The sequence below is a fragment of the Equus quagga genome, chromosome 15, assembly GCF_021613505.1.
Source record: "Equus quagga isolate Etosha38 chromosome 15, UCLA_HA_Equagga_1.0, whole genome shotgun sequence".
Taxonomy (NCBI): Eukaryota; Metazoa; Chordata; class Mammalia; order Perissodactyla; family Equidae; genus Equus; species Equus quagga.
Window position 1 is genome coordinate 21,815,740 of NC_060281.1, and position 60,948 is coordinate 21,876,687.

Genomic DNA, 60,948 nt, shown 5'->3' on the forward strand with positions numbered 1-60,948 from the left:
TCAATTTCCAGCTTATGGATACATTTTTCATGCTGCAGATTATCTTGAGGTAGTTACTTTTATATATTTTAAGATGAAATACGCATTTCCAAGTGATACTGGAGAAGTCAAATCCATCTTTGCAAGGAAAACCATCATTTAAAGCTGTTGTTGATTTCTCATAGGTTGAAGGCAGCCATGGCGAAGGGTCAGGGGGTCTCCTCCGGCAGTCTTGACTCTGAATTAGTCCAGCTGATACCACTGAATCACAAAATGGTAGCCCACTCAATAGCCCCAAGCAGCCATATACAGAGTGCTCTCACCAGGTTCATGTGATGGCGAGTTGATGCTGGAAAACAAGGGAAAAAACCAAATAGACTCTTGCAAGAGCCATAAATAATGTGTGATTACACAGCAGCAGTTCTCTACAGGTGAGAAGATTAGTGTGTTTTTAAGAATGCATTTCAGTCTGTTTTTATTTTGTGTGTATGTTCTATTTTTACTTTTGGGGGTTTTTTAGTAATATAAACCACAAAAAGTAAAGCTTGAGAAAACACAAGGGTTATGGCTAATAAAGGTTAAGAAACAATGATAAAGAGGTAAGACTGATTTTTCATTAACATACCAGAACTGAGTGAAACCTTTCCAAAGACTCATCTAGGAACAGTTTTTGATAGTGCCTTAAAAGTCACAAGCATATGGCCATGCACTTGAACAAGTCTGCAAAGATAGAAAATGAGTGGAGTTTATAGTTGTAATCAAAACTCACTGTAGTGTTAACCTGACATATAACAGCAGCCATATTTGTAAGGTGCTTTACAGTTTACATAACACTTTCCCACATTCTCTCATTTGCCATATATTTAATGATAGACATACTGTAATTGTGCTACATGCTAATTAAGCTTAATTAGCAAGTTCTTGTGAATGACTATAATTAGTGGGACTGGTTTGCTGCCAAAGCAGATTTTCAGTTCTTTTTTACTTTATCAGTTACTTAGTATTTATAATCAGGATCAGTTTAAGTCATATTCTGTTTTGCACATTACACACTTATTCTCTTGTATATTAAGAAACAAATTCCTGAGTCCTTATTTCTGGACAGCTGAGCTTCCCTTGCTCCAGGGCTTTTGTTGTAACAAAACTGTCACCCCCTTCCAGTCCCCTCCTAATCCTACATCTCTCCCACTAGCACTCATCTACTCACACTTGAGGGAGACTTGTATATAACATTTAACATTCACTCACCAACAAATATTTATTGAGCACTCTGTGCCAGAGATTGAACAAGGCATTGGAAGCATACACGGTGCTTGGCAGAGCAGTCCTGGTGCCTGCCCTCAAGGAGCTCACCGACTAATGAGGTAGACAAAGCCTACATTAGGGTGGGGGAGTGGGCAGACCTATTTTACTCTCCTACTAAGGTACAAATCTAACCTTTATGGTGGGTCTCTGTTTGCCTGTTTTCCCTCATTTGGTTGAGCACCCAGACAAGGAAAACACAGCTGTCATGGATTGTACCCCCTCTATCCTCCAGCACAGGATGTGATAGGAGAGAGTACCTGGGATCAATAGCCTGGCATTGAGGAGGTGAGAGGGAGCTGAGGTTAGGCATGGATTAGTGAGGTGAAGATATTAGGGAAGCAAGTTCCCAGAAAAGAGAGAGTGGGGCTGGCCCAGTGGCGCAGCGGTTAAGTTCACACGTTCTGCTTCTCGGCAGCCCAGGGTTTGCTGGCTCGGATCTCGGGTGCAGACATGGCACCGCTTGGCAAAAGCCATGCAGTGGTAGGCATCCCACGTATAAAGTAGAGGAAGATGGGCATGGATGTTAGCTCAGGGCCAGTCTTCCTCAAAAAATAAAAAAAATTAAAAAAGAAAAAATAAAAAAGAAAAGAAAAGAGAGAGCATTTGCAAAGGCCCTGAGGCAGGAAAGAGTTTGTCAGGTTTAACAAGCTCATTAGTTTGGTTGGAGGGGTTGATGCAACAGGAGAAATAGCTAGAAGACTGGAAAGATGGAAGGTCCTAGAGCCAAGTTAAAAATTTTATCTTTAGGGCACTGAGAAGCTATGGAAAAGATTTAATGACATTTCCCTGCCTCTTGCATCTCAATCCATTATTTTCCTGGATAGACCCTCTTGTCTTCAGGTACAGAGGTGCTGTGTAATAACCTTTCAGACTGAAACACACAGGCAGCTGAGCAGAAACCATGCTTACGACCATAGAATTGGAAAGAGCATGAGCTTGAGCGGCAGAATGCTTGGGTCTATATTATTTTGAACACGTTTCTCAACCTCTCCACACCACTTTCTTTTCTGTACAGTTGATAATGTAACATTTACACTCCTCAACAGGTGGTTGTAGGGTCAGAAATAACAAGTACAGTGCCTGTGACTGGCACTCCATAGGTGGTCACTGTCACTATGTTAGCAATACTCTGTTACTGACACAGATTTCAAACTCCTCTTTGGGAATGGAATCACAGAATCATATATCATCAAATTGTAGAGAAATCTTAAAGGTCTGTCTGTATGTGAGGCTTGAGTCCCTTCTGCAACACTGATGATCAGTTGGTTTGTTATCCAGAGTTACTCATAACATCCAGAGAGAGGAAGCTCAGTACTGTCTGAAGCAGCCACTCCATGTTCGGGGTCTGTTAGAAGGTTCTTCCCTTGGACTGAATCAAATATGCTTCCCTGTGACCTCTATCCAGGGGTCTCAGTAGTGCCCCGATGCCTCTTCCATGTGACATTCCTCCAGGTGTTTGAGGTCATGATCTATACCACCACTCATCTAGAGTTGAAAACCTTGTTTCTTCAGCCTAACAACAACAATAAGAGGTCACTTCATCAAGAAAACACAATCCTAAAGCCTATATGTACCTAACAATTGAGCTTAAAAACATGAAGTAAAAAGTGTTAGTGGGGGGCCGGCCCCATGGCCAAGTGGTTAAGTTCACGTGCTCCACTTTGGTGGACCACGGTTTCGCAGGTTTGGATCCTGGGCGTGGACGTGGCACCACTCATCAGGCCACGCTGAGACGGCGTCCCACACAGCACAACCAGAAAGACCTACAACTAGAAAATATAACTATGTACTGGGGGTCTTTGGGGAGAAGAAGAAGAAGAAAAAGACAATTGGCAACAGATATTAACTCAGGTGCCAATCCTTAAAAAAAAATGTGTTAGTAGGAGATTTTAATAATAATATTAGTAACATTTAGTGAGCACCCACACTATACTTGGTGCTGTAGATACACAGATAAGTCAGTTTCAATCAATCCTGTCAATTGAAGAAAGTCACACAAGTGAAGTGTAACACAGCATTACAGATACTGTGACAGAGGTCTGTGCAGGAAAAAGCAGGCGGGGTGGGGAGGGCACCAAGAGAATTGTCATCTTTATGAAAGAAAGGTTTGCCTCATAAGAGATGACACAAACTGCACCCTGACAATTGATAATACCTACACTCAACTGGACTTACCCATTGGTGGTATTTGTTAAAATATCATTTTAGGGACTTTAGTCACACAAAGTATTTAAAACAGCCACTGTCAGCAACTGCAGATGAATTCTTACAAGAAATGTTAATTTTCCCTCTTAGCATTCTTTGCAAAGCCCCTTTTAGAGTCAGAATAATGGAAACCAAGCAAGGAAGAAGAGTGGAATATGTAATTTGCTGTACCTGCAAATGGATGGCAAATATTGGGAAAGGAGGAGCCTCAGCTAGTCTTTCCTAAGCACTGAAATAGAAGAGATGAGGCATACTGTCTTTGTCATGGCCATACAATACAGGAAGGCCACAGAAGACGGGACAGTAAAGCGTTTGCCCCACTGAATCATTGCAAGTTGTGTGAAAGCAGCGTGCTACTCACACTTTGATGCTTGTTTCTTCATGGTGGGCCCTGTGCTGGATGCTAAGGTAAAGATGACCCATCTAAGAGGCTGAGTTGAGGAGTACAATGTGATCCAATGGAGAAAGCGCTAGGAAGCCTTGGAAAAGGACTATTTGATGTGCCCTGGGAATTCTGAGGAGAGATCCTTGGGCAGATGAAGCCAGCCTTCCTAAAGGAGGCAGCATGTCCAAGAATAACAACAATGAAGTCCTTGCAGCCTCCTGAAGTGGGACCTTCTCCATGAGAGTCATAAGAGAGGAGAAGGCAGTGAACCTGGAGCTGCCTTCTTCAAGAAGAAACAAATGAGAGAGGCAGGAACACAAGAGTTAAATATCAGTGGAGACTAAAATTAATATTTTTCAAGTTTGTTAAAGAAGCCCTTCAAGAAACAGTTATAAAACTACGGATCTTGAAATATTCCCCAAAACGGGAACAAATGATGAGGGACTGACCCCAAAGAATATTGGTTAAAGTTCTGTGTTCTCCACTTTGGCAGCCCAAGTTCACAGGTTTGGATCCCAGGCGTGGACTTACACCACTCGTCAGCCATGCCGTGACAGCAATCCACATACAAAACAGAGGAAGATTGGCATGGATGTTATCTCAGGGCTAATCGTCCTCAAGCAAAAAAATGAGGAAGATTGGCAACAGATGTTAGCTTAGGGTGAATCTTCCTCAGGAAAAAAAAAAGTGAGAAAGTGTAGAAAAGTTTGTTTCACAGTGTGCAAGCCTTCCATCTTAAGAAGTCAACAAGGAAGATAAAACAAGTGTTGGTAAGCAAAAAGTATTGATGGAGACAAGTGAGGAAACAGGAGTGTTGAGTGGAAGTTCATAGACACCAGTCCCATCCCCATCACCCTGTTGAGGGGACTGAAGTCCAGAGAGGGTCTTGAACTCCCAAGACACAAATAGGACTCCTTTCACTCAGCAGAGCACAGCACTGCAGCCCAGTGATGTTCAGCACACAGACCCACTCCAGCCCTTTCTGAACTGACTTGACAAAACAGAGGAACTTACTCCAGAAAACTCTTCATTTCACCACAATACTTCATCGGGGGATTGTCTCCTCTGCTGGGGCACTGGCACGAGGCAATCAGCAATGTCTCCTCCCCCTCACTTGCTGAGCTACCTTTTTAAAAAAAAGTAGTTCCCTTCAGGCAGTACTATTATTGAGACATTATTCATATACCATAAAATTCACCATTTTAGGATGTACAGTTCATTGATTTTTAGTATGTTCATAAGGTTGTGCAACCATCACCACTGATTCCAAATCACTTTCATCTCCCCATAAAGAGACCTTGTACCCATTAGCAGATACTCCCAATTGCTCCTCCCCCAAACTCCTGGTAACCACTAATCTACTTTCCGTCTTTATGGATTTCCCTATTCTGCACATTTCATATAAATGGAATCATACAATATGTGGTATTATGTGTCTGGCTTCTTTCACTTAATGTTTTCATGGTTTATCCATGTTGTATTATGCATCAGTACTTCATTCCTTTTTATGATAGGTTGAATAATATTCTGTCATAGATATACCACATTTTGTTTATCCTTTTATCAGTTGATTGACTTTGGGTTGATTCCACCTTTTGGCTATTGTGAATAGCAGTACTATGAACCTTCATGTATTCAAGGTTTTGTGTGGACATATGATTTCATTTCTCTTTGGTATGTACTGAGGAGTGCAATGGCTGGGTCATATGGTAACTCTGGGTCAAAGGTTTAACCTTTGAAGAATTTCCAGATTGCTTTTCAAAGGGCTGTACTATACATTCTCATCAACGAGATCCAGTTTTGTATGAGGGATCCAATTTTGCCACATCCTCACTGACACTTGTTGTTACTCATCTTTTTTATTACCGCCAGTAAAATGGCAGTATTACAGTAAAATGGCATCTCATCATGGTCCTGATTTTCATTTCCCTAATGAGTAATGTTTCATGCTTGATGGCCGTTTCTCTCTCTTCTTTGGAAAAATGTCTATTCAAATTCTTTGCCCATTTTTTAATTGGGTTGTCTTTTTATTGTTGAGTTGTAAGAGTCCTTTATATATTCTGGTTACTAGACCCTTATCAGATAAATGTTTGCAAATATTTTCTCCTAGTCTGTGGGTTTAAATTTCTTGAAGTGTCCTTTGAAGCACTGCTAAGCTACTTTTAACAAATATTAAAACATCTTAAACTAAATTAGGAATATGTAAATGGCGTCTAAATTATACTTTTAAATTTACTAAGTATTATAATTTTATGAGGAAACCATTGTATGCAGACCACATTTTGAGGCTTCAAACTAAGAGTCTTGAGTTCATTGTGAGATTCATCATAATGATAGCTATCGCTTTTACAGCATTTATGTGCCGAGCACTGTTTGGGCAATTTGCATGTATCATCTAATTCTCACAATAATTCTATGAGGTGGAGACTTATCATCATCATACTCAGTGTACAGATGAAAAACGGAGGCAGGGGGAGGTTAAGTAATTTGCCTAAAGCCAAAAAGTAGCCGAGGTGGGCTCCAGATTCCGTTGTCTTAACTGCCAAAGTGGAATTAAATGATTTCAAAGAATGCCTAACTCCTCGCTTTGGGGAAATAATAGTTTTCATGGCGTCGACACTCTGGACATTTTTCCTCGCCGTACCAAGCCAGAAACTAGTACCACCCTTCCAGGCGTCTTCAACGCTCCCTTCCCCTCCCAATGCGGTTTCAGGACCCTCTCTCCTCCCCAACGGTCAGAGGCTTTTAGTGTTTGGAAGTAACTGCGAAGTCCCCTGCGTCCCCCGGGTGGATTGGTTCTAAATTTCTGGCGGCCAATGGGCGCCGAGGAGCAGCGGCTTCAGCCCGGTGAGACTGGAAGCTGAGCCGTGGGCGGAGCCAGCGGAGGGGCGGGAACGGTGCCCCGGCAGCTGGGCCAGCTGTGCCTCCTGTGTGCGGCGCCGGCGGCCCTGAGCGGAGCCATGAGCTGGACCTGCCCGCGTTGCCAGCAGCCCGTGTTCTTCGGTGAGGCCCCGGCTGAGGAGGGGGAGAAGATGGGGCGAGTGTGAACCGCCGGGTTCCGTGAGGACGCAGGAACTGGCGACGGTGTGGTCCCAGACCGTTTTCCACCTGTGGGGCGCTTGGCACTCGAGCGGGATGGAGCTGGCCTCCCGGAGACACTCCCCATCGTCTCTAGGAAGCAGGGCGGGAGGGGCTGAGGGGGAAAAGGAGGGCGCCCGCTGCTGCGCGTGGCTCCCCGCAGCCCGGTTCCTCCTGTCCCCCACAGCAGAGAAAGTGAGCTCCCTGGGCAAGAACTGGCACCGCTTCTGCCTGAAATGTGAGCGCTGCCACAGCGTCCTGTCCCCAGGAGGGCACGCAGAGGTGAGGCCTGGCCAGGGCACACAGCCCTGTGTCTGTCACTGTCCCCCAGGCACCAGCCCCCAGTTTCAGCCCTGGATGCCCACCAAAGGCAACCTCAGCAGCCAACTTCCAAGACCACTGAGCCTGAGTTGTGCCAGTGGACCCCATGCCTTTTGGGGGGGGCAGGGAGGACAGCAGCACTGCTCCCCCACCTGCTCTTGCCCTTTCTCCCTGCCCACACTGGCAATTCCAGCATGCTAGCCCACCCCTCCACCTCTCCCAGCCCAACCAGCACAGGACAGCGGACGGACACACCCAGCAGCCCATCTTGGGGAAAGGCCTGTGGGACACAGGAGAGGCCCTCCTTGGCCCTGGGCAACCCCCTTCCCTTTGCTTGTGCCTAGCACAATGGGAGGCCGTATTGCCACAAGCCATGTTATGGGACTCTCTTCGGACCCAGGGGTAAGTACCAGCCTGGGAGGGACAAAGGGGCAGGAGAACCCTCTCTGTGGCTGGGAGAGGAAGGCTCAAGCCTGACCTCCCCTCTTCTCTCTGCAGGGGTGAACATTGGCGGTGTGGGCTCCTACCTCTACAACTCCCCCACACCCACCCCTGCCAGCACCACTCCTCTCAGCCCCAGCAGCTTCAGCCCCCCGAGGCCCAGGACTGGCCTCCCCCAGGGCAAGAAAAGTAAGTGTGGCTGGGCCCCAGCTACTCCTCCTCCTGACCCTTTCCCAGATGGAACAGCGGGTGGGACCAGGTGGTAGTCTCCCACCCAGTCTTCCGCTTCACATTCATACAATTTTGTTCATGGCAAAGTTTTCTCTCATCCTTGGCTCCTTTTTTTATGTTCCCTCATGTCAGCTGCTGATGGTATTATCACCCCCATTTTACAGGTGTGGAAACTGAGGCCCAGAGAGGGCAAGTGACTTTGTGCTGTCATGCAGCTAGTCAGAGGCAAAGCTAGCCTAGAACTCAGGCCTCTACCAGGCCAGGGCCATGGAAGGAATGACCTACAAGTGAGGGGTCATTGAGATGGGGCCAGTCCCTCACATTCTTCCACTTCCCCCCACTCCCTGTTCCTCCCTCCCATCCCCTGGAGTGGGCAATGACACCATGCTCCCCAACACCTGATACCCCTGCCCCAGCCAGCTCCTATATCAGCTCAGGTTTCCTGAGGATTGAGTTGCTGACGGGGTCGGGCTGGTGGGCAAGGAAGCGGGTGGTCCCTCCTACAGATAGGGCAGGAGGTAGGGTCAGAGGGGACTGAGCTCTGCCCCAGGAAGGCAGACTCAAGGCCACCTGAGTGAGAGGCTTTGGGATGGGGATGAACATGGCTTTTGGAAGAGGACAGTGCCCTATGCAGGCCGGTGCCGGTGGGCTCTGCTTAGGCCTGGTCCACACTTCAGCCCTAGCCAGGGCCTCTTCCCCTTAAAGGCCCTCCCCACATGAAGACCTTCACTGGGGAGACCTCACTGTGCCCTGGCTGTGAGGAACCTGTCTATTTTGGTAAGTGACAACAGAAAGCCTGGAGTGGGGGGGGGGGGGGGGACAGGAGGGGCATCAGGCAGGGAGGTGGTATAAGGCAGGGGGGTCTCCCTGCCCTGCCCCCAGAACTACCACCTTTCTCCACCACCAGCCGAGAAGGTGATGTCTTTGGGCAGAAATTGGCACCGACCCTGTCTGAGGTGCCAGCGCTGCCGGAAGACCCTGACTGCTGGGAGTCATGCAGAGGTGAGCTGTGGCAGGCATGGGTGGTTATGTTGGGAGGAGGGAGGCTGGAGATGGGAAGAGAGCCGAGCTGAGACAGTTCTCTTTCTCTCTGTGTCCCAGCATGATGGCGTCCCCTACTGCCACATTCCCTGCTACGGCTACCTGTTTGGCCCCAAAGGTGGGCAGCCCCACCCCAGACACTGGGCCTAAAGTACGGCGTGTTGGTCTGTGGGGATGTGTGGACAACTTCCCCTGTGGTCAGACACAGCCCAGGCCCCTCCCAATTCCCTCCAGCCCTCATCCCAGCACCCCCCAGCCGCCAGGCCCTTGGTGACAGGGTTCTCTCCCCCAGGTGTGAACATTGGTGATGTGGGCTGCTACATCTATGATCCCGTGGAGATAAAATCCAAATGAGATGCTCACAGGAGATGTCCCCCAACTCAGGCCTCCCACCCTCCCCTCCATGGTCCAATGAGAGCTACAGAATTCTCCGGTCCCATGGGGGTGGGAGAAGGTGGGGTTCTGGTGGCCTGGGCCTGGGTTCCATCGTAGAGCAGGGAGTCTAGACTTTCTCGACTCCTCCCTTTCCCATTTCTATCTGGTCAGGGGACATAGCCGACCCCATTTTGAAGGGTGGCCTCCTGGCCTTCCCAATCCCTTTCCCCAGCAAATTCTCTAACTTCAAGGTACTCATAAAACTTGTGTTTATTCTGGCTTCTTCAATAAAATGTTGGCTTCCATGCCTTCAACTCTTCTTTGGGCATGAGGCCTAAACAGTATGTTGGGGGTGGGGAGTGTGGGGGTGGGGAATGCATTATCCTGCAAAGTGCCTGGGAGGTAGGAGGGCCAGCCATGGAACAAAGAGCTCTGTTCTCCTGGTCCCCTGGCCCTGGCCAGCCCCCAGCACCACACAGTAGACAGCATGCCCACCAGCCCTGTTGGTACCAGAAGTCATCAGAGAAGAGTCTCTTCTTTAGCACCATGTCTAGAAGAAGCACCTTATTTAGCATCTCATTTGAGCATAACAACAGATAGATCGTGTGGTGAGGTCTGCTAAGAGGCTTCATTATCCATTTGAGAGATGAACAGACTGAGACCCAGAAAGGGAAAGCCACATGCCCAAGGTTACACAGCAAATCAGTGGGAAAGCTAGGATCAGAACCCAGGACCAAACTCAGTGGCTTCCCATCGAGGGCTCATCCCACAGCTCCTCACTGCTGCCCCAACCCAAGGGGCACCTTTATTTACAGAATGCCCCCAGCCATGAGAGGGGTGCCAGAATTCTCCAGCAGCCCACTGCATCCTGGGAAGTCACCCTCTTGCTAGAGGCCAAATAGTCAAGGCTGGATGAGCACAGAGAGGCGGCACTGGTGGCAACTCCAGCTCTGGGCAGGCCTGCCCTTCTGCTCTCCCAGCCCCTGCTGCAGAACTTCTGTGGAGGGCCTGCCCCTGAGAGCACTCAGTCCTGGACCTGTTTCCTGGACATCTCTTCCTCCTGAAGGCTGGACGGCACTGGGGAGGAAGGAGTCATGAGCAATGGTGGGCTTTAGCCCCTGAGCCTACCACCCCAGCCTGCCATATCAGGGCTGGCCTAGAGGTCTCCCCAACTCCTGGTATGCAAACATGTGCACTCCCACAAGTGACTCCCATGCATGCCTGTGCACATCCCTGATGTGGAAGCATACCTGAGTGTGCATACATCCACCTTCTCCTGGACAGTCTTGGGCACTTGTGTACACGCACACACTCACGGGCTCATGTACACTTTTATACATGCAGTTTACATACCTCTGGTCATGCACACTTGCTTACATGGACCAGATACACACACACAGACATTTCTTCCTCTCTGAATCCTACCTAATGTGTCAGGTATCTGAGCACCCATACCCACATGCATGTGCTCATACTGACACAGACACAGTCCTGTGCACACACCTCTTCCTCTCCACGTCCTGGATGGTCTCTGGCAGCTGTGCCTGCCTTGTCTCTGGCAGCAAGAGGGCAGTGCAGGCAGCCAGCAGGGCGATGCCCCCATAAGCAAGCTTGGGCAGTGGCAGCCATACTTCGTCCAGCAAGGCTGCCAGTGGGGCCAGAGAGCCCCCCAGCCGGCCCACCAGTGCAGTCAGCCCCAACCCTGTCTGTCTGTTCAGAGAGAGAGGATGGGGGAGAGGGTTGGTGCTCACAACTACCTGGGGTCCTGCCTCACAGGGTTCCCCTCCTGGGCTGGCCGACTCTGGTACCCCCTTCTCCCCAGATGGCCAAGAAAGCTGGGACTTCTTTCATGGGGTTTCCCATCCACTGCAGGCCAGGGGCCCCCGAGCCAGCACCCACCAGAGGATGGGACCCCCAATCTGATAGAGTACCAGTTAACTACCACTGAAGGAAAAGAAAAGTCACCAGAAAGGGGACAGAGCAGTGTGGAAGGAAGAGGGTCAGCAGCTCATACAGGAGGAGGCTCAAGGCTTTCTAACATACCCAGCTGCCTAAAAGTCTCCTCCCCACCTGCCAACAGCTAGCTGAAAGGGTCCCGGGCCTTATTTTCAGAGACGACCCCAAAGGGCAGCTCTGCCTGGGCGGTGGCGAATGGGATGAGATGGGCAGATGTGGCTTTTTGTGACTGTTTTCTTTTACAGGAGGCCCAGAAAGGTTGTCTGACCTCGTTCAGGGTCACTTAGTAAGCAAATATAAAATGCCCCGCCTTCTCCCAGACTTAGGTAAACACAGACAGCTGATTAGCTCTGTATTCCGGGTGCGGCGCAAGGAACGGGTGAGAGGGACTCGGGTGCAGCCTGTGTATGTGGGGGTGTTGGTGAGAGATGTGACTAACAAGCCCTCCCCCAAGGTGGGTTGCCTGAGACCCAGGCTCCCCTCACCTGAGCACAGTAGGGTACAACTCCGACGTGAACAGGTAGGCAGTGGTGAAGGCACCTTCAGAAAAACCTTTCCCCATCACCGCCAGGGCGACGCCCCAGGACCCCACCTCTGGAGAAAAAGGGGTTGAAGCAGTCAGCAGCCCCGGAGGAGAGGGCGGGCTCCCGGGATAGAAGGTGGAGCCTCCGGAGAGGGCAGAACTTAGCTGGCCCCCGAGTAGGGGCTTCCGGGAGAGGGCGGGGCTCTTGGCCAGGAGGCGGGGCCTCGTGGAGTGGGCGGGGCCTCGTGGAGTGGGCGGGGCCTCCGGGGCTCACCCGAGGGCACGAGCAGTCCGAGGCCCAAGGCGAGCGCGGAGCCCAGCAGCATCCCGGCCTGCGTGAGGCGGCGTCCCACGTGGCGCACCAACACGTAGACTAGCAGCTTGGCGGGCAGCTCCACGACTCCGAACAGCAACTGCGTGTGGTACACGTTCAGCCCCAGCCCGGACACGTCCAGGCTCAGGCCGTAATAGGAGAAGTTCACTCCAAACCTGAGGGGGATCACGATGCCACTCAGGGGCTCTCCTTCCCACCCCTCCTCGTCCTCTCTTCTCAGGGAGCCTTGGCCTTTTAGACGGACCACCTCCCCCCGCTTCAGAGCCCGCTGCCCACGACCTTCCCTGTCCCCATCGTCCCCTGCGCATGTGCAGCTCGTGCCAGTGGCCAGAACGCCTTTACCTAATCTTCACAGCAACCCTGTGAGAGAGGAACTAGCAGCGTTCCGCTTTACAGAAGGGGCACTGAGGCTCAGTGTTAAGTGCCCTGGCCAACGTCTCACACTAAGGAAGTGGCAGAGCCTGAATTCTAACCCACGCGTCTCTGATGCCTGCTCCATCCGCTGACCTTCCAGAGCCCCATCTCCCCAGAGGCTGATCCTTGGCCCTCCACAGTTACAGTCACTGTCCCTCATCCTCTCACACGCAGCATGGTCCTGGAGTCTGCCCCTCCCTCTGCCCACCCTCACCCGGCCAGGCCCAGGCCAACCCCCTCCTCACCACATCACCATGCAGCACAGTGAGATGTATCGGAGCCGTGGTGTCCGGAACAGGTCTAGGTACGAGGGTCTTCGGACCCCCCGCTCCCCAGCGGCCACTTTGCTCAGGGCCTGGTCAAGGAGGAAGAGAGTTTGTGACATTGGTGTTGCCTGTGAGGCCTTAGCAAAGGCACATTGCTTTCTCTGGGTCTTTATTCCTCCCTTCTGCAGTAGCGGGGGTGGGGATGCACATGGGAGCTTGAGTAGGGTGGGCCCTGAGTCAAAGGTGCACCCCACCAGAGCCAAGTAGGACATCCTGAAGAGTTTGGAACCCTCCACTGGGGGCCGGGAGCTTTTCCTGCACACACAGTGGGCCCAGGAAGGGGACACTTGACACAGGCCACACACACACATGCACACATGCACACATTCACCCTCACCTCCTGGCTCAGGCCGTCCTCACTCAGGGGCCGCCCATTGAGCCTGGCACATCGGACCAGGTACACGTGGGCCTCCGCCACACGGCCTTGGGTCAGAAGCCAGCGTGCAGACTCAGGCACCCACCTGGGGGACAGCAGGAGGTCCTTCAGTCAGAGTCAGCACCCTAAGCCACATCTCCTTCCTGGGCACAGCACAGGCTGTCAACCTCCAGGCTCTTGCTCTTGCAGTCCCCTCAGCCTAGAATGTCTTCTCCTTCCTAAGCCCTCCTCACCTGATGAACTTTCATTCATCTTTTAAGGCCCAATTTAAAAGCCACCTCTTCCCACACTTCCTTGCCCAGGCCTAGGCTCCCACAGCCTAGGAGTCCCTTCTCTGCTCAGCTGAATTGGTCTCACCTGTAAGACTTCAGTCCCCAGCACCAGTCCCCCACTTCCCCCACAGGTGACAGGAAGGCATAGGATGAGGAGGGACAGACATACAGACATACCCAGAGGGATGATCCAAAGCCAGTTCATTTTGGGGAAGCAGTGAAATGCCCACCCTGCCTGGCCTCCCATTCTCTGCTTGGACTCCTACCCCGTGGGGCCCTGCCCCTGTCCCCCCCTCCAGGGTGTAGGACTCAGTTTGTGCTTGGCTCTGTCTCTCCATCTCTGTCTCTCTGTATTTTGTTCTCTGTTTCTCTACTTCTCGTGTCCAGCGCCATCTTTTTTGTATTGATCTCTGTCTCTATCTTTCTCTCTCTGTCTCTTGCCATCTCTTGGTCATTGACTGTTTCTCTTTCTCTTTGTCTCTCAGTCTCTCTGTCTTTAAATCTCAGCCTCTGATTAATTCTGTCTCTGGCTTGCTGTATCTCCCACTCCGCAGCTGCCCACGGGCCTCACCAGAGGCTGATGATGCCTAGGGCACAAGGCAGGGTGACAGCCAGCAGAAGCCATCGCCAGTCCCGTATCAGGTACCCGACCAGTGCTAGCAGCATCATGCCCCCTGTCCAGAAGGTGCTGCTCAGGACACCTGCCACAGTGCGGTGTCTGACGTCCAGCCACTCCAACTCTGGGCCCAGGGCAGAGGCCAGAGAGAGGAAGACAGTTAGCAAGGGCCAGATGGGTTTAGCGTCACCCTTGACAACTGCCTCCCTCCATCCTCTAGGCTCCGCCCATCCGCCTGCCTCACCAAGTGGCATCACGATGATAGTGAAGCCAGCCAAGGCTACACCAGTGAGGGTGCGGGTGATGGCAAACATGATGTAGCTGACCGAGGCTGCAGATGCCAGGCCCAGCACCAGGACACTCACATAGGCCACCAGCAGCAGACGGCGCCTCCCAAACCTGCAGAGGGGTCATGCAAGGTCAGCTCCCTGTAGAGGGGAGATCCCAAGACAGGTAGACTAGGCCCATACCCCAGCTAGTTGGAGAGGATTCCCCACCTCACTCCCTTATTGGCCGCCCACCTCACCCCACCTGTCGGACAGGTATCCGAAGGCCACGGCCCCCACCAGCACACCAGCGAAGAAGAAGGTGGAAGCGGCTCTGTTCAGGCCTTTCTGCTCACACACCAGGTCCCACTGCAAGGACAGGCAGGGAGGGGCCTCCCATGGGCACAGGCCCCTCTCCAGCTGGCACCAACCCCTCCTCTCCAGGCCCTGGGGCCTCCTGAGGTCAACTGTGCCATCCTGGTACTTCTATGTCAGACAATAAACCCCCAACTATTCACCCCAGCCTGGGGCGGGGGGGACTTTGCCCCTCGTCAAGCTGCAGCCTCAACTTCTTCCCATAGAAGATGTTGACTGTGACAACAGGGGTCCTGATCCTCCCCAGATACTCTGCCCCCACCTGCACTCACCTCCAGATGGATTATGGAAATCCCCGATCTCAGCCGAAAAGAAGGAGGAAGAGAAGGAGGCCTTTATCGTTTCTCCACCTCTTACTGCAGAAATACCCTTCTTTTCTCTCTGCCCCAAATCCCTGGAGCCACCTTAGCCCTCCCCCGCCGTAATCACCTCCCAATTGATGGTGGCAGCTCCCTGAATGGAATCCTTACTTAAAGCCAGGAGCTAAGCTCAGTGCTCTAAATTCATAGACTCCATCTACAGATGGGTAAACCGAGACTCTAAGAGTTAAAGTAACCTGTCTAGTGCCCACATAGTAACCACCCAAGGCAGTGGCAGGCCTGTCCCACTCACGTGTCCCCCAACCTCCCAGGGTACCTCTGTTGCAATGGTGGAGGAGAACTCTGAGCGGTCGTACTCCCAGCCCTGAGGGCAGGGCACTGTGGAGGGCTCACCCTCCAGCTCCCCAGGGCTCTGCCCCTCTCCCTCCAACGTGGTGTTGGGGAGGGCCTGGGGGTGGGTGAAGCGGAGGCAGGAGCTGAGTGTGCCATCAGGTTCCCGGGGCAGGTGAGCCTCCAGCCACAAGTCCTGGTGGCTGAAGTTGGCAGGGGCGCCAGGCAGGGCACAGCGGTGGGCAGGCACAGCAGCCAGGAAGATGGGCAGGAGGAAGTGCAGGGGCAGCAGCATGCGGGGTAGGGCCAGCAGTGCCACATTCCGCAGCTGGAAGGGCCCAAAGCCGCCCACCTCTTCTAGCAGCTCCTCGAATCCCATGCTGCCCACCCACCAAAGGTCCCCAGCACGGACTCCCTCTGTAGTGCCCAGCACAGCTCAGCCCACCCACCGCTTGGACCCTTGGACTCTGGAGGTGGGAGTGGATAGACTGATGAGTGGAGAGCCTACAGCCAGAATCCAGCCCTCAGGGGCTGGCCCAGGACTGGGCCGTCCCCAGCTACCCAGGTCTCCAGAGATCCCTGTCTGTCTGGCCCAGTACCTGGGGGGAGGGGCTGCCATCCATTCAAAGGTCACTGACTCTGTCATTCTGGGACTTACATCATGTGCTCAGGGACCAAGTCGGGTAGCCTCAGGCTGCCATGTGGGGTAGCTGGGTGTGAAGGAGGTGAGTCCTAGCCTTTTGATCAGCAGACCTCCAAGGGTTCCTAAGAGGTGGAATACCCAGGGCCTGGTGCCAGCTCCCCTTGGATGCCCTTTGTCCTGTGAAGTCCTGGGTCAGCCTATTTGCAGCCACAGCCTGGCCGGCAGCCCAGAATTCAAGACTGAGGGCCAGGCCCTCACCAGGTGAAGGGTTCTTTCTACTGAGCCACGAGGCCTCCCTGTAACCCTAGGCCCCCACCTGGAGCTTATTTCCTGGCCTGAGACACACCTGGATCCGCACTGGGCAGCCTGGCCAATCGAGGGATCCCAGACCCATCACCCTCCCACTTGTGCACTCAGGGACCTTCCCATTTGCAAAGTCCCTCCTGCCTGCACCCTGCCCCTGTTTTCAGGAGCTTCCCAGATTACCCCTGGTGGGGACTGGGGAAGGAAGGGGTTTGCCAATTCCTGCTTTAGGTACCTACAATGCCTAAGACTCAGGATTTGTTTGACCTTCCCCACTCCATTCTCATTCATGGCCCGTGCAGCCAAAGCACAGTGGAAGCCAGCAATGTCAAGTTTATTCTGATCTGATTCTGCAAACGCTCGGGTGGCGGAGCTGGGAGGTTGCCAAATTGTGTTCCAAGGGCTCCCGATTTCTAAGCAAATAGGCATCTAAAGGGCCCAGACTAAAAAAATAGTTTTAAAAACAACTAATTTAATCTAGCTTTTGTTTTGAACAGAGAAGGAAGTGGTGGAAGGAAGGGCATGTCTAGCTGGGGCACCCAGGGACTCAGGAGCGAGCTGAAGACAGGCCCAGGACCCCTGACTTAACAGCCCAGGGCTTTGACCCAAGCTGCAGAGCTGGAGATGTTCCAGTCTGCATGAGGCTGGGCTCCCTGAGAAAGCTCTGGACAAGGAGCTGAATCAGGGACATGGTGTGTGTTAATGGTGGTGCTAATAGGCGTGAGAGTGAGGGCAGTGATTTGCTGGTGGTGACAGGAGGTGATAATATAAGAGATATTTGTTGAATCTCTAGTGCAACCTAAGCATTCTGTAGGGTACGAAGTCCCTGCCCGCAGTGAGCGTACAGTCTAACAGGACAGTAAGAACAAGTCACACAAAACCTTCCTGCCTTCCTTCTCTCCGCTGTCACCCACTCTCCACGCACCACCACAGTGAGCATTTTAAAACTCAAATCTGACAGGGTAATGTCTCTGTCGAAAACCCTTTACCAGTGACCACCGCTAGAGGGTGGAAGTCCAGCTCCCTAGCTTGGCTCCTCTCCCACAGCCTGACCCCAGCCCCATCTCACCATGCCCCCTTCCCTCAGTTCCCTAAACACACCAGCCTGTTGACACCTCATATGTCCGTGCAGTCCCTGGGGCAGCACTGAGCTCCCTCTTATTCACCTGGTGGATGCCCAAGCTGCCCTGGAGATCAGCTTAAGGGTGAGACAACTCCTGTCCCCCTTGCCCTCACCCACGTGTCACCCCCACGCTGTTGGTTCCTCCCTCATTTAGTACTATGTAATCATATTAGTACATAAAAATATAAAATACCATAACCCTTTGCAGCCATCTCATCTCCATGGTCCATCCAGCAGCTCCACGGGGAAAGACTCTGAGGTTTTTCTACAGCCAGAAAGAACACCCAATGAGGCCAACCCCTGGCATCGGCTTGTAGTACCTTTGTTTTCATAATGCGAATTTTTGTCCTGCCTTAACATGAGAAATAGCTGACAGTCATATAGTGGTCACCTCTCCCTCTTTGCATTGGCTCCTAGGAAACTCAGATCTAAATCTGCAGCCTCTTTCTACAGAGAGTAATTTGGCCTTGACTGTACCCCTAGCTTCATCTTATTCCCTGGCTCCACCCCATATGGCGGCTCTCCTCTTTGATGTCATCAAGGAATGGTGGCAATAATGACCATGATGTTTGGAGGCAGATGATGGAGCTGGACAGGGAAGGTATGAAATGCCAAGAGTCTAACCAGAGGGCAGATCAGCTCTGAATCCCAGTTAAGAGCTGGTTTTGATTGAATTTTTAACCATCCCCATCCCCTTCCAACCTGGGAATCCAAACCTGAGCTCAGAGGCCAAGATGGAAGAGACCTTCGTTTATACAAGACTAGACGGGAAGGAGTCTTGTGCACTGGAGAACTAACAACTCCTTAGTTGAAATTATTGCTAGACATATTGGAGGATTTGGGGAAGAATAAGTTCCTAGGATAAATAACTCCCTTGCAATGGGGACTTCTCACAATTTAGGACTTCTCACACTTTAGGACTTCTTACTCTTTTTTTTTTTTTTTTTTTAAGATTTTATTTTTTCCCTTTTTCTCCCCAAAGCCCCCCGGTACATAGTTGTATATTCTTTGTTGTGGGTCCTTCTAGTTGTGGCATGTGGGACGCTGCCTCAGCGTGGTCTGATGAGCAGTGCCATGTCCTCGCCCAGGATTCGAACCAACGAAACACTGGGCCGCCTGCAGCGGAGCGCGCGAACTTAACCACTCGGCCACGGGGCCAGCCCCTAGGACTTCTTACTCTTTTGCCCCTCTCTGCATTGAGTGACCTCCCCATCTTAGTTGGGGCTTCACTGACCATTAGCCATTGCTACAACCCATGAAATCATTTCCTACATTGATGATGCTGGTAATGACAGAATCAACTGCAGTGGTAAGTATGGTGTTGCGATAGTGTAATAATGATGGAGGTGGGAATACTGATGGTAAAAGTGATGGGAATTGGGGTAATTGGAGGGATGAGGGGTATGGGGCTAGGGATTGAGGTAATAGTGATGTGGTTATGACAGCAGTGGTAGTGATGAGGATTATGTGGTAGATGATACTGATGGTGGTAGTAATGGTGAGGATGGTGATAGAGATGGTGATGATGGTGGTGGTGATGACAGTGATAAGGGTGGTGATGGTGGTAGTGGGAGTGGTCACAGTGGGAGTGGTGATAATGGTGATGATGATAATAGTCATAATGGTGGTGGTGGTAGTCATGACGAAGATGTCTAAGTTCCCTGAGAGCAGGAATCTTGTCTCTCTTGTTAATCATTATGTCATCAGAGCCTGGTTTGGGAGGAGGCTATCTGTGATTTGAGTGATGATGGTGCTGGTAATGGTGGGTATCAGTGTGGAGGTGGTTAAATAGATTATGGAACACTCATGCCATGGACTAAGTCGCCATTAAAAAGAACGTGAGGGGCCAGCCTCATGGCCAAGTGGTTAAGTTCGCGCACTCTGCTTCAGTGGCCCAGAGTGTCGCCGGTTTGGATCCTCGGCACAGACATGACACCGCTCATCAAGCCATGCTGAGGTGGCATCCCACATGCCACAACTAGAAGGACCCACAGCTAAGAATATACAGCTGTGTACCGGGGGACTTTGGGGAGAAAAAGGAAAAATAAAAAATCTTAAAAAAAAAAAAAAGAACGTGAGGATGCTCATACATTACTGGTGGGAATGTAAAACGGTGTAGCCACTGTGGAAAAGTTTGGTAATTCCTCAAAATGTTAAACATAGAGTTACCACATGACCCAGCAATTCCACTTCTAGGTATATACCCAAGAGAAATCAAAGCATATGTCCACACAAACACTTGTAAAGATGTTCATAACAGCATTATTCATAATAGCCAAAAAGCAGCAACAACCCAAAGTCCATCAACTGATGAATAGATAAACAAAATCTGGCCTTTGCACACAGTGGATTACTATTCAGCCATAAAAAGGAATGAAATACTGATAAATATTACAAAATGGATGAACCTGGAAAACATGCTAAGTGAAAGAAGGCAGTCACAAAGAGCCACAGATCATATGATTCCAATCACAGGAAATGTCCAAAATAGGCAAATCTGTCTAGAAACAGAAAGTAGATTAGTGATTGCCTGGGGCGGGAGGGGGTGGGTAAGTGGGAGCGACTGCTCATGGGTATGGAGTTTCTTTTTGGGGTGATGAGAAGGTACTAAAATTGATCATGGTGATGGTTGCACAACTCTATGAATATAATAAAAACGAGGAAGGTCTGTGTTTTAAGACACATTTGTTGGGCATAAAAATCACGTTTCAGAATAGTAGATAATGATAAGCTCCTCTGTTTATAAGAAATATATATAGAGAGAGAGAGTGCTATTATTATAAACATAAAGAAGAAGGCCGGGGCCGGCCCCATGGCTGAGCGCTTAAGTTCTCAGCTCCGCCTTGGCGGCCCAGGGTTTCGCCGGTTCGGATCCTGGGCGCCAACATGGCACCGCTCATCAGGCCACGCTGAGGTGGCGTCCCACATGCCACAACTAGAAGGACCCACAACTAATATATACAACTATGTACTGGCGGGATTTGGGGAGAAAAGGCAGGAAAAAAAAAAAAGAAGAAGAAGAAGAAGAAGAAGGCCAGAAATGGTACACACCAAGCCATTCCCAGGGGTCACCTCTAGATGGTCAGATTTGTGCATGGGCGGCTTTCATCTTTTACTTTTACAAATGCTTTTAGCATTTGCCTTTTTGTTACAAATACGACTTGCCTTTGACATTTTCAAACAAGGAGGAGGGTGAAAGCATGTGGGGGCCCCACTGAAGCCTGGTGAATCAGGCACTAGAGCCCCCTGGCATCCTCGTCAGAGGAAAGCGGGTCCCAGGGAGGCCATGGTGGGGAACAGGAGAACACAGGTTCCAGGATGTCAGAGCTGCGTCCCACGGGTCTTCTCGGAAGGAGAGCAGGACTTTGGAACCTCGACCCTTTTCCCTCTGATTCCAGGCAGGGCCAGGAGCCTGCCCGGGGACAGAAATTGTTTATATTGCCTAGGTGAAAGATTCCCACCTAGTGAACCCAGAGTCCAAAATGCAAAAGACAGGCAAGTTCACTACAGCAAGGTCTCCCGTCCCCCGGCTCTCCTCCCCAGAGCCACCGGAGACCTCGAACGCATCTAAACAGGCCCGCATGCCACACACGGCTCTTGTACTTAGTCTTAGTCTTGGAGACCCATCCACAAGTGTATATGAAGGGCCACCTTCTTCACCGCAGAGCCTCACAGTTCTCTATGGGGGGATCCCCATCACAAGTGCAACCGTGCTCTGCTAATCAACCCCAACTAATGGACACTGAGATTGCTTCTGAACCTTTGCTTTTCCAGGTCCAGTCTCTTAGCCAAACCACTGGGATCAGACTTCTTTTAGGATTCAGATTTTACACATATGTGTGCATGTACATCTAAAGGCAATTCAGTGTATGTTCCAGATATTATGAAACACCCTAATAGGATCTAAGGCAGCACCCCATAATCAAACACATTAACATTTCCACTGCAGGGGCTGGCCTGGTGGTGCAACGGTTAAGTGTGCACGTTCCGATTCTTGGTGGCCCGGAGTTCACCGGTTCGGATCCCGGGTGCGCACATGGCACTGTTTGGCAAGCCATGCTGTGGTAGGCGTCCCACATATAAAGTAGAGAAAGATGGGCACGGATGTGAGCTCAGGGCCAGTCTTCCTCAGCAAAAACAGGAGGATTGGCAGCAGTTAGCTCAGGGCTAATCTTCCTCAAAAAAAAAAAAAATTTCCACTGCAAACATGTATGGTAAGTGGAATTAATAAAGACTATAAATGATCTTGTCAGATTTTGATACCAAATGAGTTTGTGCCAATCTAATGGAAAAACTCCGTTTTCAGAATTTTTGGGGTTTCAGAATTGTAGATGAGGCTGTGCAAAGAATGCTGCAATAAATAACTTTGAACACATATAATTTTGCAAGTTTACACAAATATCCATAGGATACATTTCAAGAAGTGGAGACGCTGGGTCACAGGCGATGCTCATTTATGATTTTCATAGATTTTGCTAGAATAATGACCATCGTTCTTCCTCGCCTGTGAGTTGCTGTACTTTATGGTTTTCTAAACACTCTCACTTTTGTCAGTTAAGCTCGAGGCAATGAAAATTCTTCCATCTCCCTCTCTGCACAAAGCTAGACTTGGAGTCTCTGGCCCCAGGGAGAGGCAGCCGGGGGGAGGTGAGAGCACACGAGCTTTGCTCTCAGACACGGCAGGCAGCCCCTTCCACCGACATCACCCTGAAGAAGTTACCTGTACCTGTCCTGAGCTTCTGTTTCCTGCCTGTAGAGACAATCTGCCTCCATGACAGTCCCTCCTCACTTGCCCACCAGCCTACACTCTTCTCTCCTGCCCACCCCCAGCCCCCGGGCCTAGGTTTTGCCCTCTTCTGCAAAGGAAGAAGAGTCCAGGCCAACAGAAAGAAAGGTCCACAGGCTTTTTAATGGTGTGATGGCTACTTCCCTTCTGAGACCCAATCTAATCATGACAGCGGCTTCCAGATGTTGGGGTGGGGGTGGACAGGTACAGGGTGGGCAGAGGCCATGCAGTGACTAGGAAGGGATGGGGGAAGGTGTTACATTCTGTTTGGCATGTAAACATTCTTCAGTGGCTTCCCAGGGGAGGGGAAGAGCAACTCCCTGCCCCCTACTCCATGCCCACCAGGGCTGGTCCCCGGAGCTGAGAAGACTGAGCAAGCCAGGCCCCTGTGAGGAGCTGGGAAGGGGGGAGCTCACGTGCCTGGGGCACGGCCCCTCTCCTGCATCCTCTTCGTGCACAGTGCGGCTGGGGAGGGCAGGTGTGTTCTGGGGTGAGCAGACCCGCATCTGAGCCAGTGACACAGGCTGTCTTGATGGGGAAGTGCTGGAGGGGTATGATGGTGATGGTGGTGGTGTGATGCTGTTTTATAGAGAAGGGGCTCAGACCTGGAGGGCTTGGTGAAAGGGATGGGCGCTCAAGGGAGAAGAGGCTGCAGCTGGAGTGGGGGGCACTGAGAGGTGTGGATTCCTCTGCCCTGGATCTTTCCTCGGAGGAGGAGCAGAGTCCGTCCCCTAGCCCCCTCCCACACTTGCCCCTTCTCCCTCTCCCCCCCAACCTCGATGACATTCAATAACGCAGAGGCCTGAGGTCAGTTGGGAGCCCTAGGGAGGCCTGGAATCCCAAGGGCAGACAGGGTTTTGCGTCTCTGCCCAGCTCCAGTGCTGGGTGAAGCTGCGGGGTGGGATGGGCCTGCGGCTCTCTCAGGCCGCCCCCTTTTTCCTCCCAACACCAAACCAGGGTGTTGTTGGTCCTGCGGCAGGGGTGAGGCTGGGGGCCCTACATTCACGGTTCGGTTGGCGGCAAGGAGCAGGCCCAGGATCTGGGCACCAGGGGTCATGCCCTGGTCCCCATCTGGCACGAGCTGATTGTCATTCGGAGAAGCTCTAGGTGGGAGAGAGTGGCCCCTCCTCCACCCCCTCTGCTGGACCCAGAGGGCAGTAGAGGCCTTGGGAGGGTCTCGGGTTGACAAAGAGGGCTCTGTCCAGAGAGGTTTCCTGAGTGTTCTGGGAGCTTCTGTGTCAGCGTGGGATAGACCTTGAAGGCTGTCCACCCTGGAGTCCTCCCCTGGGCTGGTCTGCAGAGAAGCCATCACCTTGGCACGGAAGCAGCTTCCCCAGCCTGCTGACTCTCCATGAGAGGCTTCAGCCGGCACCACCAGGCTGCTCCCCGGGCCAACTTCCTTGTGGGCATCCTTCTAAGCGATGGTGTTTGGATGCTGCCAGACCACTGGGGCATGCTGGGGCCTTTCTTCCTCTTCCCATGGTCATCTTGCTTTGCTCTCTGTGACCCAAGGAAGAACAGAGGGGCCAGGCCAAGGGACAGAGGCTGTGGGTGCTGAGGATGGAGAGGCCTGCAGGGGACCTGTCCTGGATAGGCAGGGTTGGCTGGATAGGACCTGTCCTGGATAGGGTTAGCTGTCACTTCTGCAGCCAGGGTACTGCTTAACCCAGACAAAGGCAGTTGAGGCTCATGATGAGGTGGGATGAGCTATGCAGGAGCAAGACCCAGGAAGAGGCCTCACATCCATTCATGGAGCAGCACAGCCCTCACCCTCTGCAGGGACAGCTCAGCTGCATGGACTGGGGTTGGGATAAGAGGGGACAGGCTGAAGGGTGAGCTGGGAGGGGAGGGGACTTGGGCTGGACCCATCACACAAGCATACAATCTGGAAGTTAGAAGGGCCTTTCTGCCTTGAGTCCAGGGGCCAGCTGTCTGTCTGCCTGCCTGTTTCTGCTCTCTCTGCCCACTGAGGGAGATAATGGTCTGATCCAGCCCACTCCCGACAGCCAGGAGGAAAGGGAGGGTGACCCAGCCAGCACTGAGTCCCTGAATCTCCAAAGGGCCAGCACAGAAGATGATAACCAGCCATTCTCCACCTCCACTGAACTCAGGAGAAAGGGAAGTTGGCTGAAACTGCAGTGGGCGGGATTGAGGTTAGATGGCAAGAAAGAATTCCTGATGGTGAGGGGTCCTGAGCACTAGATCAGGGGGCCAAGAGAGTGGGTGAAACCTTTTTTAAAACTCCCCTCCTACTTCCCACTGGGAAACATCTGCCCAGGCTGGAAGCCCACACACTCTATGGTTCCCCCTGAGGCCCCACCCAAATTTAGGGGGAGGGAGTCTTTGCACCTTAGAGGTGCAGAGAAGCACCCCCCAGGCCCACCCCACCATCACCTGCCCACTGCCTCCCACAAGGGGTGTCCAGGAAGAAGCTGACTTTGGGGCAGGTCAGACCTGCCCCCTCACACCTGAGTAGACCAATGGCCCCTAGGTCCCACTTCCCCAAGCCCAGTCTGGCAGCTGAGAAGAGGCCTTTTAGACCACGCAGCTCCCAGGAGTCTGTGGGGTTGGCCCCTAGGGGGAGGTTGGAGCCTTCACTTCTGGAATTTGAGGCTGCCTCTCTGAAAAGGGGGGGCTTTGGCTGGATGAGGGCCGGGAAGAGGGAAGGGCGCCGCAGGAGGTGTAAGCAGAGGTCCCTGGGGGAGCATGGGGAGCAGCAGAGGCCTGGTGGGGGAGCAGGGCGACCCCATTAGTAGAGTCCTCGGGGAAAAGTGGCTGAGCCTTCCCGGGGCAGAGGGTGCGTCTGTCCCACCTGAGGGGCGGCAGGGGGAGGAGAGGAGATGGGGGAGGGAGCTGGGGGAAGATGGGGGATGGGCGTTCCCCTGCCGGGGCATCCCCCAGCGGCCGGGGGCGTGTGCTGGCGCGCGTCCTCGCGGGTGCAGGCGGGAAGCTGGGGCCGCGGGTGGCGCGCGTCGGGCGCGTAAGGCTGTGCTGGGAGCTGTTCCAGTGTGGCCGGCTGCGAGTAGGGGGCCAGGGTGAGGGGGGGGGGCCGCCGAGCGCCGCGCGCGTCATTATCTGGCCCCGGCCCTGCCCTCCGCGGCCCCCGCCCGGCCTTTGGTTGCTGAGCGCTGAGTCTGGAGTTTCCCTCTGGGTCCTTTCTTGGGGCCCCCCGGGGAGGGGGTGCCGTCAGGCTGGGCCCGGGCCTGCGGGGCGCCCCGAGGTGGGGGGCCCCCGGGCCGGGCCTGGTGCGAGGGGGAGGAGCTCTCCCTGCGGGACAGGGACTGGCTCCGGGGCGACGCGCTGGGATGGCGCGGGGCGGAGGCGGGGAGGCCCGGACTGCGCGGGGCGGAGGGCTTGGGGCCAGCTGGGGCACGCCCTGGACCCGCGCCGCGGCCGGGGGGCTGTTTGGGGCGGAGGTCAGTAGCGACGGACGACCCTGGGGGCTTCTGCAGCTGGAGCCTGCGGGAAGAGCGGAGGGCAGAAGGCAAGAGAAAAGCAGAGGCAAAGAAACAAAAAGAAAAGACATTTTCAGAATCTCCCTGGGCACTGAGCCCTAGAGTCCTGCATCCTCAGAGCTGGATGAGACTGAGGAGACAGGGCTCAGATGGGTAAACTGAGGCCTCGTGCTCCCTCCTCCAGGGAGGGACTTCTAGGGGCCACACGCTCCCAAGCTGTTACTGGAAGAGCTTGCTGCAGGCTTTCTCTGCCTTCTCTGTTTCATCCTTAAATTTCTCATGGATTTTACATTTTACTCAACAGTATACCCATATATTTTATATTATACCCATGTATTTTGTATTATGGGTATATTATATATATTATATATTGGTTATACTAATATGAATACTGTTTCCTCCCAACTATTCTGGGCTTTATCCTTTGGTTTCAAATGCCCCATGGCACACCAGAGGCTGTGTGTGGACCCCACCGGCCCCCAGCAACCTTCCCCAAGCCTGGCCTCGCTGGCATTCTTCCAGACATGCTCACTGTAGCCACTCCCTCGAACCCAGTGCCAGGGCTGGGACCTGAGTCAGAAGAAAGACTTAGTTGGGGAGTGGGTGGACAGGAGGTGTCCCTGCAGGTCCTCCCTGAGTCTTCAGTAGCCCCTGACCTTCACTCTGGGGAAGCCTCTGCTGGTGGAGGTCTTCTGTGGTTGCCCACTGCCCACCCTGGGGCTGGCAGTGGCTTCTCACCTGCTGGTGATGGCTGAGTCAGATGCTGGGGCTGCGCCGTGGGGTCTGCCGGGGGGCTGCTGGGCTGTGGCAGGCGTGGGCATGCGGATGCTGATGGGGCGGGGAATCCGGCTGCGGGTGGCAGCAGCCTGCCCGACCTTCCTGGGTGCTGTGGGCTCGGAAGCGGGTGTGTCCTCCTCGGAGCCCGTGCCCGAGAGCGTCTCCGAGGCGCGGCGCTGCTCCTCACTGGAGGAGGATGAGGCCCCAGAGGCCAGCCGCAGCAGCAGGCGGCCCTGCCTCTTCTCCATCACCAGCCGTGCCAGGTCCTGCTGTGGTCGGGCCCTCTTGCCCCACCGCTCTTTGGCCGACAGTGAGCCGGAGGGCTCTGAGCCTGTGTCCTCCTCAGACAACAGGACAGGGATACGGCTCCGGGGGCGAGGGCCTGGCATGGCAAGGCGGCTTGGGGAGACGGTGGCCAGTTTCTCCGGGCCTGGTTCCAGCGGGGATGCTGGGGCTGGCCCTTCAGCAAGGGTTGGGCCATTGGGCAGTGAGTCTGTGGCCACCTCCACGGAGGTGTCCCTGGGGGGTCCAGACAGGGCACCACTCTCCAGCCCTGACTGAGCGATGTCATTCTCCAGGGGCACAAAAACCCCCTCCTCCACAGCCCCCCCATCAGACGGTACCTCTAGGCCCAGCTCACCCCCAGCACTGAGCTCCTCAGGCCGAGAGGCCTGTCCACCGGAAGACATGACGTTGAGGTGGGTTTTCTCCGCAATGTGCACAAAGGTCCTCTCAACTTTGGTGAAGGGTGAGGAGGTGACTGCCACTCCCCCTGCCCCTGTGGTCACTGCCCCGGCCCCCGGCCCTATTCCAGGCCCAGGGGGCTTGGGCTCAGATTTGAGGACGGAGGACAGGGTGCCAGGCTCAGACACGTCCAGCTGGCTACCAGTGGGCTGGGGCCGCTCATGCTGAGGAGTGAAGGCAGCCAGAGTGCCCAGGTCGGGGTCGGGGGCCAGGTCGGCAGTGACAGGCGACTTCTTCATGTCGCCAGGGGAGACGAGCACCAACGTTTTGGAGCCCTCCTCAGGCTCAAGGTCCCCGTCGGCCATGGAGGCCCGGCCCCTGGACTCCTTCTGATCGTCGGCTAGCAGTGTGGACGGGGCACCCTCTTGGCTCCGATCAGTGCTCCTCTCGCTCCCCTCACTGCTGGAGCCACTGTGTGGCCCCAGCACCTCCCCCAGGGCCACTACCTCCTCCTCCTCCTCCTCCTCTCCCTCCTCCTCCTCCTCTTCCTCCTCCTCTTCTTCCTCCTCCTCCTCTTCTTCCTCTTCCTCTTCCTCCTCCTCCTCCTCTTCCTCCTCCTCTTCCTCCTCCTCCTCTTCCTCCTTCCCATTAGCTTGAGGCTGAACAGGAGTCAGTGGGACCTGGGGCGCGGTGAGCAGCACGTGCGAGAAGCCCACCCTCCGGACCCTGTTGAGCAGCCGAGCCCGTTCGCGGTAATCAGAGAGGTCTTTCTTGAAGTCCTGGTAGGGCAGGCTCAGAGGCACAGCTCGTGGGAGACCGTTCACCTCAAACGGGGGCGCCACAGAGAACACCTGCAAGGGGCACACACAGGGACCCACTGAGGTCACCACTGAGGCCCCCCTGGGCCTGAGAAGACCTGGACTGCACCCACAGGCCAGGAGGCCTACATGCCCCAATATGTCCACCAGAGTGTGGGCTCCATGAGCGTGAGGACTGGCTCTGTTTGTCTATCGCTCTATCGTCAGGGCCTGGAATGGTCCCGGCACCTAGTAAGTGCTCAGTAAAGCTCTGGCGAATGAGTGTGTCCATGCTCCAGGTCTCCCAAGGTCCAAGGCCCTGATCCTGGTGGCTTTTCTGTCGCCCAATCTCCTATTCCCCAACGCCCCTCCTCACCAGGTGCATCCCAAAACCCAGAGCCAACTCTACTTCAATCAAAAGAAGAAAATGGCAACTATAAGGCGTCATAGCCATCATGGAGATCAACCCTCCCTTTTACAGATGAGGAAACCAGGTCCAGAGAGGAGCAGCAAGTGTCGGCCAGCCTCCTCACAGGGCACAGTTTCTCTGCAGCCAGGGAGCTGGCCGCCCAGGGCCACCAGAACCTGTGTGGGACAAGGGCCAAGTTTGGGCTGTGCTCCATTCCCTGAAGTGCGGGCTGGGCCCCCTTCCCTCCTGCCCCTTTCTGACCTGTCAGCCCAGAATTTTCCAGCCCTCTGCAGGTATGTTTTGAGTCCACACTTCCTCCAGCAATTCACAGTCAGCCTATGAAGGGCAGCTTCTTTTCACTTGATTAAGTTTTCCCCTTGGAAGCTTTGTGCAGAGTCCTTGGCATGTAATGGCCTGTTCTTGGTTTTCTAGACTCCCGCCACATCTCCCCTTAGCCTCCTTCCTTCCAGACTAGAAAAGCCTGACCACCTTATCAGGACCTCAGCTGCCGCATCTTCTCCAGCTCCACCCTCGTCAATCCACACACATCCCTCCCAAGCACCCACAATGCACCGGGCCCCATCAGGGCTGGCACGGCTTTGTTCCAGGTGGGATGGCGCCCATGGTGTCCAGCACTTTGTTGGTCTTTTTGAACACACTGGGCCTCTGTCTTCCTAAACACAGCCCATCCAGACCAGAAGCCCGGAGATATCCTGACACCTCCAGCACCTTCAGGTGCCATCCAGACGCAGGGGGTCCCACCAAGTGTTCCTCTTAAACATCTGCCCCAGCCCGATGGGCACAGCCTTGTCTTGCTTGGTGGTTCCTTAGCCACCAGCCTGTTTCCTCCATCCCACACTGCCCATCCATCCTTCCTACAGCTGCCCGAGTAGTCTTGAAATTTAAATCTGATCCCCCCTCTCTCTGCTTCAAACCTGTAGAAACCTACAGTGGCCCCCACAGTCCTCAGGAGAGAGTCCAGTCCGTGGCTTGGCACATGAGCAACCCTGTCCCGTCCTTCCCCTCCCCGCCCCCCGCCATGATCCGGCTCCTACCTTCTGCTCCACTCTCATTTCTAGCAGCACCCTCTGATCCCCCATTGGGTGCTCCAGCCATTCTGATGCCACCAGCAGGCCCCTGAATACATTGGACATCGCACATTTCTGGGTCTTCCCCTAGGCAGTGTCCTCTGCCCTGGGGGCCCCTCTCACCCCTTCTGTTCACTTGACAAATTCCCATTCTTCCTCCAGGACGTGGCTCAAACAACTCTTCTTCCAAAAAAGCCATCTTGTCCACCTGCCAGCAGACTTCATCACTCTCCTTTCGACTTGTTCTCCCACGTCCTTCCATTAGAGAACCTTCCACCCTCTATTCCCCATGCATGTGTTTACAGAGTTCTCTCTCCCAATATACACTGAGCCCCTCGAGGGGTTTTCATTCATTCATTCAAGAAGTCCTTGAATGTCTATTGTCCTGGCCACCATGTTAGAGGCTGCGAGTCTGTGGATCAGTGTTGAACGAGATAGACATGATCCTTATTTTCATGGAGTGTGCAATCTCTATATTAGGAAATGAAGTGGGGATAATGCATAAGCCACAATGTTGTGATCATAAATGAGGACATCTAAGCAATGGGTCTGCCCTATAGAAGCTGCTTGATAAATGTTAACTCCCTCCCACCCCCACCTGCTACCCCCTGCCCTGTACGCTCTGGTTTGGAGATCATTGCCTCCCTCCTCAACTCCAGAAATGCCCCAGTTGCCACACCTGTAGGGGAGGAGGGGAGGGGCAAGAGGGGCTCGGCCAGTTGAGGCCTCTGTGCAAACAGTTGGCCCAAAGGCTGGTAGAAGGGGAAGGCAGGAATCCCCAACGCCAAGGATCTGCACGAGGCTGTGACTTCTCTCCCCAGCCGCCATAATCTTCCTCCGAATCACACCACTGGTGAGGACTTGATAGGGGTTGGGGGAGCAATGCAAGACAGGGCGGCATGCAAGCCCAGACAGGACCTCAGCACACGCTGTGTGAGCCAGGCAGGGAACTTCCTTAAAGCCATGTCCCCTTCACATACAGGCTCACAGACCCCGGCAACTGTTTTCTTTTTCTATGCCATTCTAATTCTTCATTTATTCATTCATTGATTTAGCAAACATTAAGTGCTGGTTCTGTGCCTGGCCTTGTGCTGGGCCCCTTTGCCATGTTTAGTTACCAATGTTAAGGCTGGAAAAGATGACTGGGCAGAGGTGGGGGGGGGGGTGCTGTGAGCTCCTAGGTAAGTGGGGACCATGGGGTAGGTGCTGGGACTGACAGCCAGGGACAGGCAGACAGACACAGAGCTCTGATCATGTCTCCCTCTGTCCACCTCAGAACTCACCACCCAGCACCAGACACATCCTCTGGGCAAGGATATCCTTCAACCCCACCAGGCTATCCTTTCTCAGCAGAACCTCTGCCAATTTTCCCTGTCCCATCTCTGACACTTGGCGCATCCCTGGCAGAACCACATTTTCCTCTGGCCCGGCCCTGGATCTCTCTGGAAAAGCGCCATTCATAGGATGGCCCCTCCACTCACAGTGCCCATGTTAGATGATTGTAGCTGGAGCATTCTCTCCTTCCATCTCAAAGCCCTGCCCTTCTATTACATGGGAGGGAGGAGGAGTGAGAACTGAAAATCAGGCATCAGTGATAATATCAGACTGGGAAACCGAGGCCTGGAGAGAGGCATCAACATGCAAGTCACAAAGCACATCAACCAGGGTGGCCCAGAGCCCATAACTTTCCATTGCCTCACCGGCCTCACACCCTCCGATGTGGGGAAATCTGGGACCCTCTGCTCTTTAGCAGGAAGCGCTGTGAACTTCAGAGTGGGGACAGCTTTGCCCTGAGGATCGCTGCCAAGGCCACCTCAGCCTGGGCGTGCCGGCCTCTGTGTTTCAAAGGCCCTCCACTTCTCCCTATCTGGCTCCATGTTGGGGAGGGCCAGGCCTGGGCTTGAGTTCCTCCCTCCTCAGAGAGAAGAAAGACCTCCCTCACCTTCTCCTGGCCTCTCCTGGATGCCTGAGCCCAAAGGGTATTCCACCATTCACCCATGCGGTCCTGGGCTCATCCATTCAGCCAGCGGTCACTACACAGCCTCTGTGTGCTTGGCTGTAGAGGCCTGAGGACATCATGGGAGGGGGACTGCAGTGACATCCCCCATTCCAGCTCAGAGGGCAGCAAGAGTGCTGGGTGTTGGCAAGAGGAAGTCGGGGTCTGGGGAAGCTCACACCTTCCTGCTCCCTTCCCAGGGCAGACACCTTTTATGATTCCAATTTGCTTACTGTGGTTCTCCAGCCTGGCTCGGACACCATTCTCTGGGGGAACTTTCTAAAATTACAGAGCCCTGAGTCCTACCCCCAGATTCTGTAGATCAGAAATGAGGCTCAGAAATCTGTCTGTTTTAAAGCTCCCTGCTGATTCTGATGGAGTTTGGCAAAAGGGAGATGTGGTCAGGGGGAGTCGTAGGGGGAGGGGAGGCAGGCTATTGGCGCTGAGACACTGCGAGGCAATGAAAGCCCCAGCCCTCGCCCTGACTCACTGAGCCCAGAGCAGAGGGCTGCGGCCTTGCCAGCTTCAGAGCCCAGCCCAAGTCCATGTTTCCTTCAATCAGAAGGACAAGTGAAGGGAGGTGGATGGATCAGACTCGGTTCTTCCCCTGCCACCAACAAAACTAGGCTCTCCTCAGCCTAGACTTCTCTGACACCCACACAGGGAAAGGCTACTCCGCACGCCAGCATTCCCACACAGGGTGCACAGAGCACCTTCCTCCCTGGACCCTGCCAAGCCCGGACACCGTGCACTGCACATCAGCCCACAGTCCCAAGGCTGAAGAAGGGGGGCTGCTGAGTGACAAAAGCAGCAGGGTGAGCCCTGACACCCCATGCCTCCCCTGCTGGGCGAGGGGGATGGGGAGGGCTTCGTGCCTCTCACAGCAGTGCCCCCACCCCAACCAAGCAGCCGTCCAGTGCACACCTCCCATCTCCCCCCCCCCCCCCCCCCCCCCCCCCCCCCCCCCCGCCGCCATAAATGCCCAGCCTGAGAATTGGAGATGAGAAGGAGCTCGCAGTGCAGCTTCCTCTGCCCACCACCGCCTTTCCAGATTCTTCACCTGTCTGTCTGCGTCTCCACTCTCAAACTACATCTGCCAAGCCAACAGCCCTCCCTCTGCTCCTCCACCCCACACGCAGGAGTGCCACCCTCCCCAGGTGCACTGGCCCCTGGCAGTCCTGGGTGGAAGGGGTAAGATGACCTGGGAAGGTGGCTGCCAATCCTCCATCTATGTAGATCCTCACACACTTGACCCCCAGATCTCAGTGTCCCCAACCCATCCCTGCCTGCCCAAGGGCAGGGAGCTGACAGCATGTGGGCGTCCTAAAGGCTCTGGGGGTCAAGAAACACAGCTGGCATTTGCCCTTCCTCTGCCCCCACACTTGCTTTAGACCCTGAGGAGAAAAGTGTCTTCCTCTTTTGTGTGGCCGCAGGCCTGCAGGGGTGGGGTGGAGGACAGAGAGAAGGAGAGGGAGGGAGGCCCCCCTCCCCGTCCCCTCTCTGCCTGCAGTCTGGGAAGCCTCTGGAGTCCTCCCCTCCCTCATCGCCCACCCTCACCCCACAGTCTGTTCCCTACACCACCCAGGCTCTGCACAATCCAGTCTCACTGATCCTCTCAACAGACCACCTCCTGGAGGCCAGGGCTACCTCAGAACCCCGGCAGAGCAGAGGGGCAGAGGCAGGTCCTGTGGCCCCCTCACAGGGCTCTCTGGCGTCCTGGCTTCCCACCCCCACCACACACTTGGTCTCAATAGTCTGATCCACAGAGAACCCGTCATTGGTGGACCCTCCCCCTACTTCCCATCCCCTCTCCAGCAAGTTGACAATCTGGAGTTGACTCGAGAGACTAAAGTCCACCCCCCAACGCCTCCTCCAGATGAAGGGAGACAGCCAGCAAGGTGAGGGCTGATCAAGTTCAACCAGGCTGAAACCTTCTAGGGTCCCCTACCGGTCCCCAACTGCCCTGGTCTTAACTGCCGGCTCAGGTAGGTGCGAGGCTGGAGCCACTAATCTGGAATTTGCCCCCCACCCCAAGCAAAAGACTAGTTGCTGCCCTCTGGCCAACTGAGCACCCCAAGAGTTGGGGTCCGCCTCGAATGATGGGCTAGGAAGGAGGAGGATGAAAGAAAGCAGGCGAGGCGCAAGTTCCTGGAAGGCGTCTTTAATCAGGATTTGGTAGTACACAAGCTCTCCGGATTGTCTCCATTAACATACAGGGACTTAAAAAGGCACAAGATCCCTCGCACAGCGACGCGTGACGGCAGGGAGCCCTCCACCCTCGCCCGTGCGCGGCCGTGTGCGCGTGGGTGCATGTCCGTGTCCCACCCCCGTGGCGGTGCCACACGTGTGCGTGTCGGTTTCAAGTGTTGGATTTGTACAGTACTCGCAGTCTAGGGGCGGGGACTCAGTGCATGCTTTTCTACCCGGGCCCGGGGACCCCCGACGCCGCTGTGTACACTGAGGACGCACCCCGGAGAGAGAGTAAGAAAAAAGAAGCGTCCCATCTTCGTGTGTGTGTGGTTTTGAGATTTTCGTGCATGCTTACGCTGGCCGGGATCGGGGAATAGTGCAAGCTTATAATACAGTATTATTGCAGTACAAAATGGGGCGGGGGTGGTGGGTTATGATGGGAGGGGGAGGCTCAGGAATAAACTGGCTGGGATTCGGGACCTCCGGGAGAGTCCTCTCGCCAAGCCCCTGCCATCCCTCGCTCCCCTCCCCACCGCGATTAGGAAGCGTCTCCTGACACTGGGAGGGGGATCTTCGGGTCCCTGGAGGGAAGGGGCTCAGCTGGGCCCCGGGGCGAGCTTCCCCCATCCCACCAGTCCCACCCCTCGTGGGCCAGGGGCCAGCCTTCTCCTCGCTCAATACTGTCACCCATAAGGTCCCCGAACCCCGCCTCCTCCCCCACGGAAGCCCCTCCAAGTGGGGGGGAGGGGTCGACGGAGCAAGTGCAAAGGAAGCAGATGTTGGTCCCTGAGTTTTATTTTCGGGGGTGGAGAGGGAGAAGAGCTGGAAGTCAGGACATATTTGGGGCCCCCCAGGGCCCTCAGTGGTGGATTGGGGTGGGGCAGGAGACACGGACGCCGGGGCGTGGGTAAAAAGGGGTGTTGGGTGGCTCAAAGCTTGACTCCCCCTCAACTCTGGGCTCTTTGGCATCCAATTGCAAGGCCAATTATTTGGGGCGCGGGAGGCGGCAGCCCAGTGGGCGTTGAGGTAACAGGAGTCAGGGTTGCGGCGACCCGGGCTCTTCGAGCCTGGAGAATGGGCCAGCTCCGCCTCCCAGCCCTTGTCTGCACCCCCTCCCTGGGAGCACTGGGGCGCGAGTCTTCCCTCCAGTTCCCCCCAAACCCCCCACCCCGGGGCCAGGGACCCAGCCGCCGCGAGCCGGGGAGAGGGAAGCAAACACACAGGGGTGCGGAGGCGGGAGCGTTAACCCGAGAGACACTTTAGCAGCAGGCAGCCCGGCGGGGGCGGGGGCGGGGCGGGGGCCGGGGCGGGGGCGGGGGCGGGGCTCGGAGGCCGGCGGTACCCTGGTCGCGCGGCGCAGCAGCTAGTTAAAAAGACGGAACGTACATTCGTGGTGCGAGGCCGCGGGGCAGGGGCAGGGGCAGGGGCAGGGACGGCGGGCGGGTCCCGGGGGCGAGGACAGAGTGGAAAGTGGTGGTTGGGGTCCCGTTACAGTTATGAACCTGCGCGAGGTGCCCGGAGACGCGATCCTGTGCTCTCCCGGCCGGGGGCTGCTCGTGTGCTGTCCGGAGAGTGGACGGAGTGTGTGTGTGTGAGGGCCGGTTAGTGTGGCGAGGTGAAGCCCACCCCCCGCACCCCCACAGCCGTGCAGGTAGAAGGGAGGGTGCGCGGTGGGACTGACGGCGGAACCAAGTGGCAGGAGGGGTCTAGGAAGGTTCCCATAGTCCTTTGGGCTTCGTTGCCCCTCCTCCCCCACTCCTTTTCAACTCGTTACTTAGGGGGAGGGGGGCCACTCAGGCTCAGGTCTCCCTGAGCTGTTAAGTCCACTGAGTAGTGTGGGAAACCGTTTAGGATACTTGAGGGATGTGGTCCTCAGGTTGGGAGCCTCTCCCTTAGGGAGAAGGATGATTTAAAATTTTCAGAGGCTCACCCCATCAGTCCCAGGGGGCGCCTCTGTCCCTAATGGGAATAATGCAAACTTTGGGGACATGCCCCCCAACTTAAGGAGAGTGATTTGCCACGCCCCTTGTTACCAAGGACTGCCCATGGGGGTGGGCTGCTTCCTGCCCTTTGGTTTGGAATCTCAGTGGAGTTAAGGGTAGGGTGGGGTGGTGTTCAGGCCCTTCTTAGGGGTCTACGCTTCCATCCTCAGGTACCAAATCAACTCAAGAACAACAGAGGATACAGCATTCTCCACGCTCCCACAGCCAGGGGCCGCCACACCCTCCCTAAGCATGGTCCCCTCCCCTGGCCACCCAATATAGACACATTGCCACAGTTCCTTCTGCCCACCCCAGTGGCCCAGGCTCCCTTGACCACTGCCTGGGCAGACAGCACCACCCCTCCCCAGAAAAAGGGACCTAGGCAGGACAGAGGAGAGAAATAGTAAAGGAAGATTCTGGGACCCCCCCCCACCCCCCACTGAGAGGACCCCTGGCTTTTCCTGGGATTAGAGGGGCCTGCTCCCTTTGGCTGGGGAAGCAAGGACTAATGTGCCAGCATGGCTCAGAGATGCCATCGGTCCCCCACGTGCTGGGCAGGGCTATGCCCATTTCCTCCAAAACTGGAAATGCAAAGGGAGATGGCCAGGTTCAGGATGCTAGTGGTTGGGATGAGTGCCGAGTGGTTATTGCTGTGACCCAAGCTGCCTTGAGTATGTGGGGGGGTGTATTCATTACTGAGAATTTACTAGAGCCTTTTTCACTGACCCAGGGTCCTGTCCCACAGAGAAAATGCTGGTCCTATGAGGACCCCACTTGCCTCTAACAAGCCCACACACACATACATACAGGCACACACACTATGAGCTCACTGACATGTACACACAGCACACACCACACATCCCCACTGGCCGGGAGCTGCCTCCTCTAAGAAGCCCACTAGGTTTGAGTTCCTGGGGAAGAACACTGTCCCCCTTTGAGCACTGCCGCCCTGGACAGAAGCAGGGGTGGGGAGTCCTCAGGCTCACAGAGGGTGGAAACTGAGTTCAGGGTCTCTGCCTGTAAACCAGCTTTTGGCTCACATAGTGATTTTTCTTTAAAAAGCTGTTTTTTAAAATTAGATGCCAATAATTAAAAATTGGGATGTCACATAAAAATTGGAAAATAGTGGCAATAATTGGCTGAGCTGAGGATGGGCAGAGGGTCCCCCTATTTACCATAGTCCCCGAACCTGCCCACTCCTTAACATTGCTTTGCTCCTATTGCCGTGTGAGTTGGTGACACTCAGCCCAAATCCCCATGGTCAGTGCTCAACGATGCCAGTACCTGCCCTGTCTGTGAGCCTGACCCCAAGGACCCCATCACCCTCGAGGACAGGGTTTAGAGCACCTGCTTTCTCATCGAACTCTTACTCCACCCACCTGATCCCCAGAGCTGCTATGCGGTGCTTGGGCCCGTGTGGGATTGAGAGGTTAGGGTCTCTGGAGAAAGAGGGTCCTGCCATTTCAACCAACCCCAGTGCTCTGGAGTGACCCCGACCTGGACACCATCCCACGCCGAGGTGGGGGTGAGAAGGAAGGCGAGTCTGGCTCACAGACAGCTCCCTTCTTCCTACACAGAGCGAGGAGGGGCCAACCAGAGAGGCCAGTAAATACGAGACACAGGTTACAACGCTTTAGAAGGCCTATCAAAGAAGACCTCAGTTATTCGGCATTGGCGGGGTTTCTTACATGTTTTTGTAAATTAAATATTCTGATTAATCCATTAAATGCCATTAAAAGATAATATCCATTAAAAGATAACACTGGGATCTACCTCATAGGCTATTAGGAGGATTAAATGAGTTAATTTTGTAAAGTGCTTTGATCACTGCCTGGCATATAATAAGCGCCGCATGCCAGTGACTGTTAAATAAAGTAAAAAAATAAATCATTGGAGGCACTGCCATATGCAGGGTGTGACTATAGGGTACAAAAACACCCATTTTCCTAGTACCCCTAAGGTTGCTGCTGCTTTGCACAGCTGGCTCCGGGTAAGGGGGCTGTGCGCTTTCCCCAAGCGGGAAATCATCTCTGGAAACATTCTGGCCTCCTCTGTGGGAAACCCGGTGGGAAAAAGAGCCTGACAACAGGGCACGCTCACCACTCCCCGACCGACCGGCCTGGGACCTAGAGACAGGAGACAACCCCAAACCACATAGGACTCTGCTGAGCGTCACGGGAACTTGATCCGACACACATGGCTTGAACTGGCCTTAGCTGCTTCCCCAAGTCAAAGCTGCCGTCACAAGATGATAATGTTATCAAGATCACCCCCTGTTAGCTCAGAGCTTTATGGCTTATGAGACACTCTCTCCTCTACCGCGCAGGACATGCAAAAGGATGTCCCCAAAGGACAAAATGTTTTCAATCAGGATCTTACTTTAGCGACACACCCTCTCCCACAGGTATCAGTTCTGGGGGCGGTGTGTGTGTGTGTGTGTAGGTTTGAAACCAAAGGCTTTGGAAACAGAAATAAGTATTTAATGCTAAAATAAGGCTGAAGCTAGTGCCATCGTCTTTGATAAATCGCAAGGCACTTTGGGATCTTAGAGTACCTCAGGGTCCTGGTCACTGAGTGGGAGCTGTGCTCAAGGTCGGGTAGTGGGACCCTCTGGAAGGGAATGCCGGATAACAGAGGGCTTGGTTCCATTCAACCCCAGAGAGCAGGGGCACTGCCCCCGCTGCGGCTGACTTTGGAGTGGGCTGGTGAACAGACCCCTTCACTTCACCCCTGCCTCTAGCTGGAAGGATGGGAAGAGGGCCAGAGGGTAGGCGGGGAGAGGCAGGCAGTGCCAGAAGGCGGGGAGTGGGGCTACTGTTCATCCCACCCCCTCACTTTTGTGCTTTGTGTTTTCTGTCCCTTCTGGAAGGGTCTACCCTTCCTCTGCCTTCTGCCACAGCAGGGTGCAGAGCCACCCAAAACAGCCAGGAGGCCAGCAGAGGCTTGGATTAGGGAAGGTTCAAAAGTGAGCATGTGGGATAGGGATGGGGTGGGGCATGAGTACTAGGACCCGAGTCTGGCTTTCATTCCTAGATGGGGAAGATGCAACATCCTCAGAAAGAAACAGATTTTGGAGAAAGGAGTGTGGTGGGTGTGGGCAAGGCTCATGTGGATGAGCCATACCACAACGCTGGCCATCCATGAGAACAGTCAGCCTCCAGGGCACTGCCCTCAGGGTGCCACTTATGGCCTCTACTCCAACCAGAGACAGTTGGGGAGTTGAAGAGAGTTGAGTTGGGAGGGAAGCAGAGGTGAAGGAGAGAGGAGCCAGGATGAGAGTAGGTACATAAGAAACTACCAAGGACTGCACAAATATCTTTCTGAATCCCTAACATACACACATGCACGCTCATACACACCCACACACATAGGGCTGCAGCACTGTGCAACTTCAGTGGGTGCATTCACATTAGAGTCTATGTAAATGACACTCCTTGGAATTATGCAGTGCGCAGCCTGAGCATCCATCCATGGCAGCCCTGCCACATGCAGAAATGCTCCATACATAAGCACACTTATAAGTGTACATGCATGTACACAAGCACACACACAGATACAATCTCACTGCAACAAACATTTTGCAAACCTTCAGGCCTCCTCCCCTCCTTGTACAGGCACTGCCCTTCCTGGAGACTTCTTCACCACTACCCCATTTCCCAGGGTAAAGGAGGTACTGGCTGACATCGATAGGAATGAAGACAGGGAACCTTGGGGGTCCCTGCAGTGACAGGTTGGGGGCTGAGAAATAGGCAGAAAGAGCATAAGCAATCTGGCCTCCTGATCCTCACTCATCTCCAGATCCGCGTCTGATCTGCCGACCCTGTGCTCTGTCCCCACGGCCCCTGGGGGCCAAGAGGCTTGGCTGAGCACCTGAGGAAGGAGTCACCCTACAAGGCGGCAGTGGCAGGGCTGCTGCTGTCTGGGATTTATCCTGGGCTCACAGGTCTCGCCTCATCCTTAACAACCACTCCTTCTACCACTGCTTCTAGACTGGGTCCCCTCACCCCTGGGCTCCAGCTGGCTTTGAGGGGCAGATCCCAAGCCTCTGTTCATCCATCCTCAGCTCCTAAGGAGCTAGGCCAGGCAACAAATCTCACCAGAGGGTAATGGCCCATATGCCTTGGGGGAGGGGCAGCCTACAGTGGACTGAGCTCCAGGCCTCCTGGGGGAGACGTGGGAGTCAGGGACTCTGCCCTCTGTGACAATGGCATGGGAAAGGCTCACGGTCACAGGGCCGCTTCCCCCATATCACTGAGTATAGAGTCACTCCCCACCAAACCCCAAACCTGGCTGGCCAGGCCCCCATCTCATACACAGGGCCACACACCTCGCCCTACGCAGATAGACAGAAACCTAGCACGCCGAAAGGGTCCCAGTCTCCTGGCACCCGCCTCATGGTGGACCAGGCCCAGCCACACCAAGAGATCACAGCTTAACAGAATAAACCCCATGCCAGACCGACTCCGACCCAGCATGCCTTGTCTCCCTGACACCTTGGTTTCCACTGGACTCTGGACCCACCAGTGGCTCCGGCCCAGGGCACCCATCCTGTCTGAAACGGCACCGACAGCCCCACCCTCCCTGCACCATTTGGCTGGCACCGAGCAGAGGGAGCCGGTGGGGGTGGTATTACAGTACCTTGGGCCAACGTTATGGGGCTGTATTGCGTGATGGGGTGGGATGGGTGTGTGAGTGTGTGATTATTGCGTCCTGGGAAGGAACCACGGTCTCTGCCTGCTCCCCACCCCCCCCCCACCTGCCCCCTCCAGGAGGGGGGGGGCCCAGCCTAGGTCTTGTGGGTGAAGCGGGCCCACACCTGCTGCAGCTGGGACCGCGAGATGCGGAGCACCGAGGGCACGAGTCTGTGGTTGCCGGCGGCGAGGGGCGCGTGGCGCCGGTGGGGCGCCCGCACGGGGCTGCTCTCCGCCGAGCGGCTGCGCTGAATGAGGGAACCGGAGGAGCCCGCGGAGCCGCCGCCGCCGGGGTGAGGGTAATGCTCGGTCTCCAGCGTGGAGGAGGAGAACACGGAGGACGCCAGTCGTCGCAGGGGGCTGTACCGCGGGAGGGAGTGCCCCGAGAGTCTGTCCTCCTCCAACTGAAAGAGACCAAGAGAGTGGAGGGAAAAGAGGCGTCAGGCACAGACTCGACAGCTCCGTCTCGGGGGCCACCCACCGCTCACAGCCCCTGTGGCGCTGGCGTCCCGGGCAGGTGGGCAGGGTTGGGCAGGGTGGAGGGGGTCGCAGACCAGCCCATCCTGCCTCAGGACCTAGGCTCTCTCGGGCCTCCAATGCTCTTCCCTCTGCTCCTCCTCTCTGGCACTTCTCACACCATGGTCTCCTTGCAGAGACCTTGGTTCACCTCCTCCAGGAAGCCTTCCCAGCTTAGCCCTCCCTAGCTCAGAGTTCCATTCTGGCTGGGAATTCCTCCCCCTTGGGAAGGCGCTCTGCAACCGTTACCTGCTGTGCATTGGCAGCTGTGTGCCATCTGTCTCCCCAGCTGCACTCCACACTCCTCCTGAGGTCTAGAGAACCTTTCCCGCACACCCTCTGCCTGGGCACCCCCACCCCATCACAGGGGGATGTCACGGTCTCAGTGACAGAGGAGCAGAAGGGTAAGACCCTGGAGTCCAACTACTCATGTTGGAATCTCCGCTCCACCACGTACTACCTGGGTGACTCAAGCAAGTCACCTCCCCTCTCCGTGCCTAGAGCTTCCTCATCTGTAAAACGGAGGTGGCAGGCTTCCCGCCTCCTAGGGCTGCTCTGAGGGTTAGATGTTAGAATACACAGAGCGCTCAGAACAGAGCCTGCTGCGGAGAGAATGCCGTGTCATGTGAGCTGTTTTATTATCCTTTCCATCACTCTTCAGAAGAGGAGAGGGACAGAGGACTGGTGGAAGGAGGGGCACCTGGAACCATCTCTCCAGAGCGGAGCGGCTATTTCCCTGACCTCGTCAAGGCCACGCCACAAGGCAGCCCGTGGCAGGGGCTGGGCCGCCTCACTGCCGTCAGGAAGAATCCTGCCTTGTGCCCTCCTGTGCCCTCAGGGGGAAAAGGGAAATTGGGACTGAGTGTCCCAGGCATGTGGGGGTGGAGATGGTGAAGAAGGTGTCAACAGACCTCTCCCAAGCTGACCCCCAGCTCTGGCTGGGACTGAGGCCAGTTTAAATAGCTTTAGTGGGGCAGTGAGGACTGGCTGGGCCACCTGCTGGAGGGCCGAGGGAGGAGGGGGGCCGGGGCTCCAGTGTCACCTTGCAGATGTCAAAGGGGGAGGGGCGCGCAGGGACCTGGCATGGAACCTCCAGCAGAGAGGGGAAGAGACAGAATATTCTGGGAGCATCGTCTTTGCCTCACCTTCCTTTCCCTTCCAGCTTCTTTTTGGCAAGTCTAGGATCCTTCTGAGTGAGTCCCGTCTGCACCGAGGGGTAGGGGTCTGAGGGGTACCAAGGGACCGAGGCGCCACAGTTGCCCACAGCCCCTCACACAGCACATGTAGGGGGCTCGAGTTTAATGCCCCAGCCAGAGTTTGGTCAGCTGCTAGGGGGGTTCGATCCCAGAGTGCCCCCGCCCCCTCAGGTCAAACACCACCTGTGGCCACCCACTTGTCCTCAACGCCCAGCTGAAGTTTCACCTCTGTGAGACCTACCCCCACCCCCGACCAGTTTCCCAGGTAGGCTCCCTGTTTCTGGCAGAGAACGGTTCTTCTCTTCTCCCTTATGGCCCTTGCTTATAAACATCCACGTCCACACCTTTGCATCCCACTCGCCCCTCTCGACTCTGAGCCCTGAAAGGGCAGGATCATCTTTGTCCCCCAGCCCCTAGCACACGGCCTGGCACGTGGCAGGGAAATGTTCTAGTGGCTGCCAAGCAGATGTCCATGTGCTCAGGGAATGCTGACCTGCTGTGTTATCAGCCAGAGACAACCGGCAAACATCCCTCCCCCAGGTCACACCTTGGCTGCACTTCCCCCTCTGCCCGGCTCTCCCGGCCTTCTATTCTGCACCTTCAGTTCCCGAGAGAAGAACGCGAGGTGTGTGTAAAGAAAAAGCTTTAAAGGATCATGGATGCGCCCCAAAGAACAACAGATGCTCTGAAATTGTGCCTGCTTGCTCCACGTTATCCTTGTCCCTGCTCCCCACGGGGTAGGTGACAGAGTTCCAGGTGCTCAGATCTTTAATGATTGCTGTTGTGAGGAAGCTCACACCTCAGACACAGAGCAGCCCCAGCTAGGTCCAGGAGGGGCTCCTTGCAGAAACGAGGCTGGGGGTGGGGCGCCCTGGAGAGACTTTGTGCCTGCGCTGAGCACCGTAATCCAGTTATGGGGGGGGGTCCACAAACTGTGATTCCAATGTGCGGGGTGTGGGAGCCCCGCAGAGGCTGGGCTCAGGACCCTTCCAGACCAAAGAAAGAAGGAGAAAACACGCCAGCCCATTTCTCCCCCTTGCCCCCCGCCGGCGAAGGAGGGGCTCTGCTTCACCCTGCGGTCCTGAAGTGCTCAGCAAAGCACGTCACACCCCACGCGCTCACACGCAGACACACATGCCGCCATGCACACTCACAGGCACATCTGATGATGGGGCCCAGCCCGGGGGTGCACACACGTGTGTACGCAAAACACACACACACGCGCACACCCACTCTTGCTCTTTGACTCGCACAAACCATCTGCTCCCTCTGCCGGTGTGTGCTCCCCTTCTAGACACACAGGCCTCAGACAGACTGGCTCAGAGCACAGCCCTGGAGCCAGGGGCCTGGATTCCAATCCTGGCTCTCCCACTTACCAGCTGGTGACCCCAGGCTAAGTCTTAGCTCCTCTGAGCCTCGGTTTCCATACTTTTTAAGTGGGGGTGCTACTCACAGTACTGTCGGGAGGAATACACGTGTGAAGCAGGAAGGGGCTCAGAGCCGTGCCAGCTGTTAACCTGCTCCTTGGAATTGTTACTGTGATTGTTAGTCTTTTGGCATCGGCATTCTCGGCTCCTGTGGTTCTCTGCACACACGTAGACCCACTACATACTCGACACAGATGTACTGATGTGTGCACCCACATGCACGTGCACACCTATGGACACCCCCACACACCCATGCACACTCGTGAGCTAAGCTGACACAGAGATGCACACACACAGTCGTGGGAGGTTGACCCGCCTCTCTTCTGTACACTGTGGGGAAACCAAAACCTGCAACCCCTGACACACCCTCCAGACACACACAAGCCATTGCTCAGCCATGTCATGGGCAGGACGTGGAGCCAGGGGCCTGGATTCCAGTCCCCTAGGCTGACTGACTCTGCGACAGGCCCGTGCCTGCTCCCCTAAACCTCCCTCCTCACCCTCTTGGCTGGAATTCCCCAACGTGAGGATGACTCCCAGGGCACGGGTGGGAATCTGAAGGTGAAAAAAACCTCCCAGGTGGCTCAGCTCCCTCACCCTGAGGCCCCACTGGCCTACAGTCACTGGGAAGGGAGGGGTGGAGCCCCTAGGCCTCCTGACTTTAATTCTAGGCTTTCTTTCTACCCACAGCACCGCCGTCTGTCTGCCTTCCTAGACTCTGTGCTTCCTGTGGGCACAACCTATTGTGCTTGTGATCTCTGATGCCTCTGGGACCCAGCACAGAGCAGGTGCTCGGTAAGTATGGAATGAAGGGTGCTGAGTGAGTGAATGAATGAATGAATGAGAGGGGAGGGAGGGAGCCCCAAACAGATCTTGACCCTTCTTCTGCTTACCCAGTGCTGGTCCTGGTGGGAACAACGTCCAGGTCAGCAATGCAGTCATGCAAGCTCACAGCTGCCCCAGCTCAGCCTCCAACCCAGGCTGGCTAGGACCTCTCTGGGTGGGGCCCTTAATTTTCCAGAGTCCAGGGCAAGGCCAGGGCACACACTCCTCAGGATCTCAGCTCAGCGGTCCTCTCTTCTAGACATAGGATGAGCCCTGAGTACAGCCCTGCCTGGAGCTTGGAGCTGCCCTTCTCCAGGGCACCTGTGTGCTCGCAGGCCCGGCCTCCCAATCTGAGCCCACAGCAGAAGTGGCCCCGGCCCTGCACCTTGACATCTCCCAGAGCCACCTGGGAGCATGACCCCAACATGAGACGCTCGAGTGGAACGCGGCACAGCCCATGAGCCCTCCAGCATCACCTCCTTGGCTTTTCTCAGCCCCTCTGAGGGAACACGGGCCCCATTCAGCACCCAGGGCAAGAGTTGGCACTGCTTCCTGGATCAGAGGTCAGCTTCTGCCCTGCACAGAGGAGCCACGCCAGGCCAGTGGCCTTCTGCCTATTCGGATACCCCAACCTTATCAGAAGAAAATAACCAAAATACCATGGGACATGCTGTGGACCCCCAACCCAGCCTTGGCGATTCAGCCCCCATCTGGCCCCTCCCTGCCCTTCCAGCCTTGTCCCTCAGTCCTCCCATACAAGAAGATGCCATTGCAGCCTGATTGGTCCACCCCCTTCAGCTGCTCCTTCCTTCATGTCCAGGACTCCTCTACCCGGCTGCTCCTCCCATGCTCTGGCCCCTCTCTCTCATCTTTCTCAAGGGCTTCTTTTCCCCTCATTCCCCCCAGATGTGTTTCCGGGCTCTTCTGTCATCCTTGCCTCTTCCCACCCCACACAGTCCTCTTGGGTGACCTCACTCCTGTGGCTTGCAAGACCCCAAAATCCATATCTCTGGCTGAGATCTCTGTCCTGAGCCTGGATGTCTCCACGTGGACATCCCACAGGCACAGTGAGGTCATTGTGTCCAAATCTGAGCTCTTGCTCCCTTCAAAACCGCTCAGTGACAGCACTGTCACCCACCAGGACACTGGGCATCAGCCAAGACCCCCTCCACTCTGTCACAGCCCCTTTAGACCTCTTGGCTCCATCCACCTTGCCCCACATCCAGAGGCCCCACCCTGGTCCAAGCCACCAGGGCACTCTCCTGCTGGCACCTGCCATGTGGCCTTTCTGCTTAAAGTTTTATGCCCTTTCAATCCATTTCCACACAGCAGCCAGAGGGATCATTCAAAAGCACTAATGTAATCATGTCGCATCCTGTTTAAAAGCCTTCAATGGCTCACCAAGCCTTCAGGATCGAGCCCCAACCCCTGAGCTTAGCACCAAGGCCCTCCAGGACCTGCCTCACAGCCTTGTCTGCTGCAGTGTGCAATCGCTGCACTGCTGGAGGACTGCAACCTCCAGGCCTTTGCACACGCTGTCCCCTGGGCCTAGGAGGCCTTCCTCCTTCTTTGTTATGGCTGACACTGCCCCAAGTGCAAGACTCAACTCAGAACTTGGAGGGGGCTTCCTCTGGGAAGCCCTGCCCACCCCACAAGCATGGTTTCAGACTCTTAAACCTGTCTACCTTCATCACAACCTGCAGCTGTTGGGGGCTGGTCGGTAGCCCCCATGGGGCACATGGGGAGCACTCCAGGCCGACAGGCCAGGACTGTGGGCGTCCAGGGGTGGGGAGCGGGGTGCAAGCCCAGCCTTACCTGTCTCTGTGGGCCTGTGGGATCCGACTCTCTCCTTCGAGGGCGGGGTCCCGAGTGCAGGGGCGAGTGGGAGGGGCTGCCGGGTGTTGGGGGCTGTGATGTCTCTGACCTCCCATCGGCCTGGCTCAGCTGGGGAGGGGGGGGCTGGGACGGCGTCTGCCGCAGGTCCTCCTCAGCCAACATCTGCATGCCGCGTCCCCGGGGCCGCACGGCAGGCTCTGCCCCTGGCCGCCTCCGCTCCTCGCCCTCTTCGGGCAGCGGCCGCAGCTCCTCGGGCTCCTCGTCCGTGGTGCCCGACGTGCTGGGCTCAGCCCCCGGGGGGAAGTCCTTGAGCTCCGTCTCCTTGTCGATGATGACCCATTCCTTGCTGTCGAAGTCCTCCTCCTCGGCCAGCGGCACCGACCGGAAGGCGTTGCTCAGGGCCTCCTGCTCCACGGAGGCTGACACGTCCATGCGGCCACTGGCCTGCCGGTCAACGTGGCCCGTGTCCACTGACAGCATCTGAGCTGGCTGCGAGGAGCAGGCCTGGCGTGACGGTGAGCCGGGCAGATCCATTCGTGACCTGCAAAGCCACCCATGTGGGACTCAGTGCCCAGACTCTCTGGGCCCCCCAGGACCCCAAGTAGTTGGCAGGGTGGAGTGTGACGTCTGGAACCTCTGACCACAGCACCTCTCCCACCCTGGGCCCGGCCCAGCCACCTCCTGGGTTGTCACCCTCCAACCCTCCTCCCTGTAAAGATCTCATCCTTTCAACACACATTTTTGAATGCTTACTGTGTTCCAGGAATATAAACACACAGAAAATAAAACCTGGTTCCTGTGCTCAAGGAACACTCTCCTGCGGGCCACCCCAGGGAAAACTTGAATCCTCCTAGAGTCAACTTTATGCCCACAGCCCAGCAGGGGCTCCTTACTGCTGCTTCCAGGGCAAACACACCCACCTGGCCCGAGTTTGCAGATGGTTTTTCTAGCCTCTTCCACCTCCACTCTCTAGGCCTGCCTGGCTGGCTTCCCCACCCCAGCAAACTCCAGTGGCTCCCAGCCCTTAGGACACAGTCCACATTCCTTAGTCTGGCACTCCAGGCGGTCAGACAGAGACCCAGTTTCCCTACTCCTCCACCCAGACCCATCTCAGATTCACTTGCTTTTCCCCAAATTGCCCATGCGCTCACACCTCTGTGCCTTTACGCATGCTGCTCCCTCCACACGGCCTGTCCTTCCACTCTCTGCGGTGGTCACTCGGATGTCACCTCCTGCAGGGAACCTTTCCATCCTGCATGGGTTTAGTTTGCCCCCTCAGTGCTCCCTGTGTCCCCCTGTTGTCACAGAGTGGAACACATGTGTGTTGAGGGTTCTGCCTTCCCAGGAGGCTGTGAGCTGGGCCAGGCAGGGCCTGGGTCCCAGCTGACTTTTTACCTCTGGGCGCTGATCCTAGCTGGGGATGTTATCTTAAATTGTGCTGTGAATCTCACTTAGCTTCCAGGGGTTCTCAACTGGGGGTGTTAGCAGCCCCAGGGTGACAGTATTTCTGGTTGGAGGATGCGCCCGAGGAAGAAGTGACCTCTCCCAAATGCAAGGGTGCCCCCAATGGGAGACTCAGCTCCTCTGCGGCTGTGCACATTCTCACGCCCGAGCTGCGGGCAGGGGCTGACTTTCATTCTCCCCCAGCATGGAGCCCCTGACAGGGAGGGGTGCAGATCAGAGCCACCTGTGGGGGCTCTCCCAATATACTCCCACCCCAGCCTACGTGGGCCCTGCCAATTCTGACTCTACACAATATTTTTATTGGTTTGTTAATAAGGTTTAATAAAAACACGCCTGAGGGAGGCCACCCAGGGTCTTACATTTATACCGCATGTAAATGGCTGACATCACTTGATTCCTGAGAGCTGGTTTGTTTCGATGGACATGAAGGCAGAGGGTGCCAAAGGAACAGAGGGTCTGAAGGTTTGGGGGCGAGGTTGAAGAAGGGGGAGGCGGGAAATCCAAATGCTACATGCTTCATACTTTCTCCTGCTCCCCAGTGCCCCAGAGCCCCCGAGCCCCCGAATCCTCTGCCTCTCCCGAGATCCTGACCTTCCCTTCCACAAAATCTCCCCTCAGCCCCTCCTTTCCCCACCATCCCTGAGACAAGGGGTCACTCTGGGCCACACCAGTTTGCTCTTCAGGACTGTCTGTGTTCTGGACATTTCCCACCTCTCTTCTCCACTCAGATCCCCTCCAAATTGCCCTTCCTGTTTCTCCCTGTTTCCTGAACCCTCTGGGCTACCATGGATGAAAATGTGGGCCCGGTAGTTCAACCCATGTGAGTGTGAGAGTGTGGGTGAGCACTGTCGGCTCCCTGAGGATGGGCCCCCACCCCTCTGTCCTGGGGTCTCCACAGGGACTGGCACAGGGCTGCCCTGTCTCGGGTGTCTCCACACCACAAAGGGGCACTGTTCCCCGTCCTGGAGGTGGAATGTAGTTTGGGGCAGAATCCAGAGGAGGGGCCGTGGCTGAGGTGGGACATGAGGAGGCACACTGTGGGAGTGGAAAAGGACCCCCACCCCTGGGGATGGGCCTTGAGAAGAGACCCCTTTCCTGGTGCAGAGAAGGCCCCAGCCCTGCTGTGGGGTGAAGCCCCACCCAGAGCCAAGGGAGGGTGAGGACATCTCTCAGGGGCTCTCCCACCTGAGGTGGTCCCACCCACTAGACCTCAGGTGAGGATCTGTCCCGGGTCCTAATGGCCATCGGCCATCCAAGGTTAACCAGCCTCCTTTCATCCCCCATCCTAAAGGCTTGCTTTTGGCTCTAGACTCTCCGAGATACCTTCCTACCAACCAGGTCCCACCCGACCTTTAGATCCCTGAGCCCTGACCCCCAAAACTTGGTCTGTTCCTTCTTTGAGCTGAGCACTCCCTGAACCCTTCTCCCAGGCTCCTCCCCCGAAGCTGAAGGGAGCCCAGTCAGCTGCTCTGAGGCATCTGTAATGAGTCTCTAGAGAAAGAGGCTCTGGAATCAGCCCACCTTCCAACTCACCCCTCACCTCCTCCAGGGCCTGGGGACCCAGCCTACCCCTCCACGGCCTGCCCCCGACATGCCTTCTGGCATGAGCTGGACCTCTGCACCCCTATCCCCTCTCCGGGCCCTGCCACTGACTAACCCAGCCTGACCCCAGGCCCAAGTATAACCCACTCAACACCACAGGGTACCCCTGCCACCACCTCACATCTGACCTTTCCTCCAGACCAGCCATGTGAAGGCAGAGGGGACCAGGGGGCCCTTGACCATCCCCCTGGCCCCAGACCCACCTCCTCTCATGCAGTTCCACCCGCCCATCCGCCGTGGACAGCCTTTCCGACTCAGGGCTGTTGACCCTCCGGTAGCGAAGAGAACGGACTGGGGTTGTGGGTGAGTCTGGCGGGGCACGCACTGGGGAGCTGGGGACCCCCACACCTCGGCTCTGCTCCTCTTCCACCACACAGGGGGTCTGCAGGAGAGGGGAGGTCCATGAGCTGGGACTGACAAGGCGGCTGTGGGTCAAGTGGTTTTCTCAGGGTAAAGGAGATAGAGGGAGGTTGAGGCAAAAAGATGCTAGTGACCCTGAGATGGGGCAAGGCTATGGAGGCAGGGCAAGCAGCTCATGGCTGGGGAGAGGGAGCTTGGAGGGAATGGGAAGGGGGCCAGGGAACCAGGGCCAGGAGCTGGGGAAGGCCACCCACACCGCTCTCCCTGACTGAAGTTACTTTGCCAATGTTGATCCGGAGTTTGTTCCGGTTGACATCCGTCTCCTCCCAGACTTCAGCCTCAGGACCCCCAGGGTGGGGGACAAGGTGGGGGCCAGGGCCCAGCCCCTCCGGGGGCCGCCCAGGCAGGATTGGGGGTGCGTTCTCCTGGTCACTCAGGTGCTCGCCCTGCAGCACGTCCTCGGTGTTCTCCCGGAGCAGGTCCCCGGGCACCGGCGTCACATTGACCACCCTGGAGAGATCAGGAAGGGGCCATGGGGCAAGGCTGGCAGGGGTACCCTCTTCTACCAGCACAGGCCCTGGAGATCACTACTCCCCATGGGAGTGGACACAGGTGAGGCCCAGCAGGGGTGGGGTGTCCCTAGCCTGTCACCATCCCTGGCTGGCAAAGCCTCTGAGACCAGCCCATCCTCAGGTTGGCAGAGGGCTGCAAGGAGACGTGGCTGCCGGAATGGGCATGGCACCACCCGGCTCTGTCTATTTAGGAGGTCCCGCCGCTTCCCAGGCCCCGCCGGAGCTCCACGCAGTGCACCGCTGGCTTCCTTCAGACCAGCAATGGGTCTAAAGAGAAGACTCTCTCTGGAGTTCCCTGACCAATGTCATCACAGCACTGGGCACCATAATGTGCCGGCAAGTCCCATTGAGTCTCCCTCCTAAGTGTGTACCTGGAGCCCCTGCCCACATCTCTCCCTGGCTCATTCGTGGGGCTGGCTGGGCAGCCCCTGCTCACTCTGGCCCCTGCCTGGGCCACCTCTGTCTTTGTGCCTGTCACATGGTTCTGAAATTGCTGACCCATCAATTACAAATATCTCAGACTCAACTGAGAGCACTTGGAGGGCAGGGGTTGCAAGTGTTTTCTCGGAGCCCCCACAGGGCCCAGCGCTGGAGCTCAAGACACGTTCACTGAGTGAATGCACATGAGCACTGAGACACAGGCAAACTGCGGGGCTCAGGGGATTTCCCCCAGGGCTCCCTGCTTCCCAGGAAGGTCAAAAACTCCAAATGAGGATGCCCGTTCTGTCCCCAGATTGAGGGTGGAGACGTGGCAGAACTTCCTGTGGTTCAAGAACCCCACTGGTGAGCACCAAGAACAGGAGAGACAGCCAGGAGTGCCCAGGTAGGAAGAGGAGGAAAGAGCTGGCTTCTGGGGAGACAGCTCCGGGCAGCCCCTACCCCGTGTCGCCCCTCCTGAGACTCACCCAAACATGGCTGCCGTCTGCCGGGTGTTCTGCTGGGGTGGGGTGGAGGTGCTTGTGGACAGGAGGGTGTCGGTGCCCGCCTTCTCCCAGTCAAAGGCCTCGTTCTCGGCGATGCCCCGCTCCTTCATGCTGTTCTCAAACACCGACATGATCAACTGCAGGGGGTGGGGGTGGCGGGAGGACAGAGAGGTGACCCTGGGGCTAGCTAGGAGGAGGGGGAAGTTGCTGGGATTGCCGGGGTAAGAGAGGGGCCTTCCAGGACAGGGATGGGCTGAGAGGGGGCATTGGAAGGAGAGCAGCACATTGATTTTAAATGAAAACATGCACACGATACACAAATCAGCATGCAAATTATCATCTCGGTTTAAGCCCCCCTGGCTGGACACAAGCCCTCTGAGATCTGAGCCCTGGTTACCATCCCAGCCTCCTCTGCCACTGCCGCCATCTCACCAGAAGTAGCAGCAGCCCAGAACCACCAGCGGTTTCCCAAGCCCATCCCCTGGGGTCGGCCTCTGCACAGGCTGCCTCCTCTGCCTGCAGTGCCTTCCCCGCTTGTCCTCCCTCTGAAGCCACCTGATTCGCCCACTCACACAGCTCCCGTGGTTGGGCACAGAGCATCAGTTTGAACTGTTCACATGCCAATCTGCCAACTCTACATCTCTGGCAGTCAGCACAGGGGGTGCTTGCAGCTGTGTGGTCTGGAGGACCCCATGAGGCTGAGCTAGGACTGGGGGGCATGGCCTCTTACTCCCCAAAGGAGGCATTTCTGCCAAGAACTGGGGCTCTGGGTTCAGGAGGTGGCGGGCAGTTGTGGACCCTCTGAGGCCCCCAGACCATCCCCTTCTGACTTAGCTCTCTCCAGAAGGCAGGGCAGCTTCTGTCTGCCGGCAGGACCCACTTCACTGAGTGCCCACTGTGTGCCTGACACTGTCTGCCCTCCCCGCCATGTGCAGCCGGGCACATAGTGGATCCTGGGCAGAACGATGCTGACGCTTCCCCATTCTCTGACCTGGGTCATGGGTCTCATGGGGTAATGGTGCCTTAGAAAGAGCACTGGTCTTGGAATCAGAAGATGTGTCTGGGGCCGCCCTGCTCCTAACCATTGCTATCAGGCCTCAGTTTCCTCATCTATGAAATGGGGACAATCATCCCACTTGGCCTCCTGCAGAGTTTTGATGCAAAATACTTGAAAGCACTCAGATTCATTCATTGTTAAGTGCTAGAATAATAACGTATGGAACGCGCATTATCATCAAAGGCTTGTTTTGAAACTTAAATGAGTTAATGCATGAAAAGCACTGAGAACTGGTAAACTCTTGATAAATCTTGGCTATGACTACTGTATACACGAGCGCAGAAGAGTTTCATGCAGGGGATGACCAGGGAGAGACGCTCAGGGCCAAGCCGGCAAGGGCGCGGGGCCACAGCAGGAAGGGGGCTGTAGAGACGGTCACCCACAGAGGTGTCCAGGGAGGCAGGGGCAGGGTGGCAGCCTCCCACCTGGTAGTCGGGCTTGGTGAAGTAGTCGAGGCTGGCGATGTGGTCCAGGAAGAGGTGGAACTCGGAGGGCATGTGCTTCAGCAGCATCCGGTGCTCGTACTTCTCCTTGATCATGCCTACCTGCTCCTGGAGGCAAGAGGGCACAGGGAGATGGAGCCCCAGCTGCCCCACTCCCCCTCCTCCTCAGACCCACCGCACAGGGCTCACCTTGTCCTTGATCTTCCTCCAAGGCAGCTGGCCCACTGCAAACTCCACCAGCATGTAGAAGAGGGACCACAGGTCATCGTGGCGGCCCATCTCCTGGGGGGTGGGGAGGCGGTCACCCACACTCTCAGATCCCTCCTGGGAGTGGGGCGCTGACCCTCCACTGAGGCACATCAGTCAGGGAGCCCTGACACCCAGGCCCCTATGGGCAGAGCTGGGGTCTCCCTGAAGCTATGGCTCCATCCCTGACCCACCCACATACATAGACCCCCCACAGTCAAAACTTCTGTCTGCGCTTCCTCGCCCCACAGAGATTTGTGGTGGGAACAGAGAAGAGGGGATCCCATCAAACGAGGAAGGAGGTGAAGTCAAGGGGAGATGACAGCAGAGCCTTCTTCCAGTCAGGGTCTGGAGTGGCAGCTTCCAGCCCCTGCCCCAGACTTTTCTCCCCACCTGGATAGCTGCCTGCCTGACCCTCTTCCTCAGCAGCATACTCTGCCCCGCCCTGTGCCCCTACTGCCCCCACATCCCTCAGGCCCGGCTCTGCCACTCACCCGGTTCTTGTGGGCATTGACCGAGGCATAGCGAACAGTCCCTCGAAACCCGGCCACATTCCGAGGCTGTAGAGGGGAGAACACCACCAGGAACCTCGCCCGCTGCCCCTGACCTTGGCCCCGTCTCAACCCTGCTTACCAAGCCTACCTCTGCCTGCTTTAGCCCTGATCGCCAGCCCCTGCCACGTCCCTCCACGTTGGCCTGATCAGGAGTAAGCCTGACACACCGACCCCAGCCCTACACCTGCCTCCTGACCCTGCTCCCTGAACCTGCATCCATCCTTGACCAGAACAGGTAAACAGGTCACAGGCTGTGCATGGAGCATCCACCAAGAGCCCAGCCTAAGGGAGGGAGGGGACCAGCTCAGTGTGGACCCAGAGTCGGGTGACGCTGATACTGCACACAGGCTGTGACAGCTTAAGCAGCTGCAGGAAAAGCCTGGTGAAGGGTCCCCAGATCAGGGAGCAGGTCAAGGAGGTCAGGGGTCCCTGCGAGTGGCGGTACTCACGGGCCGGACATCCCCCGTGGTGTTGGTGTACTGCCGGGCCAGCCCGAAGTCCAACATGTAGCACTTTCTGTAGGTGGAGGGCAGCCTGCCCATGGCAAAGTTCGACTGTGGGAAGACGGCAGCTGTGAGCCCCGGGGCTCCACTCCACCTGGCCCACCTCGGGGGGCGGCAACAGCAGCTCTGGTGAGGGACCCTCAGCCCACCTCCACGCACATAAGTAAAACATCAACACGCGCAGCAGGTCACAGCTCCTCATCTGAGGGGCAGGGTGATTATTCTCATTTTAGAGATGAGGAAACTGAAGGGCAAAGAGCTTAGGGGGCTTCTCCAAGGTCACAGAGCAGTGCTGTCCCAGCCAGGGTTGAACCGACATCTGTCCGGCTCTAAATCCTTGAAACTCCCCAGAAGGGCAGCATGGCTTAGTGTGACCATCCTGCTCAGAGGCAGCCGGAGCCCTGCATTGTTCTTCCTGTGTGACCTTGGGCCATTCAACCAACCTTTCTGGGCTCAGTTTTCACTGCTTTAAATTGGAGGGTTTTTCCACCATCAAGATCTAAGATGCCACAAAATCAACTACTTGGAATTCCTTACTGAGCCCAGCCCCTTGGTCCCCTTCCCTCGATCCCTCCATCCTTCTGAGCCCCTTCACCTTTCTGGGTTCAAGGACTCTTCAGGCCAGGGGTGAGAGAGAGGATGAGGAGAGAAGAACAGAGAGGGCCTGGGCATGGCCAAGGGGCGGGCAGGGGGTCTCCTGGGATGCAGGGAAAAGGAGGAGATGGGGCTTGGGATGGAGAGCAGGAAGAGGAGACAGGTAGAAGAGGCTGTCCCCTCTCCAACTACTGATCTGGAGAAGATACCAGGGGACCCAGAGATGGAGAGGACGGGGGCATCTGCTTTGGAGGAGGGGGCAGTCCTCACCGGCTTGATGTCTCGGTGCAGGAAGCCCACGGAGTGGATGGCTTCAATGGACTCCAGGATCTGCTTGCCCAGCCGCAGCGTGGTGCTCAGCGTGAAGGTGCCTCGCGGCTGGCTGCGACGCAGGTCGGCCAGGTTCCGGCCCTGGGGTGGGGGGCGGGTGGGAGCCACCCGGCTCAGCTGCCATCCCAACCACCACCATGACACTCTGCCCAGCCTCACCCCCAAAGGCCTGCACCGACTCCCCACTCCTCCCGGAACCACAGTCTTCCCTCCCCACTCCCCACCCCAAGAGTCACAGCCCGAACTTTTGAGGGCAAGTGGAGGGAGGATGGGCCGTGAGGACTCACCTGGAGCTGCATCACTACATAGTTAAACTTCTCGTTCCGGCCACAGCCGATGAACCTGCACACATGGTCTTTCCCTGAGGGGCACACACAGGGGTTTCCCAACTCCTACTCCTTCTTTCTGACTTCCAGCCCTAAGGTGGGCTCCTGCGCACTCTTGAATCCTGGTCCTCCCAGCCCTGGCCCCATGACCACTTCTCCCACCACCCCCTGCCCTTAGCCCCATCACTGCTCTTAGACTCTGGTCCCATCTCACCCTGCCCATCACCTCCCCCCTTAGCCCCTGGCTCCATCACCGCTTCCCTCCACCACACTACATCTCCTCCCCACAGCTTCTTTCCCATCACCTCTTCCGTCCCATCCTCCTGCCCTAGGCCCGCACCTTGCAGCTTTTTGAGCACGGCCACCTCCATCTTGAGGACCTGCTTGGGCTGCTGGGCTGACTCCACTTTGAGGGCCACGTTCTCCCTGGTCAGCAGGTCCATGGCCTCGTAGATCTCACCAAAGCCCCCGCCCCCGATCTTTTTCAGCTACAGAGATGGGGGGAGGAGAATAGGGGACACAGGGGTCAGGCTGAGCAGCTCCTCATCCCACCCATTGCTGGATCCTATCCTTCATTGATGGGGGCAGTGGCTATCCTTGAAGAGGAGGACCCCATGCCTCCCTTTCTTGCCCCACCCACCAGTGCCCCAACCTCCTCTCCTAGTGCTGGACACAGACCGCTCAGCCCCTGGGTGGACAACCATACACACACACACACACACACACACACACAGCCAGACGTCAGAGCAGGCACAGGGGAGGGGTATGAGAGCTGTGTCTCCATATAGACATGGGATTCTGAAGAGATGACGGGCTGTCATGAACCTTTTATTCTCTGGAAGAACAATAAATGTCACACTCCTCCCGTCCCCTGACTAGACTGAGCAACCTCCATCCAGAAGAAAAACTAATTTCCAGAACCTCCCAGCTTCAGGGTGGATCCCTCAGGGAACCTGGCCCTTCCTGCAGTTGGCAGTCTCCTGAAAGGTGTCACCAGAGAGAAAGAGTATTTCGGGGGGAGTATTTAGGGGACTCGGCACAGGGTGTTCACTGCCCGTGCCCGCTGCTGAAGCTCACAACACTCCCTAGGGGCCCGCAGCTCAGATGCTCGAAACCAGAGTGAGCCTCTCTCCGGGCAGGGGGCGCTGTGGGAGCCCGCTGGGAATGGGGGTTTGGAGAGACTCTGTCCACTCCCAGGGGGCAGTGCAGAGATGATCTGACCCTCTGGGCCCTCCTCCAGCATCCAGGGCCGGCAGTGAGAAGGCAGAGGGGAAAACTATGATGGAGGAAGCATCGGCAAGGGGAGATGAGCAAAGCTGAGTTATGGGGAGGGATTCAAAATCATTTCAAGTCAGAGGCGCAGGGGTCTTGGAGAGAAAGGGTGCTGCCGGCAACGAGGGGGTGACCAGCGGGAAGGCGCTGAGCCCTCAGTTGGGACTTGTTTGGTTTAAGAAAGATGCGCAGCTCAATTGTCACCTCCTCGGGGATCCCGCCCCTCAGGAGTGGCCTGTCCTCTCTCAGCATCTTCCAGAGCTCTCACTTGCATCCTGTTGGCTTGTAACTCGCCAGCCACAGCTGGGCTTGCTAATGATTGGATCCAGGCTGCTCTGATCAGCCAGCCTGTAAACTCCTGACTCTGAGCCTCCTGCGTCTCCAAGCCCTCCCCTTAGTATTTGTTCAGCACTAGGATGCCCAATAAATGTTTAATGGTGGTTGAAACATGGGCATGGAGGGAGGAAGGGGGCAGGGCAGAGCTGAGGACTGGAAGTTCCCAGCAGGTTACAATTGAAACCATTCTAGAAAGAGAGAGAAGGATGAAGGGAAGATTTAGAAGAGAAGTGGAAGGCTGGTTGGGATCTTGAAGGTTCTTGTGCCCAGAAAGGAGACAGGGAAAGAGGAGGGAGGAAGAACGGGGAAAAACCAGAGTCCCTCTCGACTTGAGACGAAAGCTAAGGTCAGACGTCTAGAAAAAATTTCAGAACCAAGAGGGAACAGACAGACTCAAAGGAAGCAGTGGCATGTCTTCCTCTGGGGACCTTTCAACCCAAGGGAGATTCTAGTATCTTCCAGATTCCTTTATGGTTTGCTGTGTGGGAGCATGGAAGAAAGGGCAGGGGAGAGGGAACAACAACCACATCTCGGGTCCGTGCTCCAGACTCTCAGACATCCTCTCAGCTCATCCCCAAAGGCTCCTGACAACACAGGCGAGGAGGGCCATAGCGGTTGCCATTTTGCACAGAAGGAAGGCTAAGGCACAGAGAGTTAAGAACCTGGCTCCAGGTCACCCTGCGAGCAAGGAGCAAAGCCAGGTTTCATTTAAACCCAGGCCATCTGATGCAGAGGCCACGCTGTTAACCACTATGTTCTAGGAACGGTTCACCACACTGGGATTAAAAGTGGGAGGGCTGAGCTTCAAGCCCAGGTCCGCTAGGCTCCAAAATCCTGACTAGAGATGGTGAGGAGGGCTCGGGGCGGCCAAGACATTTCTGACACCTACTCCCCAATTCCCCAGGGTGCCCAAGGGTATTTCTCTACCACATTCATTTCTGAACAGAGACTATTTCTCCTTCCTACGTCCCCTCCTTACCCCCCACCCATTACGGAACCTCCCTGGGGTGGGAAGCGGGCATCTGCACCCACCCGCTCACCCAACACCCCTCCTCCCCACGCCCTCCAGCCTGGGTGGGCTTATCCATCAGGCACAGTGGCTAGGCCCATAATGATATTTTTAGGGGGCCATGAAAATGTTTTCATTTCTTTTAAAATCAGAAGGGAAAAAATAAACTTTTAGGTCAAAAAGAAAATTTTAATATATAATATTAATTCATTCCTCTTTATACCAATGCAGTCATAAAACACCATTTTTAGTACTTTATTATGGAGGAAGGGACCCACGAAGGCAAAAGTGCCCAGGGCCCATGAAAGTCACAATGCCACCCTGTCCACAGCCCCGTGAGAGGAACATTCTCTCAACCTCCCCTTTGCCAGACCCTATTCCTCCCCTCCTAAATTTTTTCACCATCCCCTCCCCTACTGAAGGACCTCCCTAAATTGGAGGAGAAATACGACACAATAGGACCAGCATTCACTTAGGAAGAAGGAAACCTGGCTTCTTGGCCCAGCTCTGGGTGACCTGGGGCGAGTTTCTTAAATTCTCTGAGCCTCCATTTTTCCTGCTGTGTAAAATGAGACAGGTGGACTAGAACTGGTCACAAAGACTCCTCAGCATTATGGTCCTGATTCTCGGATGGGCTAATCCTTGGGAAGCAGTATAGCCTTGTGACCATTGACCCGGTAGTCGGACAGACCCGGTTCCAAGTACCAGTCAGAATCAGAACAGTAAACAATAATCTCTGTGCCTCAGTTTCCACATCTGCCAAACAGCGATAACAGCAGCATCTACTCTGTAGGTTGTTGAGATAATTCATTTAAGGCATTTTGCACAGTGCCTGGCAACAGTAAGTGCTCAGAAAAGATGCTCAGTTTCTATTATTATTATTATTATTATTATTATTATTATTGTTTGCTATTCTGATTCTGAGAAGCACCCCTCAAAAAGAATAAAATGTGATTATTATTTTTTATTTTTAAAGATTGGCACCTGAGCTAACAACTGTAGCCAATCTTCTTTTTTTTTTCCTGCTTTTTTCTCCCCAAATCCCCCCAGTACATAGTTGTATGTTTTAGTTGTCGGTCCTTCTAGTTGTGGTATGTGGGACGCCGCCTCAACATGGCCTAACGAGCGGGTGTCACGTCCGCGCCCAGGATCCAAACCCGGGGCCACTGAAGCAGAGCACACGAAGTTAGCCACTCGGCCATGGGGTCAGCCCAAAATATTATTTTTAAATACCCACCCACCGCCACAACCCTCATTCTCTCCTGGCCACAGCCCATCTCTGGGCAGCTTGTTCTTGGTTCCTGAGCTCTGCTCACATCTCTGTCCCACCCCGGGGAGCTGGCTGAGGGGAGGCATCTGACACCCCACCCTCTCTAGTTCTCCAGGGGTTGGGGAGGGAGTGAGAGTAAAGGGAGGTCAGCCTGGCAAAGACCGCAGGCTTGTCCCCTTCCCCCGCCCCCTTCGCCATTTCTCTGCCCACTCACCTCTCACCCGTCCCTCAACAAGCACAGGAAAGTTCTAACCCAAACTCAGCATGTGTGCGAACACCACCTTTTCCTCACATCTTCAGTGCAAATGTCCTTCTCTTGTGCCAGAGGACCCAGGGGGTCTTGAGGAACACGCCTCACTTTGTCAGACCCTCATTCTTTTGATTACTGCCCTGGCTCCTCCTCCCCCAATTTCTGTCCCCTTACCCTTCCTCTCAGGAAGTCCTCCTCCAGGGCCTTCCCTGAGCTCCCTGACCCCTCCAATCCCTCACTTCCCCCTAGTCCCAGAGACATCTCTGACGACGCTGTCACCTTTGCCCCTCTCCCTGGGCCACTAGAGGACCTGCGTGCTGGCTGGTTGTTGCCATGGAGACCCATTTGAGCCCAGGCCCCGCTCTCCTCTCAACGCACACCCCTGGTGAGATGAGCCGTCCCCCCAGACCGCCCCACACACAAGGGCTCGGTGTAGACCTGACCTATGCTGTTTTCCCTCCCTTCCTCCTGGCTCCCCACCCTGGTGCAGACCCACAAGCTCACACACACTATCACCCCACAATCCGCCCACATCTTCCCACCCCTAAAATGATAAGAGGACGAGAGTGCTCTTAAGCAACGGACCAAAATGGAAGTGGGACAGGGATTGACTTAACAGTAGATCCAGCTCTGCAAACACTGCTTCTCCCTCAACCCTCACATGTCCCCCTCCCATCCAGGCCCGAACCCCCAGGAAGCTCAGACTACAACTCCCAGCAGGCGGAGAAGCCTGAAGTCCTGAGCTGGAGGAGCAAGGCACGCTGGGAGATGGAGTCTCGGCATGTTGCACCTGCCGCAGGAACCAGAGAGGGGAGGAGGATGGATGGAGAAGATGGAGTGCGGATGCGGTGGGAGCAGTCCGCAGAGCATCCTTCCCCGAACCCAAGCCTTTCTGTCCTCTGCGGAAGCGGAGGGACACATGCTCACTCACTGCCCTTCTCCAAGGTCCGGCAGAGAAAGAACTCCCTCCTCCACCCCCGCCCTCCTCCCCCCACTGAGCTCTGCAGCTCCTGCTCCGACATCCAACCAGGAGTTGTTCCAGGCTGGGCCCGACCAACGTGACCTAGCGGGGAAAGGGGTGAGAGAGGGAGGGGGTGGAGAGAAGGCACTGGGAGAAAGCGATTGTCCACAAGTGTAGGCAAAAATAATGACCTGCAAGCAGGATGCAAATAAGCTCAGGGGCACCTCCCTCTTAGAGTAGGGGCGCTGAGGGCACCTGTTTTCACAAGTCTCCAGATGCTCTCCTCTCCTCCTCCCCCCGCCCCTCCCTCTACCCCGCTGGATCACTCACTCACCACCTTCCAGCGATCCTTGACCACGTAGTTGGCCGGCAGGATGTCGGCCTGCTCCCCTCCCCCACTCATGTTGGTTTCGTCCTTAAGAGCGGCTGCTAGGCACTGCATCCGCCAGCCGGAGGGAGGGGTGTCCGCAGGGCCTGCCCTGGGAGGGCCATCTACCTGGGGGAGTGGGAAGGGACTCTGAGTGGAGCAGGCTACGGACCTAGGACCACCTTGCGGATATGGAGGAGGGGAGCTCCATTCTCCTGGCAGGCATCCTTCCCCGGCCCACTGGGCAGATGCTCCAGGGCTTACTGGGGGAAGCAGTGTGTAAACGCCAAGGTGGAGGTCAGAGGAGAAGACAGAA

General features: G+C 55.6%; 4 protein-coding genes across 6 annotated transcripts in view; 2 read left to right on the forward strand and 2 right to left on the reverse strand.

Moving 5' to 3' along the window:
* The window catches only part of ZNF318 (zinc finger protein 318), a 41,803-nt gene extending 41,252 nt beyond the window's left edge, over positions 1-551 (forward strand). Inside the window, exon 9 of the mRNA XM_046639681.1 lies at positions 1-551. This exon is cut by the window's left edge and continues 343 nt beyond it. The gene's annotated coding sequence lies outside the window, so the exon portion shown is untranslated.
* A 6,185-nt stretch (positions 552-6,736) lies between these two features.
* CRIP3 (cysteine rich protein 3) lies at positions 6,737-9,656 on the forward strand. 3 transcript variants are annotated; one of them, XM_046640602.1, is made up of 8 exons: positions 6,737-6,877; positions 7,140-7,234; positions 7,618-7,675; positions 7,772-7,903; positions 8,651-8,722; positions 8,853-8,947; positions 9,047-9,104; positions 9,279-9,656. In XM_046640602.1, the coding sequence occupies exons 1-8, from the start codon at positions 6,835-6,837 to the stop codon at positions 9,338-9,340; spliced, it is 615 nt and encodes a 204-aa protein (XP_046496558.1). In that variant the 5' UTR covers positions 6,737-6,834; the 3' UTR covers positions 9,341-9,656. The 3 variants fall into 3 exon arrangements, with proteins under 3 accessions (XP_046496558.1, XP_046496556.1, XP_046496559.1); XM_046640600.1 differs by having other exon boundaries at positions 6,749-7,234; positions 9,279-9,655; XM_046640603.1 differs by lacking the exon at positions 9,047-9,104 and having other exon boundaries at positions 6,749-7,234; positions 9,279-9,654.
* Positions 9,657-10,362: 706 nt separating this feature from the next.
* Positions 10,363-15,848, reverse strand: SLC22A7 (solute carrier family 22 member 7). The gene is made up of 10 exons (XM_046640599.1): positions 15,456-15,848; positions 14,710-14,813; positions 14,423-14,577; positions 14,134-14,302; positions 13,252-13,375; positions 12,834-12,943; positions 12,115-12,329; positions 11,803-11,911; positions 10,863-11,071; positions 10,363-10,438 (listed from the first exon to the last, which is right to left on the reverse strand). The coding sequence occupies exons 1-10, from the start codon at positions 15,846-15,848 to the stop codon at positions 10,386-10,388; spliced, it is 1,641 nt and encodes a 546-aa protein (XP_046496555.1). The 3' UTR covers positions 10,363-10,385.
* A 9,547-nt stretch (positions 15,849-25,395) lies between these two features.
* Positions 25,396-60,707, reverse strand: TTBK1 (tau tubulin kinase 1). Its single transcript, XM_046641455.1, has 14 exons — positions 60,600-60,707; positions 55,508-55,655; positions 55,129-55,202; positions 54,782-54,922; positions 53,864-53,968; positions 53,355-53,420; positions 52,804-52,896; positions 52,597-52,722; positions 51,097-51,251; positions 49,898-50,129; positions 49,463-49,641; positions 46,173-46,734; positions 26,518-28,091; positions 25,396-25,783 (listed from the first exon to the last, which is right to left on the reverse strand). The coding sequence occupies exons 1-14, from the start codon at positions 60,705-60,707 to the stop codon at positions 25,396-25,398; spliced, it is 3,951 nt and encodes a 1,316-aa protein (XP_046497411.1).
* Between the last annotated feature and the right edge of the window lie 241 nt (positions 60,708-60,948).

What these genes read in the sequence shown, in the direction of transcription:
- CRIP3 (XM_046640600.1), top strand. Translation starts at nt 7,010, where the DNA reads ATGGAGCTGGCCTCCCGGAGACACTCCCCATCGTCTCTAGGAAGCAGG. An exon ending in CCTCCCCCAGGGCAAGAAAA is followed by an intron (nt 7,904 to 8,650) that starts GTAAGTGTGGCT and finishes TTCCCCTTAAAG; the next exon opens with GCCCTCCCCACATGAAGACC. An exon ending in CTACCTGTTTGGCCCCAAAG is followed by an intron (nt 9,105 to 9,278) that starts GTGGGCAGCCCC and finishes TCTCTCCCCCAG; the next exon opens with GTGTGAACATTGGTGATGTG.
- SLC22A7 (XM_046640599.1), bottom strand. Translation starts at nt 15,848, where the DNA reads ATGGGATTCGAGGAGCTGCTAGAAGAGGTGGGCGGCTTTGGGCCCTTC. An exon ending in CTGTGCTGCATGGTGATGTG is followed by an intron (nt 12,330 to 12,833) that starts GTGAGGAGGGGG and finishes GATCCCCCTCAG; the next exon opens with GTTTGGAGTGAACTTCTCCT. An exon ending in GGACGTGGAGAGGAAGAGGT is followed by an intron (nt 10,439 to 10,862) that starts GTGTGCACAGGA and finishes CTTCCTCCCCAG; the next exon opens with TGCCGTCCAGCCTTCAGGAG.
- TTBK1 (XM_046641455.1), bottom strand. Translation starts at nt 60,707, where the DNA reads ATGCAGTGCCTAGCAGCCGCTCTTAAGGACGAAACCAACATGAGTGGG. An exon ending in CGTGCTCAAAAAGCTGCAAG is followed by an intron (nt 55,203 to 55,507) that starts GTGCGGGCCTAG and finishes TGTGCCCCTCAG; the next exon opens with GGAAAGACCATGTGTGCAGG. An exon ending in CCACAGGCCCACAGAGACAG is followed by an intron (nt 28,092 to 46,172) that starts GTAAGGCTGGGC and finishes TGCCCCTTGCAG; the next exon opens with GTGTTCTCTGTGGCGCCCCC.